Source organism: Pinus tabuliformis, chromosome 4_2, assembly GCF_031772625.1.
Source record: "Pinus tabuliformis cultivar Carrire ecotype Pingquan chromosome 4_2, CPIR1, whole genome shotgun sequence".
Lineage (NCBI taxonomy): Eukaryota > Viridiplantae > Streptophyta > Pinopsida > Pinales > Pinaceae > Pinus > Pinus tabuliformis.
The window spans coordinates 620,326,669-620,398,757 of record NC_142304.1 but is presented as its reverse complement, the minus strand read 5'-3'; the positions used below and the strand labels follow the sequence as shown (position 1 = coordinate 620,398,757).

Here is a 72,089-nt window from a genome sequence, read left to right as displayed (position 1 = left end):
TTAATTTAAAAATGATGATTTTGATGATGTCAAAAAGTAAAACGTTTAGATTCGTAGAATTCCAAAACTGTAACAACCAGAAGTGGTTTGTGGAAAGCAATATCTGGGCAAATCGCAAACTTTCAAGGTGTAATTAAGAGCACTAACGTTGATGTAGTCTCATTCATTTAATGAAAGCGTTTCTTCTACTTGGAAAAAACTAAGAGCACTAACGTTAATGCCGTAGCGTCCATAGAACGTAAGGGTCATCACAGTCATGGGATGTCGTCACGCTGAAGAAACCTGGAAGCTAATTGGGTGGGAGAGCTTCTGTGGAAAATAGGCTGGGAACGTGAGGGGCACAAAGTCATCAGAAGGCTCAACGCTGAAGAATCCCGCAAGCTTTAGTGAGTAGGAGAATGTGTGTGAAAAATAAGGTAGCCTCCTGACAGGAACACCTAATAATGCTATGTATGAAACAAACGGCGTGGAATCTTCTGAATCGATGAGCCGCAGAGTTCGAACCAGAGAATCCAGGCAGCTTTCACGAAATAATAAATAATAAATAAAGCTTCCACAACTCACAACCAAAACATTTTAATGAAAAAGGATCAAAAAGTAAAAGCACGCAAGATACAAACAAAATGCCGTTGACTAAACATGTAAAAAATCCTATCGATTGTTATAGATTCCTCGTTATCCGATGCAATCTCTTAGGACAAAGACGAGGCATTCCACATCCTTTACATCACTGGCCGCATGAAACGTTTCGACGCTTGGCCCCGACACCGACGGCTTCGGATCCGTTCCAGGTAGGCGATCTCAACGAAGGTACCCGACATGGCCGTGGCAAGTGGCCTCTTGTCCATGCTCGGGCGTCTTGTCCATGAAGCAACACTTAAAAATCATACGTGGACAAGAAGCGTTGTCCACTAGGTGCACAAGTTTGTGGTGTTGCTCACTTCGTCCATATGTCTGTCCATCCCGTCGACAACCCGTTCTAGAGAAAAAACAAGATACTAGGGTGGGAAGGGCTCCAATCCCTCACATGTAAGTTATCGTTGAACTGTGAAGTCGCAAATTAGCATAGACCTATGAAGGGGGAGGTTGGAATCGAAATTATAAAACCGTAGAAAAGAGGGTGGTTTTTTTTTTTAATCAAAAAGGAGAAAACAATGTTCTTCATTCAAATTAAAAGGAGTTTTCATATAGGAGGGGACTTACATATTTCTAATAAAAGACAAAAGAGTGTCAATAGATTGCATGGACGACAAGAAAGAGAAAGATAAAAACATCATAGAATACCTCTGCAACCAGTCAAAGAAACCAATTATTGTTATGTCTAATTAGGGGTAATTTGAGGTAGGTAGGAACATTATTGAGCCTAGAGGTTTATTCTACAACTCAGTGTGAAGGTAATGTGTAAGTATGTCCATGTTCAATTTTGGAGTTGGCACGTGTCCCTATAAAATTAAAATAAAATATTTTCTAAAGAGAAAAACAATAAATTATGACCAACATAGATCAATACACATTAAAATGATTTTTTGTTATTAATATATTTTTAAGTATAGGTCAATATTAATTCATATTAAAATATATTATTTATAACTTGCATTAGATATTTATTATATACAACATTAAAATATTTTCTATATATATATATGATGTTTTATCTTCGGCGATTTTAGGTTTTAGGTTTTGACATAAAGATTTTCTAAATGCACTCAAAATTCTCTTCACGTGAACATAATAATACAACATAAATACATGAGGCTATGTCTCGAGATAGCTCTGTATTGAAAATAAAATCTCGTGGTTGAGTGAATATCTCAACCATACACCAATTTAGGAAGCTAACTAGTTGGAGATAATCTCTCAACCAACTAAGCCTCAGCAAACTCTCAAATACTAGGACAAAATTACTATACATAGAATGAATCACAACAAAGGCAAGTAAGAATTATATTTTCCAAGCCCCCCATAATGATTAGTCTCGATCTCAATCAGCAAAGTCTAACTATGGTTCTGGTGTTTACAAACATGATCAAAAAATATGCCGATGTCCATGTAAAGGAACATCCATCTACTGAAATACATGAGTACCAACCACTACAACTGCTAGTCCACTAGGATGTCCTTCGTGTACATGGTTCATTCAACTATTATCTATATACGAGTACCAGTACCTGTAAATCCCTCTCCATCATCGTCATCATGGGTTTTCTTGGATTACCCATAAGCATGCTTAGGTTTTTGTCGATTAAGCCTAAACCATGCCTACAGGAATCCTTGCCCACTTCACTCTTACACATGGTTTCTGACTCACCACCAACCTACACTAAAAAGTGGTTTCAGGCTTACCACAAACTTGGACTTCCAAAGTAGTTTTAAGATTACCACGAATTTTATGGGGATACACATGCCTCATTAGGCTTACATTACACAGTCCAACCCATGGATTTACATGGTACATACTTTCCAAAAACCACTACAAAACATCATACTTTCTTACTAATACATGTGTGATTCACATTACAACATAATATTGAGTCTACTTTATTATTCAACACACAATCCTTTACCTTGTTTGTCCATCTATTGTTGCTTCAACCAACTAATATCCACTACCACCATCACACTTCATTAAGATTTAAAGACTACCAACTTCTTCTAAAATCATATACAAACTTAGTGTCTTCATCTTCAATCTTTCTAACTCCAATTTGCAGTTGTTAGAGTGATCAATTCTAACAAATTGCATTTACATGTTAAGTTGATCAGGCTCAACATGTTTCAGTTACAAAACCCAAAAGAATTCAAGAAGACAATTCATTTCATCAAATCATATACTAATTTGTGGCATAGTGGAAGCTTTGGTTTCATCTTCACCCATGTGCGATGACTGTTCCTTGTGTTTCTTTACCTCTCATAAAAAAAAAAGAAAACGCTAATGTTGCAACTCCAATGTGGCACATTGCTCCGCCTCAATGGAGTTCCATAACAAGTCCACAAGCTTCTCCTCAACACAACTCCTTAACTTTGATCCTCCCTCAATGAACTATTCAACGCTTCAGCCCTCCATCTCAATCATCATGAGTTACTCAACAAGATGAGAACCTCGACCATTTGATGGATGCTGCTCCTTTTCCTTATAGCCTTCACAAAAGGATCTAAAGCGACTAGCATCTATGCAACACCGCCTCATCAGTCTCATTGACTTCAATGCATCATTGAATAGATAAAAGGAGATATACATGCGAGACACCATGTGGGTGGTCGAAAATCCACCATAGTTGTTTGGTCAATTATCCACGCCAATGGGAGGGATTCCCTAGGTCTACAACCAACCATCCCGCACCTACATAGAATTAATTCCCCCAATGGATTCACTAGTGTGCTTCTCCAACCAATCACTCAGACAACCTAAACCAACTAAATATGCCACCTTATAATATTCACCTCTGACCAGTCTAACAAGGATACTTGTTACCGACACTAAAAGCTGTTTCCCAATAGATCTGAAACCAATCACTCTTCTTTGTCCAAACTAGTCACTCTTCCACTAGTTGGCTCTTCGCATCATTTAGGGAGAAAAATAAATTCCACACACAAACTTGAACAATAGCCAACAATTACAAATTGATCCACTACGCTTATTCAATCAAACAGAGGCTCACACAGAGATATTTTTCCTCACATGGGTTCTCTCCTCCTAGATAAGACACATGACCCTCTTCTTGACAACACTAGACCACACGTAGCTCCAAACATAAGAAGGGAGCTAGATTCTGTCTATTGCTAGATTGATGTGCACCTATGGAAATTAAACCAGCCAATTCAACACTTGACAAACAACAACATAGTCAACATACTTAGTTCCTCATTCAACTTGACACAATTTGGCATAACGCTAGATGATGGCAATGATATGCAATAGGAGATGATCTGTTGTTTCTTCACAGAAAAATGGAGCAAACACAATCCTCCACACCTTTGCTACCATGAAGAAGTTCCTGCCACATAGAAGAAACAAAAGATGGACAAACAAACACTGACCAAACTCTCTATTTTCCTCGGGCCGGAAGGGGCCAAAGCCCAAGCTCGTACGACCTCTGATACCAACAAATATTTTCTAAATGAACTCAAAATTATATTTACATGAAAATAATAATACAATATAAATACATCAGGATATGGATCAAGATAACCAGTCTATATTCGACATATAATCTCATCGTTGAGTGAATATGACAACCACACACCAATCTAGGAAGCTAACTAGTTGGAGAGAATCTCTTATTCAATTAGATCTAAACACACTCCCAAATAGTAGGAATAGATTCTGGTACATAGAATGAATCACAAAAATGACAAGTAGGAATTATATTTTCCAAGTTTGAAAACCCATGGTATGTGAAACTTCATATATATCCCTATATAAGAAAAAAATTGTTAAAATAAATATTTTAATGTTGTATATAATAAAATATCCAATATGGGTTATGAATAAAATATTTTAATATGAATTCATATTGAAGTATACTTAGCCCATGGGGCTTTGGGTTGACGGTGAATGGGAGCACTATTAAGGCGCTCCTTGTGATAGGTCACTCATTCAAATCCCCAGTGGGTGCATACCTACCAAAAAAAAAAAGATATTGAACTATACTTAAAAATATATTAATATAAAATAAATTGTTAATAAAATGGCTCATCGCACATGCAAAATATTTTATATATTGTTTTAAAAAATGATGTATATATAATATAAAGCTATTGAAAAAAGTAAGTTTTATGGGTTAAAACATTTGAAGTGCTCTTAGTATTTTACAGTTTAACCTTTTTTAGGTATATGTTCTTTTGTGAAATCCAAAAAATATGTTTTGGACTTACAATTTTAAGTTATACAATCTTTATAGCATTAAAAAATACAATTTAAAAAATAAAAAATTACACATTGATTTTTTTCCACCCTAAAAAATATTGCACCTCAAAAAATTTGATCCCTCTAGGCTCATGTTAGATCAGTGCTTAAGATGGATCTATGATAGTATAACCACCACTCAATGTGTGACCAGATCATAAATTTTGTTGCATTAAAAATCAAAGAATCCTGATTCACAAATAGAACCATCTTGCTAAAACTCAAAATACATCAGCCCATGGTGGGGTCCATGCTTGGACAAGGCATAGAGTGGGTTGAACCACGAGTAACTTAAGAATATGAATCATCATAGTCCTATAATCTTATATTTTATGTTCTCATTTTCTAATACAAATTTAATTATTTTCATTAAAATAAACAAATAAATTTGTAAATAATTACAAGTTTGAAAATAAATTTCACTTTAATTTCCACATGAGGTAATATAATTTCATGACAACTTCCAAAATATAAAGTAATTAAAAGTAAAAAATCTTTTGAGTAAAATGTTTAAATCTTATACTTCTCATAAATATTTTGTGACATTTAAAAATATTTATAATAATAACAAATTTCAATTTGAATCATTAATAAAATATTTTAATATGCATAATTAGGTAATATTGATGTATACTTAAAAATATATTAATAACAAAAAACAAAATTATGTGGATAATGTAGGCCATAAAGAAAATGTCTCAATCCATATGTTATATAAAAAATTTTATTGTCAATTTATATTATATACTATCTAAAATCAATTATGTATATCACATATAATGCAATTGAAAAAATAAGTTTTTATGGTTAAAATGTTTGAAGTAGGCTTACTATTTTATATTTTGTTAACTTTTCTTTTTCATGTATTTTTTTTGGTCAATTTTCTCTAAAATTTAACAAAGATTTTTTAAACTTATTGTAGATTTTTATGTAGATTCACAGCTCATGTAATGTACTAAAACACAAGACAATAATATACTTTACTCTTTAAATAGTGGAAACCAATAGATTGATGAAAACAATAACTGACAAGTGATCTGAAATGGGGCCCTAAAGGCTTCTTGTCAAGCTTACAAGAACCTCTCCCATTCCAAAGCTTATATATATTCCCTAGATCTATGCTTATGATTGATAATTTGTGGAGTTAAAAGTGCTTGAAAGAGGTGTATGCTTGTGTTTGCCTTTAAGTGTTAAGTGCTTTAAGTTTATTTGCTTGAACTGATATAAAACACATAACAACAAATACAATGGAGCAATATGCAATCACACATAATAGCAATACAATATGGATTTCAGCCAAACCTCTTGGGCTACATCTCCTTGAGCTCTAAGAAACTCAATTAGACTCTTTGGGATTATGGCTGAATTCTTTTACAAGTTCCACACTCAACTCCAATAGGTTACGACTGAAACATTGGGCATAGAATACAATTTTTATCCCCGGTTGTTTGGGTCTCTGGCTCTCTGCTCTTGGCTCTGGCTCTTGACTCTGGCTATAGCTCTGGCTTTGGCTCTGGCTCTTGGCTCTGGCTCTTGGCTCTAGCTCTGGCTCTAGCTTTGGCTCTGCCTCTGGCTTTGGCTTTAGGCTCTGGCTCTAGCTTTGGATCTCGCTCTGGATCTTGGCTGTGGCTCTGGCTCTGGCTCTCGGCTCTGGCTCTTGGCTTTGGCTTTCACAAGCTTCTGGTTTTTCTCAACCTCCAAGTGACTCTCCTTCAATTGAGCTCTTTGGTTTTGGTCGACCTCCAAGCGACTCGAAGCCTCCTCTATCAATTGTGCTCTCTGGCTTTTGTGAGGCATCCTTCCGGCTCTGTTCCTCTATGTGTAATCATTCCTTTGCCTCTGTGTTTCTTCGACTGGCCCTCTAGCTCTGTGGCTCTGCGGCTGGCCATTTGGCTTTGTGGCTCTGTGGCTCTTTGCGTATAATGCATTCTTGTTACAACGCATCAGTGTTACAAAATGCTCACTTACAGTGTGGCACAAATGATTCAAGAACAGGGACAATTTACAAAGGAATCAACGACCTTTCTTCGGACGAAATCCCAAAAATGACCATATTTCGAATACACAGAGTATTCAGATTTACACAGGAAAATGAACATAAAACACATCATGGGCCTTTTAGCCAGACTTCAAATAATATGTAATCACCCCTATAAGCTTTTTGGGTCCATCCTTTCATCACATATCACAATCACTTTGTGTAGGCCAAAAACGCAAATACACAGGAAAATACAAAGAAAATCCACAATTCGGGATTTCAAATATTATGAAATCGCATCCATAACCTTATCGGGTCCGGTCTTTATTGCATGTCGCAATTGCACGTTGCATTAGCATGGCTCCTTTGTGCCGATCGCCAATTGCCGATCGCCGATCTCCGATCGCATATTGCAATCGCATGTTGCAAGTCGCAACGACCCTTGTATCGGGGATTCGCCAATCGCTGATCACTCTATTGACACTATTGCTATTGGCACATCACATCAGCGTATGTCACATGTAACAACCCCCCTTGGTATTTCCGCGACTCGATCGCCAATTGCTGATATCGCAATCACTTTATCAGCTCACCCAGGTTCCGATATCGCATGGCAACCTATCTCCGATGCGATATGTCAGAGATCAAGTTTGTGGATCCTTAAGGCCTTTTCTTAAGTCCTCCCTTTGAACTCTTCCGATGCGATTTTCTTCAATGATCCTTTAAGTCCATTTTTATAAGAAATTGCTTCATTTTCAAAGGACAATGGGCAAATTTATTTTTACAATAACTTCTTCATTCGAAGTCTATTTTCGCCCATTCAAATTGCGTTAGATTCAGAATGAAGAGATCTATGCAATGAAACTATTTCCATGAGCATCCTTCGACTTTCATTTTCCTCTGTGAGGAAGATTTTTTGCCTTAGAAGTCTATTTTACATCCATTTTGGATCAACAAGAGGAAGATAATCAAAGACACATAATACAATTGTTTCTTTGGGGAAATCCATTGTTCAAAACCCTAACTATCTATTGCATTAATCAGAAATCTGAGTGTTAATACAAAGCCTTTTCTCACAAGAACAATTTCTGTACAAGTATGAACAACTCTCTTCCACAAGCCTACACTGACCAACACTTAGCTAATTTCTGCTATCTACTAAGCCCCTATTTACTTGCACAATTCCTTAGAGTAATAACCCATATTTAATTGGGAATTCCTTCTTCCATAACTGTGCAATCCAAATCTAGGTCCTCTTTTGATTGCATGCATGATCTGTACAACTTGGATCATTCTACAACTGATAGTACATTATCCCTACACTCTAGTCTCAGTCGGGTCTTTCTCTGAACTGAAATGCATGAGCTTCTCATGAGCGAATTTTCTGTTAGCTGGAGTAGCACCTGAGGATGCACTAGTGCACCAACTCACTACTAGACCTCTACTAGTTCCATAATAGTTAGAACTAGTTTAACTTATTATAACTTAATCAAACTATGTTATTTAATTACAACTCAAATAAACTCTTCTTGAGCCCCTAAAATTTAGGGAGAACATATATATGACTACAAAATGACTTCCAACACGAAATTTCTAAGATAATTAAGTCAATTAAACTTAATTAACTTTTTACAAGTTGCTATGAGAATAGAATTTGATTTTAATTCACAGTTTAATTCAAGGACAAAGTAAACTCGAATTTCTTGTTGCCATTTCTCAACACTCCCTCTCAACAAGAAAGGGATTATTAGCTACCCCGATCTTATTTCTGTGAAACTCAAATTTACATATTGACAATGCTTTATCAAAATGTTAGCATCTTACTGCTCCGTGGGAATGTACTCTGACAACATAATCTGCCTTAATACACAATCTCTGAGATGATGATATCATATATCAATATGGTTGGACCGATCATGAAAAACTAGATTTTCAGAGAGTTTTATACAACTCTGATTATTGTAGTAAATCACAGTTGGATCCATCTACTAACCAAACAAGCAAACCAGAATCTTCCTCATCCAGATGGCCTCGCATGCTTCCTAACTTGTAGCCATGTAGTTTTCCTCTATCGAACTGAGTGAAACAGATCTCTGTTTCTAGCTGTAGCAAGAAACTGTTGCAGACCCAATACTAAAGATCCCTCCTGATGTTCTCTTCCTGTCGAATGGACTCCCTACCCAATCTACATCAGTGAAACCTTGAAGCTTGACTCTCTTTGCTCGTCTATACCGAAATACATATTGAGTAGTGCCCTTGAGGTATCTCAACACATGCTTTGCCACCTTCCAATACAAATTGGTAAGCCTAACCATCGCTTGACTAATCCGATTAACATCATACCACATATTCAGTCTTGTGTTCACCAAATACATGATTGAACCCATAAGCTTCCTGTAAAAAGTAGCTTCAATTACTTCCCCTTAAGTAGTATCCTCTTTCCTCCAGTTACCTGCTAGAGGAGTCTCCGTGGGTTTCTTGCTCTCCATGCAAAACCTCCTGAGTATCTCATTGGCATAATTTCCCTAAGACATAAGAAATTCCCCATAACCCTACCATACTTCCATGCCCATAAAGTAATGCATGATGCCCATGTCCTTCATCTCAAACTCTCTTGCAAGATAATCCTTGCAAGACTAGATCAGCTAATCATCACATGTCAAAATCAAATTGTCGACATAAAACACAATGATCAACAATTTACGTTCCACCACTATGTGGTACAGGTTTGCATCCGCTTCACTCTTGGTGAAGCCCAACCCAGTGAAGTAACTATCGATCATAGTGTAGCAAGCACTGGGTGCTTGCTTCAACCCATACAATGCTTACTTAAGCCGACACACATGTGAATCACGATTGAAGGTCTCAAAACCTTCAAGCTTCTCTATGTACACCTCTTCCTCAATCGTGCCATTAAGGAAGGTTGTCTTTACATCCATCTGATGTATCTTCCAACCCATCTGCACTGATAGTTAAAATATAGATCTAATCGATGAGTACCATGCAATAGGAGAACAAGTCTCATCATAGTCAAATCCTCTACGTGGGGCCACAAACCTGGCCTTATGCTTCTCCACACTACCATATCTAGCTTGCTTTACCTTGTAAAGCAATCAGGAGCTCACCACTGACTTCTCCTCAGGTCTTAGGACCACATACCAAACACTATTACAAATTATGGACTCATACTCCACCATGGAATCAACCCAAATTGGTTGTTGCACTGACTCCTCAAAGGAAGATGGCTTTGTTTCAACACATCCACTCATAAGAGCCATGTATCCAGTGTACCTCTCAGTGACCTCCTGTACCTGCACTGAGATGTGGGTGCTCCCACATTCTCCCATGCATCAGGCAATAACCTGTCAGTCTCTCTCGTGTGCTTTCTCTCATCTCTAGAAGACTCTGCTTGAGTGGATATCTCTACTCTTGGATCGTCTACATATGGCAGCTCCACATCAATATGAGGCTCCTCAACCTTAGAGCTAAAATCTTCTCAAACACATGTAGCTCAAGAACCCTCTCAAGGGAAACTCACATGGCCTTCTCCTCATCAAATATGACATCCCTACAAACCACTATCATCCTGCTAGTTGGTAAGTACACTCGATAGTTGTGAGGTGTATCAGTGTACACCACAAATATCCCCAACTCTATTGTCGGCTCAAGATTCTTTCGTGAATCTATGGTCACATGGAAATATACCAATGACCCAAAATTCCTGATGTGACCAACATCTATTCTCTTACAGGAATAAGCCTCCTCTGGTGTCTTCATCCGAAGAATCTGATGCAGGCTATGGTTCTGAAAATAAACTTTCATGTTACATGCCTCACCCCACAAGTGTATTGGTAGGCCCTGTTCATGTAACATCGTCCGTTCTACCCCTACAATTCTTATGTTCTTCTTCTCAGCCACCTCATTCTACTGTGGGTTATGGGGTGTCGTCAACTCCCATTTAATCCCTTCTACAGCACAAAAGTTCTTAAACTCATTTGAGACATAATCATCGCATTTATCACTCCTTAGAGCTTTAAACTTCTTACCAGACACTTTCTCAAAAAATGCATTAAATTCAAAAAACTTTGTGAAAGTTTGATCCTTCTTTTACATGAAAAATATCAAGAATTTACGAAAAAGTCATCAACAAATATAACATAATACCTATGTTTGGCTATGGATGTTGTCGAGAATGGTCCATACACATCTGAATGGACTCACTCTAGAATCACCTCTACTTGACAGTCTCTGTCGTGAAAGGAAGACTTGGTATATTTTCCCAAAGTACACCCCTTACATGTATCAACTTGCTCTAGTGCACCTTTGGGAAGGCTGGTAGAGGTATGCAACATGATTTTCAAAGTCCCATGATGCAAGTGACCCAATTTCCTTTGCCATAACTTACCAATGTCTTGACTCTACACCTTCTATGCTTTCGTGCTCAAAGCAACAAAATCATCTACCTCCAACTTATAGAGATTCTTAACTTGAATCCATATCTTCTTTACTTAACCCATGGCTATGTGTCGAAGCAACACCTTTCCTTTCGAGAAAATCACATCATAGCCTCTATCCTCAAGCATGGTGACTGATACTAAGTTTTTCTTCAACTCAGGCACATACATAACATATCTCAAGGTGAGCCGAGCACCCTTCTCCCTCTGAAAAGTAACTGTGCCCAATCCATCAGCACTATACCCCTGTCATCACCCATCTCGATATGCATATGGAGATCTTTCTCCTCTAGGTTTCTAAACAAATCCTTTTCACGAGTCATGTGGAGTGAAGCTCCACTATCAAGGTACCATACACTACCCACCATTGATGACACCATACATGCAATGCAAGTAAATTCCAATTAAAATTGAGAAGCCAAAGCCTTCACCTACCGCTCTTCTTAAGGACTTCTTCTTGGACTTCTTGAGTAGAAAATTTGTAGCAAAATGGCCTAGATTGTGATAATGAAAGAACTTGACTTTTGTCATGTCTTTCTTCTTACCTCCATGGCATGAATCTGATTTGGAATGGAACACCTTCCCTTTCCCTTTCCTTTCCCTACTCGCTGAGGCACAATTTTCCTCACCATTAGTCTTTGATGAGGAACCATCTCTGGTGTTCCTTATGATCTCCTCCTGCATAAAATCTGACCACATTCATTCCCAATATGGCAGATTCTCCCTCCCATTGACAGAGTTCTAATAGCTATTCCAATTCTTAGGAAGGCCTAGGAGAGATAGGCTCACCATATCATCCTTGACAACGGTTCTTCCAACACTTCCAATCTCATCACGACAATGATTGAACTTGGTCAAGTATTCTAGAATGGTCTCACCTTTCTCCATATTGATTTTTCAAAGTTTGTATTTCAGTACCAACTTCCAATGGTCACTGTTGTTTTGAAATAGGTCTGTTAATACCTTCCACATAGCATATGAAGTTTCCTTACCATGGAGACTTGAGACAATGTGGTCTCAAACACCCTTAAGGATTATCTACCTCACCTTCACCACACATTCTTCCATTCGGCCATATTCTGTGCATCTAATGTTGTGGCCTTAGGAATGTCTTGATTAATGAATTCCTTGAGTTCGTTATCCTCTAGCACGACGTCCATCCTATCATTCTAGGCTACATAATTCGAGCATCCTTCGAAGGCATACTCGAGCCTCAAACCATAGAAACCCATTTGCTGATCTTGAAGTATGTATTGCAAATTCAAATTTCACCTATAACCCAAAACTCAAAACTTCAAAACTTTCTCTAGTATTGTCACATACCCTCTTCACACCACACCACTAACTACCCGCTAGATTCACGATTGGACCTTTAGGTTCCATTAATAGAATTATTTACTACATTAAGAATTAACCCTTCAAAATTTCCTATGGATACATTACAACTCGGAGGAAAGAATCAGACATGGGCATTCAACATGGTAAGGTTATGCATTCATATTTCAGTCCTTTGATTTCACCATATAAGCATTAATTGAAAAGTTAGCATAAATACACTGTAGCTAGCATGCTCATAGTCTGACTGGTATAGTCGAAAGTATTGTTGACATATATCTTAAGCAATATGAATTATTAGCTAAACGAGACTTAGTGGATGCAATTCACCTCATGATGCATAATGCATAGAATAATCCACCTCAACCATAGGCTATACAATTTCACACCCTAAAACATAATTATCCATCATATCATAGTTTCTCATGCATAATTATTCACCATCTTAAAAACCAAGATAGCACATAAGTTTAAAGATGTGATAATATAAAAATTATTTCATAAAACCCACATATTATGTTCCTTCACTAAATTTAACTTGGATTACATTTATAGGCTGTAATTGTCACATGCATCCTTATATAAACATCTCAACAACGAAATCAACACAAGGAATTCTACTCATGAATAGTGGTCATATGCAGTTTATTCAATCATCTCATAAGAAAGGACAACCCAAGGAAATTATCTCAGATTTCGAATGAATTGACAACATAGAGAGTAAGGATCCAACATACAGAACATCCCATGCAAACTAAACTATTTGAAATAAATGTCACTTGGAAAAACTGAGTGCCACTACCCAACCTAGAATTGGCTTTCTCCAGTTCACCCCCGAGCTAAGAGTTCTTGCAATGGATCAACTGTTGCTTGTTGATCTCTTCAATGGGTATTTAATACCCTATTTCATGATATGGTTTCCATTAGCAACATCCTTCTTTTATGGATCTTTTTATCCATTTGCCTATGCTTTTCCTAGAAAAGCGTGCCTTTCTCTCCCGCGAGGCTTTTCCTCATAAAAGCTTACCTTTCTATCTCGCAATCCTTTTATGTTTTTCTTAAACTTAGCATCTTTGTCCAGCTAAGTAACTTAATGGATATTTATCTCCAATCAATCGGGCTTATCTAGAGTTGGACCTAGAATCCTTATCATGAAAGAATTATCCCTTCCCATTCACCAATGCGATTTGGCAAGAATCTCATCTCTTGGTGTCTTGTTTTTCCAAGTAACTAAATTATTTTTTTTATTTAATAATAAAGTATTTACTTTCCTTGATACACATCAGACCTGTCTTTCCTTATCTTAGGTTAGCAGAGTTTTACATACAATGGAGGGGTGTTACATACTCCTCCCCTTAAATTTACACCATCCTCAGTGTATTATTGCACTTTACAATATTATTTCCTCATTCACGGGGAGCTGCTTTTTGAATTTACCGGCTCTCATGGCCTTGCCATCTGATTCAGCTCTTCTGATATACATCGGTTGCAAAGGAGTTCTACTAGCAATTCTCCTTCCATTGTTACCTGTAACATTTTTTCAATCATTTTTTTGAGAGATTTCAGATGCAGAAACTCCACTTTGTTTACCACAGTTAACATCATAACTTGACATACAATACTATTATTTGAGTAACTACGGGTTATGTTGCATGCCATTTAAATATTATTCTTCATGTTCATTTTATTTGAATAAATGCATGTTCTTCCACTGTGTTCTCCCAATTCCTTTATGTTCTCGTCGAACACTTGCTTCCTGCAATTTCCCTACATTAGTCACAACAAATCAAACTAGAAAATTTGAAAAATCAACATGTATAAAATATCATATCAAGCTAGCACAACATAACCATCAAAATCATGCCCCATATGTAACCATCATAAATCCAAATCATATTTCATATGTATACTAATACTGAAGCAAAATACAAATACTTATCCTTAGTTTCCAATACCAATTCTTAGTTTCCACCTTTGTCTTGCCTCTGTACACACTCTAGATTGGTTGTCTCACAGTGAAACAACCCAATTCCTTCTCTTCTACCATGTGCACCTGCACATAGTGTGCATTACACACACACAACTACACATGTCATATATTATTGTGCAATACATGCATCCATACTAGTACCATATGTACCGCTTGTAAACATCACCACCTATACACATGTACCCAATATCAATGTCCATAAAATCACCTGCATGACATAAACTTCATACACATGTTTTCAACCATGTTAGTATTATGTCAAAAATTCATTCAATTATTCAAATTACTTTTAGGCAAGTCTGATCAAACCATGCTTGGTTTGTTGACTGGAGAATAAGGAATTCCATGGACCTGTTCAATTTCTGCAACCAAATCATAAGTAAATAATTCTTATGTCAAAGTATTCAAGTGCTTTTATTTAGCTAATCCTTTTTATGTATCTTGTGGTTGCAGTAAAATGTCAGCAAAATAGTACCATAGAGGTAATCATGCATACTACAACTTTATCGTACCATAACTTTGAGTTTTGGAATTAAATATGTCACTTAGACAATGTTTTAACAACAAGAGAATATGACCTCCACTTAATTGTAAAGAAAACTATTGACCATGATAGTAAGTCTAGTATGGACTTCAATGTTATATTTGAAGTCTAATAACAATGTTAACTTTGTCTTTAACCAAGAAAATAAGCGTTTGGTACTCACAATACTCTGCACTTAACTAATCATGTCATATGATTTATTGTTTCTCTTTTTACACTTCTTCCAACACATTGTTGGCCATGAATAATTCAATGTGTACCTAAAACCAAATGAAGAATGATGGTTACAATATTCTCAATTTCACACCCTCCAAGTTTTTAGGCACTATGTGTACCCAGGTGTGAACCTAGGTCATTTATATGTTTACACCTCACCTTAAACATTAAATCACCCCTGGACTACAAGAGAATATAACTCATTTATCAATTACCATAAATTCCCACGTCGTTTCTGTAATACTTGTCATGTAATGCAATCTGATAAGCAGACCTCTTCCAGATTGTTTGAATAGATTGCTAGATACTCGATATCTTTGTGCACACCAATCCTGATTACCAGTGCCACTTAGCCATCATCTTCTTAAATTAGCAACAAGTTATTGCATGATTCGTTATCCTCCTTCTTACTCATCTAGAACATTTTACTTGATGCATGCATTATTTTACTACCAGCCTAAGATCTTTTGATTATCATAAGTTGTATTACTGCAAAACCTTTTGGTTTAATAAAGATTGGTTTATTAATTCGGACCAGTCATGTTCCGAATCTAGTGTACAATTCCTATTAATCATTAGGCTCCTCTGAATTGTTCTAATGCATTAAGCACCACCATATCCAATCTGCAAGTATACTTTATTCCTATAAAGTAGAAACACATTGATCATTTTTACCTTATCAATTTCCACAAGAAGTACATTTGTAAGATCTTCCATCATTCTACTGGAAGCATATTTTTTAAAGGTTCTTATTTGAGAGATATTACTGGAACCCCATCTAAAAATGGATGGATATGTACATTAAGGTTGTGGAGTTTGAGGTTTCACACTTTAAGTTGCAAATTTTTACACATTAGAATTTCAGTGAGCCTTAAAGAATGTGCTCTTAAGCTTAATATTGTCTTTCTGCTATTAACCAAGAAGCACCAAGAGTTTCTTTTACACTCCCATTATGTATTTACACTAGATTTAATTTTGGTGTCAGTCCCATTGACCTTCTTATTAGAGTCATAATTTATTGATGTCTTTTCCAACATGCATACAATGAGGTGTACTGCATTTGTGCATTTCCTTCACAACTTTGACCCTAGTTCCATCTAGATTGGAATATAATTTGTGCCTCTTATCTACTTTAGTTATAATTATTGAGATATTGATTTACTCAATGGAACCTATATATTCTGAACTATTCGTGTCCAATTAATTACGCATATGGCTTTTCAATATCTAAATAATACTTTGGTAAGGTTTAGTTCCCTACAATACTATATATTTGGAGCATTTTCTTACTAAGGGTGAATTAAATGACTCATCCAAAACCATATCAAAAATAAATTCCATCATTACATGTAGATGCACCAATCATCACAATAATAAAATTACATAGTCTCGGTAGGTCACAAGGACCTATTTTCCATGAGTAAAATCTTTAGAATTTATTTTAAAATGGAATCCACTTAATTAACCATCAATTTCTGGAGATTTATATAGTGTCCATTTATATACTTTTATTTTAAATATTTCTTGGTGTTGACCATGATCTATGGAAATTGTACTTGTGATTTTATCTTTTCTGTTTTCCATTTACCTCATAAGAGTTCAACATTTCTTCCCTTAAGATCTCTTATAAGTATCATCTACATTCTAGTTAAGGTATGTCCTTGCATAGCAATCGTGCAACTCATAATTTTAATTTTAATATGAGTAAAGTAATAGTATTCAACTTTTTTTATTCCCCATTACTCTTTTCAACACTTACATGTATATTTATAACCCATGATGACCACATCACTAGAATTCCTCATCCAAACTTTTAATACAATAATCATACCCTACAATTTGTTCATTCATCAAGCTCGACTATCAACAATGTGCATCGTGTAAATTATTTTAAATCGCTTTTATATCATGGTATAACGTCCTTGTGCCCTCCTAAGAGAATTTGACGATAACTTAAGTGTTGGGGAGCATATAATGAAATAAAAATTTACCTTCCACATGTAGTTACAAGAGGTTACTAACAAGAAAGAAAATGAAACTGAATACAACAACATAAGTAAAAACTCAAGATTTACGTGGTAAAACCCTAACAAGGTGTAAAGGAAACGTCCACGGGGCAAGGGATTGGAATTTCTATTCAATCAATAAATGATTTTCCATTACAATAGTTCAGGAATTCATTAGTTTTATATGAGCCCCCTCAGTTACATAACTATTGTTTCAGTATAAAACTAACTTGTCAATAACTATAAAATTTTACCCAAATTTACATTAATTAGTTGTCAATTTCCAACAAACTCCACCTTGACAACAATTATCCTAATCCCTTTCCCATGCCCATTCATCATCTCTTCTGCAAGCCAAGAGAAGCTAAACACCATCGCAACTTCTCTACTATAACTGGCTTTGTGAATATGTCTACACAAATCTCCCGTGTATGGACCTTTTGAAGAGCCACTTTTTTTCCATTGATCACATGTCTTAGAAAATGATACCTTACATCAGTGTGCTTGGTTCTACTATGATAAGAAGGATTTTTTGACAAGTGAATAGCACTCTGACTGTCACAAAGTACATTCACTTTCTCGTGCATCCTCCCAATCTCATCAAGTAGACCCTTTAACCAGATTTCTTCTTTGCTAGCATCTGAAGCAGCTATATATTCTGCTTCGGTAGTGGACAATGCAACTGTTTCTTGAAGCTTTGACATCCAACTAGTTGCTCCACCTGTAAGATTAAAGACATAACCTATTGTAAATCTTATTTTGTCCAAATCACCTGCATAATCAGCATCTACATATCCGCAGACTGATCCTTCACTACCATTAAAGATGATGCAATGGTCACTTGTGCCTATTAGATATCGAAGTACGCATTTCACTACTCGCCAATGTTCTTCACCAGGATTTTCCATGAAACTACTGACAATACCAACTGCATGTGAAATGTCAGGTCTTGTATATACCATCGCATACATTAAGTTGCCTACAACACTTGCATATGGTACATGAGACATATACTGCTTTTCTTCATCAGTTCTAGGACTCAAAACCAAAGAAAACTTATTGTTCATACAGAAATTTTCAAGAACTTTCTCCACATACTTCTGTTGTGATAACCAAAGCTTACCATTTTTCCTGTCTCTGTGTATCTCCGTGACCAAGATATGTTTTGCTACTCCAAGATCCTTCATATCAAACGTCCTAGAGAGCTGAGCCTTTAACCTGTTTATCTCTTCCATGATTTTGCTTGCAATAAGAATATCGTCAACATACAAAGCTAAGATAATGAATATGCCATTGAAACTCTTGAAGTATACACAATGATCATACTCACTTCTAATAAAATTCTGGCTCACCATGAAGGAGTCAAACTTCTTGTACCATTGTCTGGGAGACTGCCTCAGACCATATAATGATTTCCTAAGCTTGCAAATTAATCTTCAGCTGTGACCTTGTACAAAACTATCTGGTTGTTCCATATATAACTCTTCATTCAAATCACCATGTAAAAAAGTTGTTTTAACATCTAACTGTTCTAACTCAAGGTTAAGTAATGCAGTTAGTGCCAACATAATACAAATAGAAATAATTTTTACAACTGGTGAAAAAAAATCATGAAAGTCGATACCTTCAACCTGAGAATACCCTTTTGCTATTAGTCTCACCTTATACCTTTCGATACTTCCATCAACTTTCTGTTTCAGTTTGAAGACCCATTTGCATCCAACAACACCTCTCCCTTCCAGAAGTTCTACAAGATCCCAGGTATTGTTCTTGGCTAAGGAATCCATTTCTTCTTCCATAGTCATTTTCCATTTTTCGCTATCTGTATCATCTAATACTTCCTGATAACAAGAAGGTTCCCCATCTTCAGTAATCAAAGAAAAATAATGAAGCAGAATCCTCATACCTTTTGGGAGTTTTTCTTTCCCTTGTAGGCCTTCTTAGAGTGACAAGTTGCTGAACTGGTTCAGAAACTTCAACAGCTTCCTTTGTATCTTCAACACCTTTTTCTCTAGAAGTCTCTTCTTCCTTTTGACTCTCACCAAAAGGTCTAGACTCCAACTGAATTTGTTGATTTGGCGATACCTGTTCTTGTTAAATTCTTTCAATATTTGATTTTAAAAGAGAAGATTCATCAAATCTTACATCTCTACTAATGACTATCTTCCGCGATGTAGGATCCCACAACCTGTATCCTTTCACCGCATAGTCATACCCAACAAAGACATAACATTTTGATTTTGGATCTAATTTTGAATGCTGATTTTTAGGAATAAGAGCATAAGCATCACAACCAAATATCCTTAAATGCGAATAATCAAAAGACTGACCTGACCAAACTTCATCAGGAATTTTACATTTAATTGTGATCTATTAACTAAATAACAAGCAGTGGGTACTACTTCTGCCCACAACTCCTTTTGCAGGTTAGCATTGCTGATCATGCTTCTGGTTCTTTCAATAAGAGTTTGATTCATATGTTCAGCAACACCATTTTTCTAAGGAGTATAAACAAAAGTTTTGTGTCTAACAATTCCTTCTTCCTTACAGTGTTGTTCAAATTCTATTGAAGCAAAATTCACCACCATTGTCAGTTCTTAAACATTTAATTGATTTGCCTGTTCTTTTCTCTACCATTGCTTTAAATTGTTTAAAGATACTGAATACATCAAATTTCTTTTTCAGCATAAAGACCCAAACTTTATGGGAGAAATCATCAATAAACGTTAAAAAATATAGAGAACCTCCATATGATACAATAGGAGATGGTCCCCACAGATTAGAATGAATATAGCCTAAAATATCTTTACTATTATGATTTCTAGTTTTAAATCTCTGTTTACACTATTTTCCATACACACAATGTTTATAGAAATCCAACTTCAAAGATTTCAGATTAGGAAGTGATTTATGTTTCATCAGTACTTGAAGACCTTTCTTGCTCATGTGACCCAGTCGTTGATGCCATAGGCGAGTACCTTCTTCTTCTTTTTCTGACACAATTGCTGCTTCACTGACCTGAGTACTTCCTTTGAGTCTGTAAAGATTTCCGACCTTTTCTACTTTCATAACAACTAGGGTGCTTTTAGAGACTTTCAGCATTCCATTATGACCTTTAAACTTATAACCATCCGAATCCAAAACTCCCAAAGAAATCAAATTTTTCTTCAATTCAGGTACATGTCTAACACTATTTAATGTTCTAGCTGTGTTATCATACATTTTAATCTTGACATTTCCCATCCCAATAGTTTGACATGATACATTATTACCCATAAACATAGAACTACCATTTACATCTTCATATGAAGTAAACCAATTTCTGTGTGGACACATGTGATGAGAAGCACCAGATTCTAACAACCAACTTTCAAAACCCCAAGGGACATTACATATAGGTAAGTTTTCATATATTTGCTTTGTTCTTTAGGTTATTAGACTCTTTTCGTTTCCAACAGTCTTTCTTAAGGTGTCCAATTTTGTTGCAGTGCCAACATTTTGCCTTACGCTTCTTTCCCTTTGATTTAGATCTGGAAGAACCCCTTTTTTTATCCTCTTTCCTTTGACCATCCTATACCTACCATGGCTTCTAGTGCAGCTATTTCAGTACTGGATTTCCTTCGTACTTCTTCAGACCAGAGAGCTCCCACAACTGATTCAAGTTTCAAAGAATTAGCGGTGCTCAAACTGATTAAAGTTACGAAGTGGTCCCATGAATCCCGCAGAGAACACAACAAGGTTATAGCTTTGTCTTCTTCCTGAATTTTAACTTCCATATTTGATAATTTGCATATAAGTGTATTAAAAACATTTAAATGCTCTGTAACTTTTGAAACATCCTTCATTCGAAGACTGTACAATTGTCTTTTCAAATAAATTCTATTGGTTAACGACTTTGTCATATATAGTTTTTCTAGTTTTTCCCATAAGCCTGAAGCTGTACTCTCTTCAACAATGTCGAAGAGAACTTCATCCACCAGGCATAACCTGATGTTACTGAGAGCTCTGGCATCCAAGTCCTTCCAATCTGAATCTTTCATGCTAGCAGGTTTCTTATTTGCCCCGTCCAAGGCTTTGTGCAACCCTTGTTGCACCAGCAAATCCCTAACTTTTAGTTTCCAAAGAGCAAAGTTGTCCTTGCCATTGAATTTCTCCACCTCGAAATTTGCATTCGTCATCTTGGCTATTTCTTTCCTCCTAGGGTTTCGGTCTTTCAACTAGGGTTTCTTTTAAAAAAATTATTTTGATTGTCTTCTTCCAACAAAGGATTTTCCAAGTTTTTAATTTTTCCTACAATTTTCTGGAAAAATTTCACAAATTCGCCAACAAATAAAAAATTCAGAGTTTTACTTTCCCATTTTTTTTTTTTAATTGAATTAGAAAACCTACCAATACCCTTTTGTTTAATTTCAGTTTCCTGGGAAAAAAAGATCTTTGTTCTTCAATTGAAAGAAACCTTTTAACAAACCCTGAATTTATTCACAAATTTTGTTGAAAAAATACTTGGCCTCCACAGTGAGAAACAATAATGATTTTCCTTCAGAAATCCTCTTCATGCAGTATTTGCACACCAGATTACCAACGATGGACAACATTCCACCAGCACTGAATGCTTTCCGGCACCAATGATGAATTCTCTATGGCTCTAGACAGGCTAGCAAACTTCAACGTAATTCCAGCGGCTTCAATGCAATTCTGGGCAGCACTGAACATAACGTTCTACCAATGATTTCATATCTACATTGGCTCCAAAGTTTGATAACACAGAAATGTGATTTCACCTCTGCATTCACCTCCAAAGATGATCACGCATAGGCTATTTACTCACGAAGGGAGTCTTCACACACTGGCCACTGTTTTTGCTACGCAGGGACTGGCCACCATTTTTTCTACGCAGAGCAGAGACTGGGCATACACAGAGTAGAGACTGGCCACCGTTTTGCTATAGGCACATGGTGTTCAGTCGATCACCTCTTGCAGCGAAGTCACAAAACCGTGATTTCACCTTAGAGTCTTCACACGCTAGCGACTATTTTTGTTACGCAAAGACTCAGGTTCTGGTTTGGCAGCGTAGACTCCTCCTTGCTCCTCGATGGTTCTAGATTTTACACACAGAGAGAAGAGACACAGGTTTTGGTTTGGCAGTGTAGACTCCTTTTTCTTTACACACGGAGAGCGGAGTCTGTTCCATGCTCCTCCTCCTTGCATACAGGATCTGATACCATTTGTAGTTACAAGAGGTTACTAAACAAGAAAGAAAATGAAACTGAATACAACCACACAAGTAAAAACTCAAGATTTACGTGGTAAAACCCTGATAGGGTGTCAAGGAAACATCCACGGGGCAAGGGATTGGAATTTATATTCAATCAATAAATGATTCTCCATTACAATAGTTTGGGCATTCATCAATTTTATATGAGCCTCTTCAGTTACATAACTGTTGTTTCGGTATAAAACTAACTTGTTAATAACTAATAAAATATTAACCAAATTCACATTAATTAGATGTCAATTTCCAACACCGCATAATTCCCAACACTTAATAAATAGGAAAAATAAAACAGTGACCAATTTGTCTATTTCTACTTATGAAAATTAATCAACACGTTAATTGTTGTTATTTCGTTGTATTACTCTCAATTCCACCACATCGCTACAAGGTTCTATGTTATATAACCACATTGCATAATTATTTATTCCCATCTAACCTTTCTGGTTTTCTCCTCTCCACAACGCTACTATAGCTATCCACCATGGTGTATGAAATACCATACTTAGACTTAAGTTAAAGTGCAAGGATTAAATCTAACCTTTCAAACTCGATTGTCTTCGAACCATTGGGAGAGTATACCGATTACTATAATTACAATAATTCTGCATAATGGGTTTATTGAAGAGCGATGAGAATCTCTAGTCTAGAAGAATATGATCTATGCAATCACTAATATCTAGATCGATGTCATTGTCCTATATATAATGATCCCACCACAAAATATAGCCACACCGGATAGTATATAGAGACAAAAAATGTCATATATGTTCAATACGAACTACAGATATTGTAAGGTGCCTCCGATAGCAAGCAATGTGAATCATAGAGTGTTAAGAAGAACGATCCACAATTTTTAGTTTAATACATGTATGTCATTAGCATAGTGAATCTATGCCACTGGAAGTGTGCAATATCATTACAAAGATAGGGAAACAAAAATAATCGTCTATTGAGTCACACTCTGTGATGCAATATTTGATGCATACCTTCTTTAAATTAGATTATTTCAAATTTCATTGTTTCATATTTACACTTGTAAGGCTTATTTTGACTTGACTTTTGTTATATCAATCCTAAGATTTTGAATAACAATAAATTTGTTTATATATACAAGACTTACAATGTTGTCCCCCCTTTGGTTGACCAAATCCCACTCTGAGAAATCTTCTAGATCTATACTAATAGCCTTGATTGATTTATTGAAAACCCGCAAAGTTTATTTTAAGATCCTAAAACTCTTCTTTTCTCCTTATGACATATAACTGCATAAGCGTGTATCCTCTAATTCTGGCTTCTTGGACGTTAGACAAAATTTGAGGTAAACAAAATGGTTGGAATATTTTACAACCTTAATGAATGAAATGCTTAAATTTTTCCTGACAACATCCATTTAGTGGTTTAGGAACAAAATTCTTGTTGAAATTAAAAAAAATATCACTTTTTTTTAAAACTAATATGCTAACTACAAAGTTGAAAAAAAAACAATGCAATGGCTTGCTATAGCATGTTTGGTGTTAGAATAGTCTCATTCCCTTAGCACCCAAATTGTATGATAATAGATTCCACTAGCTTCTTATGTTTGCACCTGGATGATGATTTAAATGCTTACAGGCTGGTGCTAAACTCATTATTGCATGCTAATAAAACAGATCCTTTTCCCCATTTTCCTTTCCATGGCATTTAAAATAATAATAAAATAGTATATGTAACTAATTTGTTTGGAATTTTGAGTAGCTCTTTATTCCTTGAACACTTTCCATGAATTACCATATCCAACAATTCCGACTATCTTGAGGCTCCCATCATTTATTCAAGAGTATAGATATTAATAAGTTCGGCCTGCTACATTCATTTTGGTCAAATTTTGCTTCGAATTTTAGAAAATGTTTGATGAATCAGGGTAAACTTACTTCCAAAGACTTGAATATGTAACCAGATTCCGATCATGAATGAACTGGGGAGTGATAGCGGAGAAATAAAATACACAGGGAGAAATATGAATCAATTGATACGCCCGTAAACCCTAGCTATGTTCAATGTCATGTTCCTATTGATTTATGGCTAGTCTCGCCTATTACCGTGATCAAATAGTTTTTAGGCCTTGCCTTGTTTATCCCAACAACTATAGATCAATAGGCACTAAAACATTGAGTAGGTGGAGTCGGTAGTCCTAGTGCCCGCCGCTACACATAAAACTCTATTTAACATTGGTGAATACTTATCGGAACTATAATGTCATGTAAGTACAACTCCACCATATATAATTTAACGTTAATCCATACGGATTTAAAAAAAAAAACCTACATAGTTGATTGATGCTCATTCCATGAAAATCAGCAGACATAACAACTTCCCCGAAAATGAAAATGATGAGAACGTTTATGTGGCCAGTGCTTAAGCTTTATCGTAGAATAATGGCTTCAACAAATTTTCTTAAAACACACGACAGTGCCACGACTACATGTCCTCGCATCTCGGATTTTACAGGAAAGTGTTTAGACTCTCGTATGTATGTTTATAAGATACTAAAAGCCTGTATTGAGAAGAAACATTAACAGAGAGAAAATTGCACACCTACGTAGTTGTTTGATGCTCTTTCCATGAAAATTAGCAGGCAAAACATCTTCCCCAAAAATGAAAATGATGCGAATGTTTATGTGGGAGTGCTTAAGCTTTCTCGCAAAATAATGCTTCAACAAATTTTCTTAAAGCACATGAAAGTGCCACGACTACGTGTCATGGCATTTCATATTTTACAGGAAAGTGTTTAGACTCTCATACATCTGTTTATAAGATACCAAAAGCTTGTATTGAGAAGAAACCTTGACAGAGAGGAAATTTAATTGATGCCCAGATAAATGAGAGGGGATTAATTGTGGATGTCCATAGTTCCTAGCAAAAGTAGGCGAAAAGAACTCTTCCCCTGAGGGAAATAAACATTCTTATCCTCTGTTGGCTCTTCCAATTGATTGAGAAGTTGAGTGAGAACCTTTCAATCGATCGAGCAGACACATTAACAATATTTCATGCTTTTATGGGTGACCCACACCTCAAGATCCATGAATAAGGCACACAGACAAGCTATATTATGGATCAAAAGGGAAACAACAATCTTTAATTAATTTTCTTCGTACCTCTAATTGGAAGGTGTTGTTTCTTTAATCTACTAATAAAAAATGCTTCTAAAGAGTTCCTTAAAGCTCAAAGGTGCAGATTTTTCTCATTTTTGTAAAGATCGTGAGCATGGATTTGGCTTGAGAAAGGTGCTACTCTCTCTCCAGTGCATGGAGAGCCATATCTTCTTGGCCTTACCCCATCAATGGTCATTCCAACATACTTTACACTTCATCCCATCAATGGTTAACCCCAGCTATTAATTCGATGCCAACCTCGCCAGCAACCAGCGAAGGGAGGAGCCCTCAAGGGAACTACCTCTGTATTTAATGATTAATACAATACCTGTAGGGGGCTGCACAGATAGGTTTTCGTTTCCATTCTTAACGTAGAACATGTTTTCCAATGGAACTACTGAGATTAACTCGAATCTCCTTGGTCAATCGTTTTTTGCTTTTGGATTCTCCTACATTACATGAGCTAGCAAGAGATGAAAAAAAGTAATCTCCCATGAGATTCTAAATCCATGCACCCAGGTTGATTTCAAAACACAACTACAAGCATACACTTCCAATCAAATGACGAAATGAGGATGTGCTATTCAAACTAGACTCATCTTAATGAATTCTTATTAACACATTGGTTGAAACGAATTTTGGATTTCACAACTTCCGACTGAGGTACATAGGCTGCGATTAAATATGACTCAATATGATATGAATTAGCCATGATGTTGTTTATTTGGAATAATTTTAATGACTAGATTAGTGCATGGATGACTAGATTAGTGATGGTTGGGTTTGTTGTGTCTTCCTAGTCAACAAACATATCTATTTTTCCATTTCAAACTTTATGTTTCACACTGTCAAAATAAATCATTTTAATTTCAATTGTTATGGATTCTGAAACATTTGTCTTATAGAAATTTATAATGGAACCCTTCATTAAAATTATTTATTGTGTAAACCTAGTTTAGGACCTACAATTCATTTATATCTTACATCAGTGAATTGGCCCATAGGCCGCAATATTGGAACGTAGAGATCTGATGCTATTTGGCACATACCACCTTGGCACCACACCACTAACTACTTGCTGGAACCACGATTGGACCTTTAGGTTCCCTTTATAGACTTATTTAATACATTTAGAATTAACCTTTCAGAATTTCCTATAGATACATTATAACTCGGAGGAAAGAATCAGTCATGGGCATTCAAAAATGGTAAGGTTATGCATTCGTGTTTCATTCTTTTGATGACACCATACAAGAATTAATGGAAATGTTAGCATAAATACAATGTAGCTAGCATGGTCATTTTCACGCCCCTACACCTGCGGTGATCTTCCAACCGCTTGTAGCGAGGTGCGGCACCACCGAACGCTTTCTTCTTAACAATACTAACGTTTATGGACTACGCCTACTCCAACATAAACTTACTTTAACTTATGTTCCCATGCAACCAAGTAAAGAGTTATCCTTTATACTTTAGTGAAGACCATTCTCAATTATTAACCATGAACAATAAACCGAGAACATCAACAATAAGCAAGTACAAAGGGAGGTGCAACTCCCAGAAAAGTCTGCCCAACAATATATTATAACAGCTTCATCAATATTACAGTACAAGTATGCTTGACAACCTTCAAGCCAATACTTAGAATAATTTTACAACAAGGCATAGAACAGCCTTTTACATCATTTTATGCACCTTGCATAAGAAGGAGTGCTCACCCGAGCCACTCAACCTTCCTACCAAATCCTGCATAAAACTACACACCCGAACCTCCTCAAACCGTGGCACACTTGCCAACCTTCCACTAAGCCAAACTGCGCAATCCCTCAAGCCTAATTTGCATGAGATATGTGCATTCTCTTACCCAAGACTACGCACTTCCTTGTCTTTTATGCGAAGTCTTTGAGCGAATGTTCGTTGGTTTATGAGCTCCCACGCTTGTCTTATATATATGCTTCCTTATGTGATGTTACACGGGGTGTTAGCCCATGGCCGACCCCCATCATTCATTGTCGTATGCTCCCACATAACATGTCGGCTTGGTGTATGTTCAACGCATATATAAACCTTCGCACGCTCTTATATCATATGCGCTCAAGTGACACTTAACCAATTTTCGCATGCTCCATATCGTCGCATATTATGTCGCAACATGACCGCAGCTTTCGTCGCACAAATGTCGCACGTTTGCCCGCACACCGTCGCACACCCGTTCAGCTCGCGCCCGTCGTGCGCCCGCGCGCCCTCGTGCACGCCTTCGCCCGGCGCCCGTCGCTCGATCACCCGGAGGCCTTACATTCTCCTCCACCTGAAATCGTTGTCGTCCTCGACAACATACCATCATCCATGATGTTGACTCCTCCACATATCACTGCATCATATGTAGAACCACTGTCTCCACCATGTCTTGGCCTAGTGGCCACTGCCACCAAGCTCACCATACCAGAGTATGTATCTCCACAATCCATGCTCAGGTCCATGGAAACTCCATCCATCTGATCTGCAACATGTTGTCCATGTGTGTGTCTCCTCCAAAGTGAAGAGATCATCTCATCAAACCAACTCTCGATGTGCCCCATTCAGGTCCATGAAGCCTCTTCATCATCTGCAATGTGCCATCCTCAAGTCTCCAATCTTATCAACTCTTGATGTGCCCCATTCAGGTCCATGAAGTCCTCTTCATCATCTGCAATGTGTCATCCTCAAGTCCCAATGTCACACTAGCAAGTCCTCCTGCATAACATTCCTGCCCTAGCACTCCTCTTTGGATGTCCCTTGACATCTCTACAAGTGCTTCCACACAATGTCCTTGCATAGGTCTACCATGCTCCATATCTTCAAGCCTCCAACCTGATGTCCATGACTAAGTTGCCCATATAGTCCAACCAAGTAGACACATCACAACATCTAGCCATCCCATCGAAGTCTTCAACTTTCGGTTTAGTGAACTCGGCCACCCAACCATCTCATCATCATGTCATGAGTCCCTTCATCATAGCTCCTCCACCAAAGTGTCCATCAAGACTTGCTCTTGGTCTCGGCCATGACAAGTCCACCCAAAACATCACAAGTGTGTGCCCTCCTCAACCTGTCCATGAGTCATGCCGGGCACTTAGCCATTCTCCATGTGGCTAAAGCATGACCCAATCCTCCACAACGATCATCATGTTCCTCCCTTGTCAAGGGCCTTTGTACCCTCTACCATAAGGTCACAAACAACCCCAACAAGTCCTGCAACAATCGACAATCCTTGCTTCTCCATACAAGGTTCCATTCTAGCCATCCATGGTAAGATCCTCCATAGCATAGGCAAACTGGCTTTGCCCCTTCCTGCACATGGTCCATCTCCCAAATGCCCAAATGAAACACAAGTATCATCACTTACTTCATCATCATGAGGCTCCTCCATGTGAGCGACCTCATCCATTCATGTTGACAAACTGCATGATCCTGGTTCAACTTGATCAGCCTCAAGTTCATCCTCCATCGTAGTCATGTCTGCAACATCTTCATCTACCACGGCTTCCTCTTCCTTGTTAGCACAATCTGCAACTTCATCTTGCTCTATTGTCCAACCAAGTTGAAGAAGTTCTTCCTCAGCTTCAACCTTCCTCTTCAAGGCTAGGAGATGCCTCACTTCCTTTTGGTTCAATTCCTTTCTTATCTTGAGCTCCTTGAGTTCTGCTTCAATCAAGTCTACTTCCTTTGCAAGTCGAAGAGCTTCCCCTCTATCAGGAATCCCTTCCTTAACCAAGGCACGAAGAGCATCCTTTGTTTCAAACAACCTTTTGCCCCATTCTACAAATCCTTGTTTTACTCTTTCTGACTCTTCAAGTAGACTCCCTTCGAATTCTTCGAAGGATGTATAACCCAATTTCTGCAAGATAGACATCTTCACCTGCAACCTGAACCGGCCCTTGTCTCACTTCGTGTGAAACGGTCTCCTTCACCTGCAAGTACCCTTGTCACTGTCACGAGCAACCTTTGCTCACCAGCTCCAACCGAGCTCTGATACCAACTGTCACGCCCCTACACCTGCGGTGATCTTCCAACCGCTTGTAGCGAGGTGCGGCACCACCGAACGCTTTCTTTTTAACAATACTAACGTTTATGGACTACGCCTACTCCAACATAAACTTACTTTAACTTATGTTCCCTTGCAACCATGTAAAGAGTTATCCTTTATACTTTAGTGAAGACCATTCTCAATTATTAACCATGAACAATAAACCGAGAACATCAACAATAAGCAAGTACAAAGGGAGGGGCAACTCCCAGAAAAGTCTGCCCAACAATATATTATAACAGCTTCATTAATATTACAGTACAAGTATGCTTGACAACCTTCAAGCCAATACTTAGAATAATTTTACAACAAGGCATAGAACAGCCTTTTACATCATTTTATGCACCTTTGCATAAGAAGGAGTGCTCACCCGAGCCACTCAACCTTCCTACCAAATCCTGCATAAAACTGCACACCCGAACCTCCTCAAACCGTGGCACACTTGCCAACCTTCCACTAAGTCAAACTGCGCAATCCCTCAAGCCTAATGCGCATGAGATATGCGCATTTTCTTACCCAAGACTGCGCACTTCCTTGTCTTTTATGCGAAGGCTTTGAGCGAATGTTCGTTGGTTTATGAGCTCCCACGCTTGTCTTATATATATGCTTCCTTATGTGATGTTACATGGGGTGTTAGCCCATGGCCGACCCCACCATTCATTGTCGTATGCTCCCACATAACATGTCGGCTTGGTGTATGTTCAACGCATATATAAACCTTCGCACGCTCTCATATCATATGCGCTCAAGTGACACTTAGCCAATTTTCGCATGCTCCATATCGTCGCATATTATGTCGCAACATGACCGCAGCTTTCGTCGCACAAATGTCGCACGTTTGCCCGCACACCGTCGCACGCCCGTTCAGCTCGCGCCCGTCGTGCGCCCGCGTGCCCGCCCGCGCGCCTTTCTGCACGCCTTCGCCCGACGCCCGTTGCTCGATCACCCGGAGGCCTTACACTCATAGTCCTATTGGTATAGTCAAAAGTATTGTTGACATATATCTTAAGCATGATGAATTATTAGCTAAACGAGCCTTAGTGGATGCAATTCACCCCATGATGCATAATGCATAGCATAATCCACCTGAACCATTGGCTATACAATTTCACACATTAAAACATAATTATTCATCATATAATAGTGTCTCATGCATAATTATTCACCATCTTAAAAACTGAGATAGCACATAAGTTTAAATATGTGAAAATACAACAATTATTGCATAAAACCCACATATTATGTCCCTTCACTAAATTTATCTTGGATTACATTTATAGGCTGAAATTGTCACATGCATCCTTATATAAACATCTCAACAACGAAGTCAACTCTAGAAATTCTACTCATGCATAGTGGGAACATGCAATTTATTCAATCATCTCCTAAGAAAAGACAACCCAAGAAAATTAGCTTAGATGTTAATTGAATTGACAACATAGATGGTAACAAACCAACATACATAACATCCCATGCAAACCAGACTATATGAAATAAATGTCACTTGGAAAACCTGAGCATCACCACCCAACCTAGAACTGGCTTTCTCCAGTTCACCCTTTAGTCGAGAATCCTTGACATGGATCAACTGATCCTTGTTGATCTCTTCAATGGGTATTTAGTAGCCTCTTTCATGATATGGTTTCCATTAGCAACATCCCACTTTTATGCATCTTTTTTATCAAGGCTTTTCTCAGAAAAGCTCTCCTTTCTCTCTCGCGAGGCTTTCCTCATAAAAGCTTTCCTTTCTCCCCCGCATGGCTTTTATGTTTTTCTTAAAATTAGCATCTTTCTCCATCTAAGTAACTTAATGGATATTTATCTCAAATCAATCGAGATTATCTATAATTGCATCTAGAAGCCTTATCATGAAAGGATTATCTCTTCCCATTCACCAATGGGATTTGGAAAGAATCTCATCTCTTGGTGTCTCGCTTTTCAAAGTGATTAAATCATTTTATTTATTTAATAATAAAGCATTTATTTTCCTTGTTACACATCAGACCTAACTTTCCTTGGCTTAAGTTAGTAGAGTTTTACATACAATGGATGGGTGTTACAAGTATGTTATTTTCAGCTCCAATAATATGTAGATTTTCTTGTATATTCACAACTCATGTAATGTACTGAAAAAAAAGACAAGAATCTACTCCTCTTTAAAAAGATCAAACCAATAAATTGATGAAAACAATAATTAAGAAGAGGAAGATAATCAAAGACACATAACACAATGGTTTCTCTCGGGAAATCCACTGCTCAAAACCCTGACTATCTATTACATTAATAAAAATATGAGTGATAATACAAATATTGTTCCCACAAGAACAATTCATGCACAAGTATGATCAACTATCTACCTCACAACCCTGCACTGACCAACACTTAGCCAATTTCTGCTTCCTGTTGAGCCCCTATTTCCTTGCGCAATTCTTGAGATAAATAACCCATATTTAATCGGGAATTCCTTCTTCCATTACTGCAAAATCCAAATTTAGGTCCTATTGTGATAACATGCATGATTTGTACAACTCAGATCATTCTACAACTGATAGTACATTGTCCCTACACTCTAGTCTCAAATGGGTCTTTCTCTGAAATGACATGCATGAGTTTCTCATGAGGGAATTTTCAGTTAGCTAGAGTAGCACCTAAAGATGCACCAGTGCACCAACTAACTACTAGACCTCTACTAGTTCCACAATAGTTATAACTAGTTTAATTAACTATAACTCAGTTAAACTGAGCTATCTAATTACAACTCAAATAAACTCCTCTTGGACCCCTAAAATTTAGGGAGAACATATACATGACTTTAGATAGACTTCCAACTCGACATTCCTAAGCTAATTAAGTTAATTAAACTTAAGTAACTATTTACAAGTTGGTATCAGAATAGAATTCAATTTTCATTCATAGTTTAATTCAAGGACAAATTAAACTCAAATTTGTTGTTGTCATTTCTCAACACTTAGAAACTTATTACTTTATATAACATTAAAAATACAAATTAAACAATGAAAATAAAATTATATATATATATATATATATATATATATATATATATATATATATATATATATATATATGGAGAGGGAGAGAGAGAGAGAGAACTATTACTACAAATTCATTGAGATCTATCAAGCGATGAAAGAGATGTAGTTTTTTTTTCCAAATTTTTCACTCTAAAATGTTGGAAATAATACTTGGGGCGGGGGGTGAATCAGTATTAGCAATTCAACAATTTTTCATTTCCATAATCAGATTCATATCCGCTACTTCAGTTAATGAAAATCGCGTGTATACATAACTGTATTTAATGCAACTAGCATATATCTTGCAAACTTATGATTTAGTTAATTCATCATATGTTGATCCTTAATCAGTGCATCAGAATCATATAAAAAGTAACCAGGTGTAGTAAAAACAGACAATCAGACACATGAACATAAGATATAAGGTGGAAACCTAATGTGGATGAAAACCACCTGCTACAATTTTTGTACTGGTGCAGTCTTACACTAGTACGCAGGCTTCTACCTGCAGAAGGATACAACCTTCTCTCATTCTCCAGTTTCTCCTAGAAGGGAGCTACAACCCCCTAGCTCTTGTACTGGCTGATATGTTTACTAATACGTAGGTGCCGGCCTACAGAATGCTACAACTTTCTCTTTTCTTCCAGGGACCACGTTTCATAAATTTTCAGACTAGAACCACTAATAACATCATTCAATCATCAAATATATCTGCATCAACCAATCTCCTTTGCACCAACCACAACTGAATCAATCAAACACCTGACAACCCTTCAATGCTGTAACCAGAATACAGTAACTAGAACCCAAGCTAGAACCCAGAACACTGCAACAACAAACAGAAGCAACTAAAACATATTTTATGAGATATATGCTACTTCCATGTGTCGAACTTGCGTGCATATGCTCTTTTCTCAAGGCGAACCTGCTTACAAATCTGCAAATCAAATTTAAGATGTATACATTGTTTTGATATGCAAAAACATCATGTATACGTGCCTTTTCTAAAGTGAACCTGCGTACAGATTCAAGCCTTAAGATCTTGACCCATCATTAGATCTTATCCTTCATCAAGCACTAAGGTTCATCCTTCGTTCAGATCTAGCTATGCACCATAAACCAATAACCTTTATACTAGATCTTGCTCTTCATCAAATATTCAATACTTGAGTGCCTTTGCCTAATGATCTTCTCCTCCTGTTATAGTCTTAGGCCTTACTCAATACCATGGAACAAAACCACTTAGGACCAATATCTTGGACCAAATACCTCACACCATATATCTTGGACCAATACCATGGATCAAAAACCATGGACCAAAATACCATGGACCAAATACCTTGGACCAAAACTTAGTTTTCCAAGATATACGTGCCTTTCATTTTGTCAAAGTGCATGTGTATGTATACGCTCCTTTTGGTCTGTTAACCCGCATGTATATGTTACTAATTTTTCAAGGTGAACCTATGTATACCACTCTTTCCTCATTTTGTGAAGTCCGATTTGTAACTTTGTGTTGTTAACCTACTGAACTGTGATCTGTCATCTGAGTGAGTTTCCATCAAGGAAAACACCTATGTCATAGTGCCAAATATGTGTCATAATGCCAACAATCTCCCCCTTTGGACTTGATGGCAACCCCAAGTCACTCTCCCCCTTTGTCATCAAGGGCAAAGGGTTATGCTCCCCTTGAGTACATGTTGAATTCTCTGATATGCTGAAGTGTGTTGATTGAGCTCCATGATCGAGTCCATGCTCCACTTAAATATAAGCAAGGTTGGAAAAAATATGTTCTACAAGAAGAACATGACTCTATACATACATCACAAATGACCTTCCTATCATCAATGACTCATACATACATCCATCTCCCAACAAGTGGGGATATACCAATTTTTTATACATGTCAAAACAAGAACATTACATCATCCATCCCATGCATAGTGGGGTAACAAAATGGGCCATTTCATGACCTTTACAAAAATATATACATAACATATATAACAGAGACCAAATATCTGCAATAAGACCATGATAGTCATCAACAACTATCATTAACAACATCTATCAATCAACATCCAGACCAACAACCATGTTCTCCCCCTGAATCTGTTCCATCTGAATAAAAAAAATTGTGTGAATCTATACCAAGATCTTCTAAGATAATGCCAACAATGCATTATTAGAAGTATATGCTCCCCCTGAACCTGTGCCAGATGATCACTGTCAGATATGATCATTTCATATAGTAGAAGAGTTATCAAGGCATCATCATCAATCAGATATACATCAATTTTTCAACAACTTATGAGAGCCAACATATTTCCACATGTCATCCACAGTCTATAACCATCATCAAGCAGAGTAGATAATCCATATCAGACCCCTTTCATCCTGAGTCTAGTCCACTGCTTTTCTTCAAACCAACATATACGCAACTGTACCCAAAAAAACCAACGTATGTATGCGACTATGCTTCATGAAACTCGTGTATAACCACCTTTGTTAGAAACAGATAAATTTTCACAACAGAATGATGCATCAACTACTCCCAGCTTCTATCTGAGATATTCAAATGTCTCTCTAGGCAGTGGTTTGGTGAATATATCAACAACCTGTTCTTTGGAGGGAACATACTCCAATTTGACCTTTTGTTCAAGCACTTGTTCATGCAAAAAATGATATTTGATGAGTATCTGATTGGTCTTGGAATGCATGAATGGATTCTTTGAAATATTGATGGCACTTGTGTTATCACATAGAATGGAGATGGGTGGAGTGCATGTGTCTGAATGTCTTGCAATGTTTGCATCATCCAAAGGAGTTGTGTGCAGCAAGATGCAACAGCCACATATTCTGCTTCAGCTGTAGATAATGCAATTGAACTTTGTTTCTTGCTGAACCAAGACACTAATCTGTAACCCATATAGAATGCACCACCACTAGTGATTTTTCTGTCATCAACGCTTCCTGCCCAATCTGCATCTGTATATGCATGAAGTGTAAGATCTGTATCTCTAGGATACCATACACCAAAGTTTTGTGTCCCTTGAAGATATTTGAAAATCCTTTTTACTGCCTGAAGGTGTGATTCTTTTGGATTTGCTTGGAATCTTCCAACTATTCCTACTGCATGCATGATGTCTGGTTGGGTACCTATTAGATAAAGTAGACTGCCAATCATGGATCTGTAGGTTGGTTGATGTACTGCTGCTGATTCATCATTTGAGATGAGACTACATCCTGTTACTTGTTGGGTTGTGTTATATTCTTTCCATGACTAGCCCACATAGTTAACCGGGGGTTAGAGGGGGGGAGGTCACAGGGGGTTGAGGGGCACCTGTAACCCCACTTTATGGGGTCCGGGGCAGCACCCCGGAAAATTTTGGTTTTCGAACCTATGTTAGGTTGCGCAGACACACCTATGGTTTTGTGCATTATTTTCGCACATGTTTCTTGGACGTGATGGTTTTCGGTCCATGGTATTGGACGCAATGGTTTCTGGTCCATGGTATTGCATGCTTCGGCATGTATAAATATGTATTGTAACATTGAAAGGAACATAATGAAAAATCAAGCTGGTAGTCCCGTTTTGGGATCCAGGGGAAATCTCTGTGTATATGTGTCTTATGTGTTATTCTCTCGCATGGTTTATTTTCTGTGTTTTAGAATTTGTATGCAGGTAATTTCTGTATGGGGTTAAAACATGCATTTGGTATTAGAGCTATTTTTGCTTCAAGGGGACACCTTTGTTGCTGAGGGGTTTCGCTTGGGCCTATGGTAGACCCTGTTCAGTGGGAGATCTACGAGATCGATTCTAGTGGTGAAAGAAGATGGCGAGCAGTGGAAAGATAGAGATCGAGAAATTTAATGGTCAGAGTTTTGAGCTGTGGAAACTCAATATGGCCGATCTGTTGGTGGATAAAGATCAGTGGATCATGGTAGAATGAGGTACTAAACCAACAGGAGTGTCCAATGAAGAATGGAAGAAGCTGGATCGGAAGGCGAAGAGCACAATACGATTGTGTGTCTCAGATTCAGTATTGTTGAATGTATCAGGGGAAGCTACGGTGAAGGCTTTGTGGGACAAGTTAGGGACCTTGTACCAATCTAAGTCTCTGGTGAATAAACTATTCCTATGGAAAAAGTTGTATAACCTGAGGATGAAAGATGGAGACTCGGTGACAGAGCATCTGAATGCATTTAATATTGTGGTAAGTCAGTTAGCATCTGTTGATATTAAAATTTCAGATGGAGATAAGTGCATCAATTTGTTGTATTCTCTACCAAATTCGTGGGATAGTCTGGTTATTGCAATAGGTAGCAATGCAACTACCTTGTATTTTGATGAAATAGTCTCAGCCTTGTTGATGGAGGAGATGAGACAGAAAAATATGGAGAGCCAGAATGGTGATGCCTTGTCTGTACGAGGACGGTCCCAGAACAGAAATGAAAATAAGTCATCGAGTGGGACATCTAAATCTAGAGGGAGATCTAAATCTTGAGGAAAACCTGTAAAGGTGGTGTGCTGGAAATGCGGAAACGAAGGCCACTTCAAAAGGGTCTGTAAATCTAAAGCTCCTGACAAAGGAAAGGGATCTGATGAGGCTCCTTCTGCAGAGGTGAAAACCACCTCAGATGAAGGTGGGGATGTGTACTTGGCTTCTTCAAGTACACATGTAGATCATGAGGCATGGTTGATTGACTCAGGTCCATCTTTCACTTCACTCCCCATAGAGAGTGGTTCTGCAAGTATGAGAAATATGATGGTGGTGATGTCTTCTTGGGGGATGATAGGAAGGCTAAAGTCATTAGTCACAGAAAGGTAAACTTGAAGTTGCAAGGTAGAAGAGTTAGAACACTTCTGGGTGTTCCACATATTCCTGCATTGGCCAGAAATCTAATTTATGTAAGCAAGATGGATGATGCAGGTGTAAAAATAGTGTTCGAGAAGAATACCTGCAAGATGGTTCGGTGAGCACTAGTATTGATGCAGGGAGTTCATATTGGAACTATGTACAAGCTGCAAGGTAGCACAATTGTTGATGGGTGCAACAGTTTTGTGGTTCTTGAAAGTGGAGCAGAAAATCTAGTGGTCTCTAGAGAGAAGACCATGATGTGGCATCAAAGGCTTGGACATATTGCAGAGAAGGGCTTTCAAATACTTCATGGTAAAGGTATGGTAGAAGGTATGACTAATATCTCTCTGGATTTTGATTTCTGCGAAAATTGTGTATATGGGAAGCAGAATCGGGTGAGTTTCGCCTCTGGTGGTAAGTGGGCGAAACAGATATTAGAGCTTATGCATAGTGATGTGTTTTGACCTGTGAAGGTTCCATCACTGGGTAAGTCTGTGTACTATGTATCATTTATAGATGACTTCTCAAGGAATACATGGATATATTTCCTTAAGAAGAAATTTGAAGTCTTTGACCGGTTTAAAGAATTTAAGGCTCCCATGGAAAATCAAATAGAGAAGAAGATAAAGGTGTCAAGGATAGATAATGGTGGAGAGCTTTGCAGCAAGGAATTTGAAGAATTCTATAAGAAGTGTGGTATAACATGGCAAAAGAATACTCCATATACACCTCAGCAAAATGGAGTTGTAGAAAGAATGAACAAGACGTTGATGGAAAGGGCAAGAAGTATGCTTAGTGGTGCTGGGTTAGGACAGGAATTCTGGGCAGAGGCGATGGATATTGCATGTTACCTGGTCAACAGGTCACCTTCATCAGCATTGGAAGATAAGACTCCACATGAGGTATGGACTGGTAAGAAACCCTCTCTTTCACATCTAAGGGTATTTGGATGTGATGCATATGTACATGTTCTAAAGGAGAAACGAACCAAGTTGGATAGTAAATCTGAAAAGTGCACCTTTATTGGGTATAAGAATGGTTTAAAGGGTTATAAACTTTGGAACCTATTAACAAGGAAGGTTGTGTACATTCGAGATGTGGTTTTTAGAGAGGTGAAAGATGTTATTAAACATCAAGTCCAACCAAAGGAAACTGAGAACATAGAGTTTGAGCTAAAGGAGGAAGAATCAGACTCTACAACAGAGGAGGAATCAGAAGATGAAGAGCCACAAAATCTGGCTATGAGAAGATCAGTTTGAGAAAGAAGGCACCCCAAGAGGTATAGTCCATCTAATTTCTGTTCAAATTTTTCTTTGTTTGTTACTGATGATGATCCCAGAACTATGAAGGAAGCAGTGGATTCAGAGGATGGAAAACTCTGGAAAGAGGCCATGGTTGATGAAATTGCATCTTTGCAAAAAAAATGAGGCTTGGGATTTGGTGGAGTTGTCGCTTGTGAGGAAACCCATTGGCAGCAAATGGGTGTTCAAAAAGAAGACAAATGCAGAAGGAAAATTGGAGAAATATAAAGCTCGGTTGGTAGCAAAAGGTTTTTCCCAAGTGCTGGGAATTGATTTTAGTGATATTTTTTCTCCTGTTGCCAAAGTAAGTTATATTAGATTAATTTTATCTGTTGTTGCTGCTTTTGATTTTGAGGTAGAACAGATGGATGTGAAGACAACATTTATTCACGGGGATTTGGAAGAGGAGATCTACATGAAGCAACCTGAAGGCTTTGTGGTGAAGGGTAAGAAAGAACTAGTATGCAAGTTAAAGAAGTCTTTGTATGGGTTAAAACAATCACCAAGGATGTGGTATCATAAATTTGATACATTTATATGAGTACTTCGCTTCACCAGAAGCAAAGCAGATCACTGTGTGTATTTTAAATTAATTGGTGACTGTGTTATTTATCTGGTCTTGTATGTGGATGATATCTTGCTGGTTGGAAATGACAAAGAAATTATCAAGGATTTGAAGACCCAATTGTCCTCCAAATTTAACATGAAATATCTTGGTGTTGCAAACTATATTTTGGGCATGGAAATTAAAAGAGATTGGGAAAAGAGGAAGCTCTGGTTAAACCAAAGGAATTATGTCGAGACAATACTGTAGAGATTTAATATGCACGATAGTAAGCCGGTGAAGGTTCCTATTCCTGTAGGTGTGAGGTTATTTGCTGAACAATGTCCTAACATACAAGAAGAGGAATATGACATGTCCCGTGTTCCATATGCAAGTGCAATCGGTAGCCTGATGTATGCAATGGTCTGTACTAGACCAGAAATTGCACATGCAGTGGAAGTATTGAGCAGGTTTATGTCAAAATCAAGGAAGGAGCATTGGACAGCAGTGAAGCGGGTTTTTAGGTCTTTGCGTGGCACTAGTGATTATGGTTTGTGCTACCAAGGAAGACTAGGATTAGACAGAGTGTTGGATATTTGTGGCTTTGTTGATACAGACTGGGCTAGAGGTCTGGATCAGAGAAGATCTACAAGTGGGTATGTGTTTAACCTATTTGGAGGTGTAGTCAGTTGGATGAGTAAGAAACAATATGTAGTGGCACTATCAACTACGGAGGCAGAATAGATGGTAGCCACTCATGCAAGCAAGGAAGCAGTTTGGTTGTAGAGATTGTGTTCAAGTATGAGGTTAGTACATGAAGCTATAAGGATAGACTGTGACAGAGAAAGTGCAATTTTCTTGGCAAAGAACCCTGCATATCATTCAAAGACAAAGGACATTGATGTTCAATATCACTTTGTGAAGGATATGATAGAAGAAAAAAATGTGTTGCTGGTAAAGGTGGACACTTTGAAGAATATTACAGATGCATTGACAAAATCTGTGAGCTCCGAGAAGTTCTCTTTGTGTAGAGAAACAATGGGCATTGCAGGGCTGGATAAATGACAAAGCACTCTTGTAGCCCCCTGTGGAAAGAAAAAAACAAGTGGGAGAATGTTGGGTTGTGTTATATTCTTTCCACGACTAGCCCACGTAGTTAACGGGGGTTAGAGGGGGGGAGGTCAGGTGGGGTTTGAGGGGCACCCGTAACCCCACTTTATGGGGCCCAGGGTAGCGCCCTAAATTTTTTTGGTTTTGGAACCTATGTTAGGTTGGGCGGACCCACCTATGGTTTTGTGCATGATTTTTGCACATGTTTTTTGGATGCGATGGTTTTCGGTCCATGGTATTGTATGCTTCGACATGTATCAATATGTATTATAACATTGAAAGGAACATAATGAAAAATCAAGCTGGTAGTCCCGGTTTTAGGATCCAGGGGAAATCTCTGTGTATATGTGTTTTATGTGTTATTCTCTCGCATTATTTATTTTCTGTGTTTCAGAATTTGTATGCTGGTAATTTCTATACGGGTTTAAAACCTTCATTACAATTGGGGTACATACTGGTTTAGAATCTTCCATGCCATATTTTTTCAAGATCTGTTTGAGATATTTGGTTTGTGACAGATAAATACCATATTTATTTTGTTGAACTCGTAGACCAAGAAAATATGTAAGCTCACCAAGCAAGGACATTTCAAATTCTTGCTGCATTACCGAAGCAAAATTCCGGCTCATGGCTTCTTCATTGATACCAAAAATGATATCATCAACATACACAACAAGTATTAGCAATTTATTATTGTCAATCCTTGTATATAGATTATTATCAGCTGATCCTTTTGGAAAAACTTGTTGATGGAGATATTTGTCAAGACGGTAATACTAGGCCCTTGGAGCTTGTTTTAGACCATAGAGAGCCCTTTTGAGTTTGCATACAAGTTTTGCATCATTTCCAAGAATCAATCCATCTGGTTGCTCAATATAGACTTCTTCTTCTAAATCGCAATTAAGAAAGGAAGATTTTACATCCATTTGGTATACTTTGAATTTCTGAAAACTAGAAAGAGCAAGGAACATTCTTATGGCTTCAAGTCTAGCAACAAGTGCAAAAGTTTCTTCAAAATATATACCTTCTTGTTGAGCATATCCTTTACAAGCAAGTCTAGCCTTGTTTCTAAATACTTCTCCATTTTCATTCAGCTTGTTTTTGAATATCCATTTAGTTCCTATGATATTCTTATCATGAGGTCTAGGAACTAATTCCCAAGTATTATTCTTTTCAATTTGCTGAAGTTCTTCATTCATGGCCTTGACCTAACATTCATATTTGCATTCTTCATTTACATTTTGAGGTTCGGTGGAGAATAGCAATGCTAGATAGCTTGAAGCTTCTGTAATACTTCTTCTTGTCTACACACCTGCCTCTTTTTGTCCCAAAATTTGAGTCTCTAGATGATTTTTCTGAACATGCCTGAATGGAGTCTTTTCTTCTACCGTTATCTCTTCTTCCGGTGCTTCATTAGTTTCTTCTTCAGAATTAGTCTGGTTTGATGTGGGAGGATAATCCTCATCTTCTTCACAATCTTCGGTTTTTATTTTCTTTGGATTTTTGCATTCTTCATCAACCACAACATCAATACTTTCAATAATTTTCCTAAGTATTGTATTATAACATTTATATCCTTTACATCAGGAAGAGTAACTAAGGAGAATACCTTCATCTGGTTTGGGTTTAAATTTACCAAGTTTTTCATCAGTCCTTTTGATGTAACATTTGCTTCCAAAAACATTGAAGTATTTTACAGTAGGAGTCCTACCATACCAAAGTTCATGTGGAGTTTGAGTGTTGTTTACTCGAACATTTTCTTGGTTGAGAATAGTGATTGCAGAGAATGCAGCTTCACCCCAGAAGGTTGCAGGTGTTCTAGTCTCATCTAGCATAGCACGAGCCATTTATTGAATAGTTATGTTCATCCTTTCTACCACTCCATTTTGTTGAGGATTCCTTGTAGTGGAGAATTTCCTTTTTATTCGATGTTCTTCACAAAATTCAAAGAATTCATCCGAGGTAAATTCCCCTCCTCAATCAGATCTGACGCATTTGATTTTGTGATCTGATTCATTTTCAACCAAATCTTTGAACCCTTTGAATTTTTCAAATGCTTCATCTTTATGCTTTAGAAGTCCTATCCAACACATTCTGGAAAAATCATCAATGAACAATATAAAGTGTTCTTCTCCACGAGGTGACTTTTTCCTTGATGGTCCACATAAATCAGTATGAACAAGTTCAAGGGGCTTATTAGCTGATCCTTGTTTTTTAGGGAAGTGCAATCTGGTTTACTTACCAAATTGACATGATTCACATATTATATTTTTTGGGATGCTGATATCAGCAAGATCATGAACAACCTGGAATCTGCATGCTTTTCTTATTTGAGAGAAGCTTAGATGCCCCAATCTTCTGTGCCATAGCCAGTGTTCATCGTTTTGCATAGATAGCACTGTTGTTGTCCTTCCTTGAGTATGTATAAGTTGTTTTGAGTTCTTATACCTTTGATCACGGTTTCTCCTGTATCAAGCTCACGGACAACACATCTATTTGATCGAAATACTACTTCATTTCCTTGATCACACATTTGACTAACACTTAACAAGTTATGCTTTAGACCATCAACATAAATAACATTCCCAGATTTAACTTTTTCTTTTAAAAGAATAGAGCCTTTAACTTTTATGACAGCAGGAGTGTCATTTCCAAATGAGACCTTCTTTTTGCTTTTCTAAGACATTATATGATTGAAGTTTTTCTTTATCACCTGTCATGTGTTTTGAGCATCCACTGTCAATGCACCACTGATTTTCTTGTCCTTATGCATACAAGGCTATACCACATCTTTTTGTTTGTGGTTCTTTCTTTCTCCATATTTTGGCACTTAGTGTATTTTTCTCCTTCTAAGATGTTTGTCGAAATTTACTCCTGCATTCAGATTCTTCATGACCGAATCTGTTGCAGATAGAGTATTCTATTTCACTTTCAAGAAGAGAAAGTTGTTGTAGGTCCGTTTCATGATCCCTGTAACATTCCTTTGATTTTGTGCTTCTCTAATCATGATGGTGTTGTAGGCAACACATTGAGCAGCTTTGTGTCCAAAGTTATGGCATGAAGAACATTGGCCATTAAAGAAGTTCCTGCGATTATCAAATCTACTGACCTAGTGATTATAGTTTCTATTGATATTCATTCTTGAAGTAGATTGAGTATGATTTACCTGAGGTTGGTTGTAGCTTCTGTTCATCCTTGAAGTAAATTGAGCCTGATTTACTTGGTGATCTGCTTTATGCCTTTGCTGACGATTGTCAAACTGTTCACTGCTCTTTGCTACATCAAGATAGCTTTTAGTGGAGGTTGATGGCTTCTGTGCTTGAGATGCTTCTTCAGTATATCCAAGACCTGTCTTTATTAGAGGAGAACACTGCACTTTGATAATTTCATTTAAGGTTTCTGATCCTTTAGTAAATCTAAGATTGAGAGCTTTTGTTTTCTCAATATCCTTTCTTAGACCCACAATTTCACATTCTAGTTTTTCATTGTGTTTTTCTCTTTCAGCAAGTTGGAATGTCAAAGTATCTATAATCATATTCTTTTCTTCTAAACAGATTTTGAGTTTAGAGATTTCTTCATAAAGGTCATCTTCATCTAAAGCATCCAAGAAATCATCATCTTCAAAAGCCATCAAAAGTCTATAGTCATTACTATTTTCATCTTCATCACTAATTGATAAACCATGGCTATCTTCATGCTTATAGTAGCTCTTCTTACTTACACTTTGTTTTCTATTCCATTTTTTTGATTCCTTACCTTTACACGATTCTTCCACAATAAAAACATTTGAAAGGTAGTTTACCTCTAAATCTTTTGAAACCCTGTTGAAGGTTCTTGACAAAGTTTGCTTCTTCCTCTCCTTCTAAAATATGTCCCAATTCATTGAGTTCTCTTCCTGAAGCTTTAAATGTGGCTTCTCTCATATCTGATGGAGGTCCTCCTTTTCTCATTTCGAAAGTAGTTAAAATTTCATGTAGCTGTGTCATAGTAATAGTCTGAAGATCCTGCTTTTCTTCTATGGAAGATACTTTTGATTCAAACTTAGTAGAAAAGGATCTTAAAACCTTTTCAACTAAAGTGACTTCTTTTATCTCTTCACCCAAATTCTTCATGCAATTAACAATCTCATCTATACGTAAGAAATAACTGGCTATACTTTCATCATTGTGCAATTTGAGAGTTTCATATTGAATTCTGAGAGTTTGCAGTTTTGCACGTTTTACCTGAGAGTCTCCTTCATAGCTTAGAATTATTTTGTCCCATATTTCTTTTGTGGATTTGAGCTTCATAACTTTGACAAATTCTGATTGTGACATACTTCCCAATAATGTATTGACAGTCTTGGCATTGGTTTCATATTTCTTTTTACCTGCCGCATCTGTAGGAATTGTTGATGGAAATGTATATCCTCCTTCCACGATTTCCCAGACATCTGTTTCAAGAGAATGAAGATAGGCTGTGGTTCTTACCTTTCAATAAACAAATTTGCTTCCATCAAATATTGGTGGTCTGATGGATCCCTCTCTTTCTTGGTTACTCATGATGATGGATCTTCCTTCAAGCGATCAAGCTTCTTCTAAAGGACCTGCTCTGATACTAATTGTTGGAAATAATACTGAGAGGGGGGATGAATCAGTATTAGAAATTCAACAATTTTTCATTTCCATAATCAAATTCATATATGCTACTTTAGTTAATGAAACTCATGTGTATACACAACTGTGCTTAAGGCAACTAGCTTATATCTTGCAAACTTATGATTCAGTTAATTCATCATATGGCGATCTTTAATCAGTGCATCAGAACCATATAAATTGTATCCAGGTGCAGTAAGAATAGACAATCAGACACATGAACACAAGATATAAGGTGGAAACCCAATGTGGTTGAAAACCACCTGCTGCAATTGTCTCTATCTTCTTTTAATAAGAAACTTATTTTTACAATTTTTGTATTGGTGTAGTATTATACCAGTACGCAGGCTTCTACCTGCAAAAGGATACAACCTTCTCTCATTCTCCAGCTTCTCCTGGAAGGGAGCTACAACCCCGTAGCTCTTGTACTAGCTGATATGTTTACTAGTATGTAGGTGCTGGCCTACAGAAGGTTAAAACCTTCTCTTTTCTTCGAGGGACCACATTTCATAAATTTTCAGACTGGATCCATTAATAAAATCATTCAATCATCAAATATATCTGCATCAACCAATCTCCTTTGCACCAACCACAACTGAATCAATCAAACACTTGACAACCCTTCAATGTTGTAACCAAAATACAGTAAATAGAATACAGTAACCAGAACCCAAGCCAAAACCCAGAACACTGCAACAGAAAACAAAAGAAGCTAAAACATATTTTATGAGATATATGTTACTTCCATGTGTCGAACCTACATGCATACGCTCTTTTGTCAAGGCAAACCTATGTACAAATCTGCAAATCAAATTTAAGATGTATACACTGTTTTGATATGTAGAACCAACATGTATACGCGCTTTCCTAAAGTGAACCTGCGTACATATTTCAAGCCTTAAGATCTTGACCCATCATTAGATCTTATCCTTCATCAAGTGCTAAGGTTCATCCTTGGTTCAAATCCAGCTATGCACCATAACCGAATAACCTGTATACTAGATCTTGCTCTTCATCAGATATTCAATACTTGAGTGCCTTTGCCTAATGCTCTTCTCCTCCTTTTATAGTCTTAGGCCTTACTCAATACCATGGACCAAAACCACTTAGGACCAATATCTTCGACCAAATACCTCAGACCATATATCTTGGACCAATACCATGGACCAAAATACCATGGACCAAATACCTTGGACCAACACTTTGTTTTCCAAGATATATGCGCCTTTCATTTTGTGAAAGTGTGTGTGTACGTATACACTCCTTTTGGTATGTTAACCCACGTGTATACGCTACTTTGTCAAGGTGAACCTGCGTATACCTCTCTTTCCTCATTCTATGAAGTTTGATCTATAACTCTATGTTGTTAATCTGCTGCATTGTGATCTGTCATCTGAGTGAGTTGCCATCAAGGACAACACTTGTGTCATAGTGCCAAATCTGTGTGATAATGCCAACATAAAAGAGGTTTTCATACAAATAGATTTGATCCCTCTCAGTGCATGATAAATCCGTGCTTAATATGGATCTTTATATTGGAAGCCAAACCTCAAGAAACAATGTAATTTATAAACTATTCATCCATAAGAGATAGTTGAATTTAAAAAAAAAGTATAAAATAATAGAAAAAATCTTCTCCATTAAAATTATTCAAAAACAAATTGGTGAACCACCTCTAGATGAAATTGACCAATCCAGAGGTCCTCTGCTCTGCTCGCTTCTGTCTCGTGCTTCCAAAGGGCTTTTGAAGAATAGAAGCCAAGCTCTACACTACGTCTCGCGCCCACTCCACCAAATGGATGCCTTCAGGAATGGTCGAGTCGATGGGCTGCTTTCCGGTTACCACCTCCAACAGAACCACGCCGAATCTGTACACATCGATTTTCTGCGTTATTTTCATGGTGTATCTGTATTCTGGTCACGGTGCAATGAGATTTTTGAGGGTGTGGAAATGGCAGACGGTGTTTTCCTAGACTCCAACAGCTATGCTTTTCTGCTAAAGAGATGCACCGCCACCAAAGCCCTGGCTCGGGGTAAACAGATCCATGCCCACATTATCAAGACCGGACTTCAGGGGCACGCTAGCGAGGCCCTCAATCATTTTTTCCAAATGCAGCGGGGGACCCCGATGCTGAACGAGTCCACGTTAGGAAATGTTCTGATAGCCTCTGCCCGCATAGTAGCGGTTAAAGAAGGAAAGCTGATCCACGCCCATGTCTTTAAAGTTGGATTGGAGCGTGAGGTTTTGGCCAGGAGTGCACCAGTTGACACATATGCAAAATGCCAGAATATGGTGGATGCACAGCAAGTGTTTGACAAAATGTGGAAGCGAGACGAGGTTTCATGGGGTGCAATGATCTGTGGGTATGCACAGAATGGGTGCTTCGAAGACGCTGTCAAGATATTTTACGACATGAAGGGCGTAGGGTTGAGCCCAGACGCACGAGATTTGGTGTAGTGGATAAGAGACGAGGGAGGATTCATCGACGAGGGTTTGAAGCTGGAAAGTGAAGGCTCTTCGGGGTCAGGCCTGATGTCTTCAAAGGCGATATCCGCAGGTACAAAGACAAAATCGCTGTTGTGCCATATTCCCTTGGCTCTGCTGCCTCTCGTCGCAGGTCCAAATCAAACCGATGTTATTCTTCTCCGTCTAGCAGAGGTTGTGCCCAAAATTGTGACAACCCCTTTTTCTATGGAGAATATATGCAGTGGAAAGTAGCAGTCTGATCACTCTGCCTCGTTCCAGATCCAAATCATGCTCCTTTCTGGCAAAACTCTGCTACAATGGGTAAGCTCTTCGGATCTAGTGCAGGACCTCAAGCGAATCGTGGAATTTAGGCTGGGGATTCCCTTTGCTTCTCAACGTCTCCTTCATGAAGGTAAATAACTTGAGGATCTTTATCCCCTTTCTTTTTACAGCATTAAGAGAAATTCCTCCATCGTTTTTACCCTTCGTTTGAGAGGGGGAGGTGTTGGACAGTCATCTTTAGCTGTGGTTTTTTCATACAAAGATGTTGTCCATGCTCAGAGGCCCAAGAAAATAGCTCCACTAGCTCAGGCTCCCAAACCTTTTTTGATGGAAAAACTGGAGGAAACCCCTCCATTGAAATAATGCATCCTACACTAGATGAGCAAATCCAAAATTATGCAGAGCATGCCATTATATGCAGGTTCAATGGGCTATGGCCACGCACAACGAATCTCTACCAATCGATTCACTCTAACTAGACCAACAACTGCAAGGTTTTTCTCTGCTCAAACGGTTTTTTCATTGTAGTATTTGCTTTCAGTGAAGACTACCAAAAAGCATTAACTGAAGGCCCATGGTTTTGGGGCTCAGCAGGTTTATTCCTCACCCCTTGGTTCCCAGATTTTGATCCTTCTATAGCAATCATCACCAAGCTCCCCATCTGGGTCAGACTTCCTAATCTCCCGGCGCATCTATGGCACTTTGCTGTATTCCAAGGAATCGGCGATACTCTAGGCCGCTTTCTAACCACAGACACCTCCAGAGGGGAAAAAGGTATATACACCTTCGCCAGAATTTGTGCAGAAATAGATATGAGCAAAGGCCTACCTGATCAGATTATTCTCAAAATTGGAGACTTCCATTGGACTCAGACCCTAGATTACGAGAACACAACCTTTCGCTGCCGAAATTGCCATCACACAGGGAACCTTCAAAGCTCTTGTCCCTCGATGCCTGCCCAAAAGAAGAAAGCCAATCCTAAGCTGAAATCCAAAAGCTGGAAACCTCATGATCCTCCTCCCATGGATGATGTTGATTCCAGCTCAAATGAAGAGGAAGGCGATGCGGAAGGAAGGGAAGTAATGTCGGCACAGGATCTGCCCTCGACTGGTCCTGAGGAATCTACTGTACCACCCAACTCATAGAAAAGAATTCATGAGTCCTCTCCGTCAGCCCAGCTCAGTTTGCAAATCATGCCAGCTCAGCAGAATCATCTTGATTGGGTCAAAGTTGGTAGAAAGAAAGGAAAAAAATACCGAATAGTTGATTCTACCCACGTTGAGTAGAATCCTCTATTCTATTCTTGTTACTCTGTTCTTCTTGTTACTTCTTGCTTAGCACTATTCTCTTGTTTTCTCCAAGGGGCCGAGGTGGATAGTCAATCCTTTCCGGCTGCCCGTTTTCTTGCTTCTCTTGGTTGTATCTTCATATTGTACCATACTTCATCTTAATAGAATTAGTTTTTACTGAGAAAAAAAAAAATTATTCAGAAAGAATGATCAATATGCGGAAAATAAGAGTTTAACTATGATCGTAGATGAGTTTATAATTTATGTATAGATAATTAGAGAATAAAATTGTATTTATATATCAATATGTATAATAGAAAAAGTAAATATAAACTATAATTTTTTCAAACAAAAATAGGAGTGATTAATCACACAACAAAAAACACACACTATGATATTATTGAGCACATAATATATTCCATATATAGTTGTATATCACCAACTTCTAGATGATAAGATCCAAAGAAGGTAGATTTATGACTCATAGAAAACTCACACACATAGGGAAATAACAACTTCTAGATTGACTCCTTGGGACTCACAATTACAACTAATGATAACAGATGGAAGCATTACTTCCAATACCCTCCCTTAATGCTTTCATGGAAACATTGAAAACCTATATTACAACAACAAGAATAATCTTTTCTTGATCACTCTTTCACCACCACATCTTCGAGTTTTCACTCGACCTCCATTTAAAACATAACCGTTTCAGCCCATCGCTGATGTAATTTGCAGAATTGACACTTCTCAAGTTCCTGGAGTGCAACGAGTCAGTTTCGATACTGAACCATCCTATGGAACTGCCACCATTTGTTGAATCCATGATCCTCCGTAGCCTTCATCCGTTATCTAGGATAACATTTTGGGTATAGAATGTCTTCAGAGGACAATTCTACAACTTGACCTTATAAAATAACTTGTGCTGACGCTCCCAAAGCATGACGGGTTGCACCGGCTTGACCTTATTAAGAACTACCTGTAACTAATACTCCCGGAGCATGATGGGTCACATTAGTCGATTCAATAGTTGGTTTGTTCTTCGTTGTTATGCATTGCATGATTCTTGCACAATATAATAGCATACTACTACTTCAATTCACACCACAAACTTAAACATGTAAACAAACACACATAATAGAAAAGCATAAATCTATTTTAATTTTAGAATAGATTGAGAGGTTGTTCTAGTGACCCCTCATCACTATCTGATTTTGACAATTCTTCCAAGTTGGTTATGTTTGTAGTTTCCTTACCCTTCAAAAGATCCCTTACATAAGTTCTACAATTCTAGGCTATATGTCCATATTTGTTATAGGAGAAGCATTTTGTTGAGCCCTTGGTTTTTTCATCTTGCCTTTAGAAAATAGTGCAAATTCATGCAGAACACCAACATCAAAAGCCTCTGAATTTTCACTTTTTTCCTCACCTAAAAGTGATGATACCATTCCTTCTAATGATTGAGAGGACATTTGACTTAATGTGAATACAATGTTACTATACTTGGGAGATAGATTATTTAATAGAATTACTTTAGCATCATGTGTATCTACCTTGGCACCAATTTTGTCTAATTTCCTAAAGAGAGACATTAACTCTTTTACATGGCTAAAGAAAAGTGTCTCATCATGCATTTTAAGACTAAAAGCCACAATTTTAAAGAAAAAATTTCATTCATAACCTTTTTTCGAAATAGTTTACTTTCATTAGATGATTTTGCCAAATCAATCAATAGTATTTAAAACACATAATCGAATTATAACCTTAGCCATGTGTTCTCTCATTTCCCATTCAACTAAGAGCTTATGATCAATAAGATCTTTTTCGGTTCCTTTAACTATAATCCCCAAACCCTTATTCATAAGATGCATTTGAACTTTAACATTCCATGTATGAAAGTTGACGCCATTAAATTTATCCAAGGTAGAGAATCCATGTTACCTCTTTCAGATTTGAGATCGGTTCTTTTCCAACGGTATTGTCGGCACCTTGACTTTTATGTGCTGAGGACCAGATGTCAGGAGGCCAAACCAAAATCGAGTGAAATCGAAAATGGAAGAGGGCTCTATCCTGTGCCTCAAAATCAGGGACTTTTTCCATCGCTTTCTGTCCTTCTTTCAGGGAGGCTTTCTTGGGCGGAGAATGTCTCACTGAATCACCATCCATCGCACTGCTTTCGAGCAGAGCTGGGACAACTCAAATCATAATCCTTCTCTGTGTGATATCTTCTTGTTCTCGACTCAGACTTGTTGTGGAAAATATTGAGGATAAATTCGCTACATAGATCTGTTGCTCCAGAGTCTTGAATGAGATCCCGATTCCACGCTACACAGATCATAGATAAGAATGAAAAGTTCAACAACGTTCTTTTAAGAGGGATGATGAGTGCCACAACAACGAACTCTGCAACCTGTCACCAAAGCTGGATTCTTCAGCCCTAAAGATGATATGCCATTGAAGAAATACATCAATGGCCTTCTCTCACACGGATGGTTGCGCTTTGAAACATAGATCTACTTAGAAAACAACTTCATGTACACGGATCTCTCACTAGACGACTTAGGCAGCGTTGAAAATAATGGAATTCGAGAATACAAAAAAATATTTAACGTACTAATTCACTCACGCTCAAATTACACAATGAGCATTATGGAAATAGCATTGGATTTTTTTTGGTGCGTCAAAAATGTGAGATACACCATCACACAGTAGTCGGCATTCATTCAAGATTTGGCAATAACAAAGAGACATCAATTAGAAAACAAATTTGCACAATTAATTGAGCCTCAATACCATATTAGAAAAATAGAAGAAAACAGAGAGTGATTAAACACACAACATAAAACACACATTGCCATATTATTGAGCACATAACATATTATATATAGTTTTAGATCACCAACTTCTAGATAATAAGATCTGAAAAGATAGATTTATGAGTCATAGACAACTCACACATAGGAAAATAACAACTTTTAAATTGACTCACAATTACAATTTATTGTAACACATGAAAACATTACTTCCAATATAATCGTAAACAAACTTTATAAATAAATAATTAAAAATTAAAATAAAATATATATTAATAAATATAATACCAAAAATAAATAGAACCTATAAATTTTAGAGAAAAAATTAATTAGCGGAACAGATGAGATCTGCCAATGAAAATATAAGTATATTACCCTTGTCGATAATTATTAAGCTCCATAATGTTAACAAAAAGAACGGCGTTTGATATACTGCAAATATAACAACTTTTACGGAGCTAAATAGATGTTGCAAACCAATAGAGTTTTCTTAAGGTTATTGTAGAATAGAGTCTACTGTTAAGCTATTTATAAAATCTTGTGGGTAAAAATATAATTATGTGAAGGTTTTGGTGTGAGTGTTATTTTTAATTGATTTTAAATACTTGTAGTTTACAATTTCTCAAACCAAAAGTTAATAATTTCAAAATTCCAAAAACATTTCACTAAAAACCATCAAATTCCAAAAACAATTCACTAAAAACCGGAAGATATTAAATTTCTCTGATTTCAATCTCATTTTAAAAAATCAAATCTACAACCATGAATAATTTCCTTCACTTATATTCATCTTTGAAACTTTGTATAATGTAGCTACATCTCGGCTGTGTGAGATACAATAAAAAATAGTCTCATTAAACCTAACATGTCAACGGCAGTTTCCAGTGTCCATGTCTCAAAAAAAGCCCCCTCAAATAACATCCTTGGCTTACAAAATCTCTGTTCATATATTCTTGCAGCTGGCTAGCATTCCATGCATTTTCGTACACTGCAATTTGCTGAAAGCTTTCGAAATCGTCCTCGAAGTGCCAGTTTTCAACAACGGATTTAATATCCGATTTCTCTCACAAACCTTCCAAAGCGTCCTTTGGAGATGGACAGAGTTCTTCTCTCATGTCCACAACGGGGCTCGGGGGAATGCGAGATCATCATCGGAGGCTTCCAGCAGATAAAACAGATCAATCCCCTAGTCCGCATCTAGGGTTTGGCCTTCGCAGCTGCTAAAAACACCTGGTCCCGCCGACTTATCCCCACAGTTGAAGCGATAAGAAGTGGAACAGGTCGTTGCAATCTCCTTTTCCAGGATTGTCATGACACCATTTACGAGCTCCTCGCCGGACGCGCATTCTTCTTCTTGCTCGTCATCTGCTAAGGTTGGATCTAATTTCGGTAGATGAAGACACTGGTCTGTTTCTTCGCCGTCGAAATGTTTCGGGTCACGGATGTAGATAGAGTCCGTCGGAACCTCGGACTCCCGGTCGCGTTTTGCAAGTGTATTAGACATTATTGAGACGTGGCCGTAGGATTGTGACACGGAACACAACGGTGATGGAGAGCCTAGAAGACTCATTAGAAATAGAAATATAGAATATTGGTGGGATTTTTTAAAATTGATTGGAAACACCAAAATTCTAGTTTGTGATGGGACTTGTCTTTTTATTGATTGTATCTTCCTATATCCGTGACGCTTCTATTTTAGAGATAGAGATTTGAACACGGTGGGATTCTTTGCAAATCGATTTCAAACATCAAAACTCCACAGACTGAAGTTGGTGATTGGACTTGCTTTTTTTATTGCTTGTATCTTCCTATACACTATGAGTATGGGTGACACCTCCAGAGATTTGAGCACGGGTGGGACTCTTTGCAAATCAATTCCAAACACCAAAACTCCTCTATTTTAGAGATAGAGATTTGAACACGGTGAGATTCTTTGCAAATCGATTTCAAACATCAAAACTCTACAGGCCGAAGTTGGTGATTGGACTTGCTTTTTTTATCGCTTGTATCTTCCTATACACTATGAGTATGGGTGACACCTCCAGAGATTTGAGCACGGGTGGGACTCTTTGCAAATCGATTCCAAACACCAAAACTCCAGAAACTCGGAGGAAAATTACATACAACACAAATCACTTCGGTATTTTTATTGATCACAAAGGTTAGATATAAATTAGTGACTTACACAAATTTAGATTTTAAAAAATGGATGTATCACTGAGATATGACACAACAACAATTCATACAACTACATCTTCAAACACTTACTAACAATTTGTTATACACACAATATGAAAGCATTACATCCAACCAAAAAACAGTCAAGTTGTAGAGAAGAACTGTTCTTCCTTCCAACCAAAAGAAACAGTAGGTTGCAGGGAAGAACTGCTCTTCGTTCTAATATTGCCGAGATAACTAACAAGCCTGATACAATGGCAGCAGAGAGCGGAAACGCTTATATGTAGAAGCTATGTGGGATTTGGAGCACGTTGGAACAGCCTGGCATAAAATGATAGGTGAAGGACGGTACAGAAAATCCCAGGCGGCTGACATGGCTCTTGTCTGCCATCTTCCTCTGTTGAAATAATTCTAAAAAATCTCATCTGCCATCTTCCTCTGTTGAATAATTCTAAAAAATCTGGCACGCGGGGATGGGGATAAGTTTGAACAACTGTATGGAATGGCCGTGGTCTGCCATGTTCGTCTATGTAAACAGTACTTTATTGCATAACCTCAAAGCACGTTAAACGTTATATGATCGTTGCACAACGGGCTGTGGTCTGCCATGTTAGTCTATGTAACTAGTACATTATTGCATAACCTCAAAGTACGTAAACATTATATGATTATTGCACAAGGGTATTCAGGGTTTGAATATTCAAACCCTCGATACTCGTTGAGTCAAAATATTATAATTTCAGCAATTTATACTTATCATTTTTTTTTGTGTTTCACGTTTCAATCTGAATAAAACATTATTCAAAAACTTAAAAAATCCAGATTCACAAGATATCTACGCTACACTTCCTTATCACGAAAGTGGTCACAGATTTATCCCATAGTTACTCGAAACCTGATTTGACTCGCGATGTGAACAATGGTTAGGTTGCGGTTTAAGAGTATTCCCGACCACTGAGTAAACGGTCAGAAGCTCACACTTTCCACCTTTTCTTTTAATATTCTTGATTCCTAACAGGTTTTGAACGGCGATAATCTATATTATATTAAGAATTTTATATAAAGTAAAACATCGTATGAATAACATTATAACATAACTGGTCATGTTTTGAATTCCAAGCCATTGAAGACACCAAACATGTTGTTCAGATACGGGATACAGTCTAGGTGAAGACCAAATTTAATAACTACTTTCTTAACTATTGACAACTATCATGGGTGTGTCTCACATGTAATTTTACGAGGGATTGACCATGTTCTCTTGAAAAATGATGTCCTTATATTGTCTTTGACAAAATAATTAACAGTTGAATGTAGAAGGGAAAAGATGGGCTATTTTCCTTTTACAAAGATAAAGATGAGAATTTAGATAACGATGAGGATTTTGCTGGTTTATAGTGACTTCAAAGGGAATACTTTCATGGGTTTGAGGAAAGGATGACTTGAATTTTTATACTAATTTTCGTAAAATAAAAGTACTTAATTTGATTGAAAACATAAACTGGATATAATTTCAATAAAATATAAGATATAAAATAGTAAAATGATTGTGTTATTTTAATCATTTTTCTTTAATTTAATTTTAATTCAATTTCCAATTTAACGTAAACTTATAATTTTTCCCATTACAATTTATTTTAAAGTTTTGGATTTATTTAGGTACTATCATTACAATTTAAACACTACAAACAACTACTGCTGATAGTTAAACAATTCTTCTTCCTCTGCATTTTAAGAAATACCGAGCCAGCTAAATAAACTGTCATTTAAATGAATTATATCAAACGATAGTAGAGATTACTCAGAAACCTCCTGAAACTTGATGCGATGCAAAGAAAATTCAACGCAATAATTATGGAGTGGAGTGGAAAACGTGTTTCTTGCGGAATAATCTTATATGTGGGGTAATCTTATATGGAGTAGAAAAATAGAAGGGAGAGCATTCAGTGATTTTGCACAACATTAATCTCACACGTTAATATTATTCATTAACTCCAATAATTATGGAGTGGAGTGGTAAAACGTGTATGACCAGCTTGACAATTTTTTGCCGGATAATTTTATATATGCGCTAATTTTATATGGAGTGGAAAAATAGAAAAGAGAGCATTCAGTGATTTTCCACAACATAAATCTCATACGAGTTTAGGGACTCACAATGACAATTAGACATGACATAGAAGTATTACTTCCAACACCTTTCTTTCGTGCTTATATGAACAACATTGTAAACACATATTACAACAACAAAGATAATATCTATCTGGATGGTCTTCATGAGCACTCACATCCACTTTGGAATCTTTTTCACCACCACATCTTCGAGCTATCACTTGACTTCCATTTAAAAATGTAACTGCCTCTGACCATTGTTGATGACATTTGCAAGTTCAACAATATTGACACCTTGTCTAGTCGGGGCTTCCACCATAAGCGTTGTCAAGTAAAGAACCATCCTATGGACCAACCACCATCTATGATATTTCGCTGAACCATCCTATGGACCAACCACTATCTTTAGGCTATTCACTAGTTTCTAGTATGGAGATTTAGACATTGAATGTGTTCAAAAATTGATCAAACAACTTGACCTTACAAGAATCGATGTTTCAGATACCAAGACTTCCTGTTTAAGAACAAACAACTTTTTTTTTATAACCAGAATAGAAAACTATCAAATGACAATTATACATATAAATTCCATGTTTTAGCTTTCTCCTTGAATTCCCAGATGCCCACAAGCGTGAAATCAGGAAATGAGAATCGTACCCTGCTCATTTGCTGCTAACTTCCAAGCCTTTCCTTACCCACCGAGACGCTCCTTGAATGCCCAAATGGCACACGACAGATCTTGTCATTGACATCTACTTAAGCAAAGATCTGGATTTTCTCTAGCATAGATCCCTGTAGATGTATCTTTCATGCAGTGCTGCTTTCCTTTACACAGGCCCTCTATCCCATATTTTCCAAGCTCTGCCATGCTGATTTTAGTGAGCATGCAACAAGATGATGCAAAGATCTCATCCCTGCAGACGAAAAAAAGGAGTTCCGCCTCCCCACAGCTACCAACAGCGCACACAATGCAAGCAACAACAATGAGTTTCACGTCAAAGATAACATGGCTTTCGATGTTACTCGTTTCATACCAAATCCCGCAGACAGAAGTGTTCACGAAATGGAGTTTGACATTCATGCTCCTTTTCAGACCGTAAATAGTTAACGCACCGCAGTACCATTGCTTCTGTCAATCTATTTACAACAGAAACTAATCTAATTTTTTTTCACTTCTTCTTCTGTTATATATTGTGTAGATCCACTGCAAGATCTGTCCGCATTAACTACATGCATTGCTTGTTGCATACAAATCTACAAACAAAACACAAGTTCACACCTTTACTAGCGGCTCCAGCACATCCAAATAATAGGAGAAGTCGCCATTCTTATTTTGCATGATCTGACAATTCGAAAAGGAATTCTAACAAGCTCTGTGCCATTTCCTTTTTTCTCTTACACACGCTAAACTTAAATATTTTCTTTGGACTCTAAATCTACGCATAAGAACTTTCACTTGTACAATACAAAAAAAAACTAAAATACTGCTAAACTAATCTAATTATAGATCAATCGAACTCAATGTTTTCTTATCTTCTTGGCTCTCCCGTGAGGGAGTGAAAGCCAGTATTCTTTCTGATATCATGTTAGAAAAACAGAAGTGAGAGCAGAGAGTGATTTTGCACAACACAAATTTCATATTGTAATTTTATTTATTACAATAGTTATATATATAAAAGAAATTACACACTTATTTTGATCTAGATAATGACTCCAACTCATGGCATATAGATCAAAAACTTCTAGAATGAAGCCTAAGAACACACAATAACAACTATACCTAACATAAAAACATTACTTCCAAAAGTTTAAACTTCAACCGCTTTGTAACCACTTTGTAATCTTATATATGTAAGTGATTTCTGTGTGGATAAATAAATGTGTGCTGTCTCCAGATTAAAGATTGAATTTTGCTTGGCTTTCGGTGCTTGATACTAGATTGTAATGAATAACATTTGATTTGGGCACTCAAATTATTTATTTTTGGTCAGCCTTTGTTTTTTAAGCCCCATTTATATGTATTCCGTTTTTTTTTCAAAAAATCATAATATGGGTTATTTGAATATTGTTGCAAATTTTCAAGGACAAAGTTTTATGGACAATCCCTTCTCACAAAGGTGAAACTTAGATTTCCGGTGTAATTCCAATTGGATTTAGAACCAAAATTTCTTGATAAATTAGGTGATTTCAGATATAAAATAGAAGCTGGGTCACATGGTGCTAGTAAACTTAGTCTTTGATGTACAACATTCGAATCACTCTAATTTTAGGGACAAAAATTCCTTAAAACATGAGACACTTTGAGTGACTAATATCTGACGCTGACAATGGGACACTCAAATCACTCCATTTCTAGTGAGTCTTAAGTTTTTAGCAGCCCTCATTGATCATTTTTTCCCGAAACTAACAATAAGTCATTTTGGAATTGGTCAAAACTTCGAAGAGCCTAGTTTCATCGACAAAGATCCCCTTGTAGAGGTGAAATTCAAACTTTCAACATAATTTGAACCATATTTTGGGCCAAAAATTTCCAAGAAAAGTGTGGTGCTTTTAGTGCTTGATATCAATGCCAATGAATGACATTTTAGTCACTCAAATTGTTCCATTTTTGGTAAGCTTTTGTTTTTTAACAACCCCCTATTTTACGTATTTTGATTATTTAAAAAAAATGATAATTTTGGTTATTTTAATATTGATAGATTTCTCCAAGGACCGAATTTTATGGACAAGTCCCCCCTCACAAAGGTAAAGCTCAAACTTCGAGTGTAGTTCCAATTGTGTTTAAATCCAAAAGGGCTCGAATAATGAGGCAATTTGAGGTATAGAAATGAAGCTTGGTCACATGGTGTTAGTAAACTAAGTCTTTGATATGGAATATTCAAATCATTCTAATTTTGTTTAGTTATTATTTTCTGGCAAGCTTCATTTCTATTTGTAAGAATTTATTTATTTATTATTATTATTATTATTTTTTGTTGGGAGATTTTTTGTTTAGAAAATTAATAATGTATGTTATTTTGAAATTGATCAAAACTCGAAGGACAAAGCTTTATGGAGAAAAGCACCTCATAAAGGTGACACTCAAACTTTGAATCAAATTTGGAGCCAAAATTTCCTAAAAACATGAGGCACTTTGAGTGACTAATATCACATGCTAATGAACAATGTTTGATAAGGGACACTAAAATCACTCTGTTTATCATGAACTTTATTTTTTAGTGACCCGTTTCAATCCATTCTAATTTATTTTCTTCAAAAATTTGACAATAAAGATCATTTTAGAATTGGTCAAAACCTCCAAGGGCCTAGTTTCATAAAGAAAGCTCCCGTTGTAGAGGTGAAACTCAAACTTCTGCCATAATTCCAACCAAAGTTAGAGCCAAAAAATTCTTTGGAAAAATAGGATGCTTTCAGTGCCTGATATCGCATGCTAATAAATTACATTTGATTTGGGGCAGTCAATTGTTTCATTTTTTGTAATCTTTTGTTTTTTGTGAGCCTCATATTTATTTATTTTGATCATTTTTTCAAAAAAATCATAATCTGGTTTATTTTAATATTGATATAAATCTCCAAGGACCAAGTTTTATGGACAAATCCCCCCTAGAAAGATGAAACTTAGACTTCTAGAATAATTTCAATTTGGATATAGAACCAAAATATCTTGAAAAATGAGGTGATTTGAGATCCTTATATCCCATACTAACAAACAACATTTAATATGTTGCAGTGAGATTTTCCAATTTATGATGAGCCTTGTTTTTTCAATATGCCCCATTTCCATTAATTATCATCATTTTTCAGAAAAACAATAATATGGGTCATTTTAAAATTAGTCAAACCTCCAAGGTCCAATTTTCATGGAAAAATATTTTCTTGGATGGGTGAAACTCAAACTTTTGTCATTATTCCAATATGTATTAGAGCTAAAATTTCCTAGGAAAATGGGGTTTTTTAAGCCCTCAATATCCCATATTAACAAACAATGTTAATATAAGGCACAAAAATTGTCCCATTTTCAGTTAATGTCATTTTTCTGATGAGTCCCATTCTCTCACACACACACAAAGACAATCTTGGTCATCTTAAAATTTTTCAAAACCTCCAAAGGTTAAGTTTTATGGCAAAGCTCCCCTTAGACAAACTTTCCTAAAACTATAGAGTGCTTTATGTGCGCAATATCCCACACTAAGGAATGTTGGTTGATATGCGACACTCAAATTACCCTATTTATGATGATTTTTTTTTTGGTCATCACTATTTTCATTCATTCAATCTTCAAACTATTAAAAATTTCTAGTTTTAAAAACAATTGTCCTTGCAAAAGTAAAACATAAGACTTTGAACACAATTTCAATTTAATTTAGAATGAAAACAAGTGCAACATGCAACATTGTGGCTTAGTACCTGCCTCTTACACAAAAAGTACTTAATAGAAAAGGTCTAACCAAGCTTTCTATGTCAAGTTTGTCCATCATACAAACTACATGTCCACGAATGACGTTTCTCGTGGAAACCCCCTTTGTCTTTCTTTTCCAACTTCCATTCTAAGATTCTTTGGATGCATCCAACTAGTGTGAGCTCTAATGTCTATTGTGTGCCTAATCTATGAGTAAGGGGTGATGGACTTTGTTTATAATGCACCTTGCTAATGAGCCAAGACACTAAAAAGTTGACTTTTCTAACCATCAAGCTTATGGAATGCCCATTTTTGGAAATCAATGAGCACCAATGTGATCATGTAGCATAGGTGAGCAAAGCTATTTAAAACTCAAGAGTTACATACACCCTCTTAAAAACTTATGATTAAAAATGATGAAGATTTACTATAAATAAAAACCTATCAATTAACAAAACATGAAATAAAGAAAATGATAAAATTACATGATAAAGACAAAAAAAAAAAACTTTACTCATATCAAATATGATATTTGAGTTGTTTCTTTAGTAAAATAATAACATTATTAAAATTATTAATGATATACCTTCAATAATGAGAATATTATTAAAATATTCTTATAAACTTAACAAAATGTATAATTTAGTTGTTTCATAATTTTTCTTAAAAAAAATATTACTAAATTACTTTATAAATTTAAAAAAATGTATATTTACTTCCTGCATATAAAAAAATGTATATTTACTTATTACATACAAATTTTTTCAATGTATGAAAAAGAAATAAAAAACTTTTCTTGACTTTCTATTATATCAAAAATAAACTCAATCATATATTATTTCTAACTTTGATGGATACAAATTTCCGCAATAATCCCTTATTAGTCTTAGATTGGTGCAATCATTCCCTGACTGTTCGAAAAAGTGAAAAAAAAAAATTGATGAACAGCTTTTTACTTCTGCATAAAATTTCGGGACTTCATCCTTACTAATCTTTAATTCCTGGAATTTTTTTAATATTATTAATGAATAAAAGTAATAAAAAATAAAAATTGATAAATGGAACCAGAGAGTGAAAGAAAAACACTTTGTTTGGTTTCTATCATAACGATAATCCATATGTCTCCCAACGTCCATAGTGAAACCTTATTAGCCTGTTATTATGGGATATTCTTACATTTAAATCTTATTCGAGTTGACCCATTTTAAAGTCACTTACATCAGGCAGTTTGCATTTAAATCTTATCCGATTTGACCCATTTTAAAGTCACTTACATCACGCAGATTTCATAAACGTGAATAAGATAAACAAAAACTCCACTTAACTGTCTTTTCTCTAAAAAAATAATAAAAACGTATTCTAAAAATACCTATAAATTAGTCTAAAAAATAATGGAAATTTTCGATAAAATGATGAAAAAATTTGAAATTTGTTTTTGAAAATGTTAGTTATAAATGTTAAATTTTAGGATTTTGGGTGCTTTAAGAATTCTGGATTGTGTTGAATCTTTTTTCACTATAAAAAAATAATTCAAACATTCCAACATTCTAATGTTTTGAAATTTATTTTACCGGATTTAGACAAGCAAATCTTTCATCTAAACAAATTTGTAACCTCAATAAACAACGCCAATAATAATAATAATAAAGAAATAATAAACTAAGCAACAAATTTATGATGCAGGAGCATCCTGACACGTCAATGAAAAAAAATTAAAGGAAGAAGACAAGTGGACGATCACATGGACAGCCAGGCCAATCTTGAACAAGATTCGGTTAATAAACTAATTTTAGTTAAAAATTAGTTAAAACTGAATGTATGTGTAATAAAAACTGAAAGATTCATGAGAGAACGGGGAAGAATGAGAGGAAAGAAAACTGTGCGTAAGAGAGAGGACAATATGTAGTTGCTGGAGAAATTCGGGATTAAGGCTGAGATGCCTTAAATTGTAATTGTCTCTGTAATAATAGAAATGCGTTTGAAGTGAATTTAAGTTTTTCTGGGTATTTTTATTTTATTTGTCAGGCCCTTGTGGCAATTTTGTGATTTAAGACAATTGACTCCCCGCCTTAACTGTTTTCTTTTAATGCCTGGGAGCCGAAAACGATGAAGGATCCATGGCATAATTGTGTTACCAATGTAACCAAGAGGTTTCCCTGGAACCCCATGAAGAAGTGTTTGTCGAGATGAACAGGTCGAAGAGTTGACAGGTTGTTATTTAATGAAGTGGCTCGATGTGTATGAATGCTCTTAGTCACAGTCAGTTTTCTTTTTTTTTCCCGCCGGCTAAACTATAGTTGAAAAGGCTGCCACCGGAATTCGATGGGGTTATGTTGCAGGAGCCCGACTCCTTTGTTGTCTCTGCTCGAGCTGTCTCAGAAGGAGAGGTGAATACGAAAGCTGTGAGAGAAGACGTTGTTAAAGGAAGCGGGTGCTGAAGATGATGACGTTGAATGTTTGTCTGTTTTTCTTTCTGTTAAAACCTGGATGCCCTTCAGTTGATTTGTCAGCGCATTCTGGAGAACGACGAGAAACTGCCGAAGAAGAAGAGATTGAGAATCGCATTCTCTGTGCAAACATCAGAGTGTTTGTGGGGAATCTGCACTGGAGTGTCGACAGTGCCCAGTAGCGAAGTTTTTGAAGGACGCGAACGATGTCACAATGGTGGAGGTAAAAAGGTGAGACTGTACATTCTTGTTCTTGTCATTCGTTCCACTCAGGAACTTGCAAGTCAAGCAATGGCCTGGCATGAGATGTTTTTTGTTCTTGTGGTTGGATTAATAGGAAGTGTTGCGCAGTCATGTTGAGAAGACTGTCAGAAGTCTCAGAATGGCTTCGTGGGCCCATAACCCACAGGCCCAAGATCGAACCTGTAGAAAAATTCTGAAAATGAAGATCACCTAGACTTCGTTTTCATCAAGTGGTATCAGAGCGGGGAAAGATTTCCTGCGGAGAGGAGTTTTTGCATGTGAAGAAACGAGGTACGAAGAAAAAAAGAGGTACAGTTTGTTTGTGAAGATGAGAAGATTGCAGCAAACCTGGAGCAGGAGTGCTCAATTGGTTCGAGAGGAGAGAACCACGGAGATGCCGAGAGGACTAAGCTCAGCAGAGAAGCTTGGTAAGGCATCTGGTAGCAAGGAGGACTTGCTATGGCAGAGGTTTGGTTGTAGCTCACAGAAGGCAGTTCCACTGACGAAGTGAAACAGTGAAACTCATATGACCAGGAGGTCATAATTTTTGTACCTCGGGAGCATATGACCAGGAGGTCATAATTTTTCTACCTCGGGAGCATATGACCAGGAGGTCATAATTTTTCTACCTCGGGAGTATGATGCAGGAGCATCCTGACACGTCAATGAAAAAAAATTAAAGGAAGAAGACAAGTGGACGATCACATGGACAGCCAGGCCAATCTTGAACAAGATTCGATTAATAAACTAATTTTAGTTAAAAATCAGTTAAAACTGAATGTATGTGTAATAAAAACTGAAAGATTCATGAGAGAACGAGGAAGAATGAGAGGAAAGAAAACTGTGCGTAAGAGAGAGGGCAATATGTAGTTGCTGGAGAAATTCGGGATTAAGGCTGAGATGCCTTAAATTGTAATTGTCTCTGTAATAATAGAAATGCGTTTGAAGTGAATTTAAGTTTTTCTGTGTATTTTTATTTTATTTGTCAGGCCCTTGTGGCAATTTTGTGATTTAAGACAATTGATTCCCCGCCTTAACTGTTCGCTTTTAATGCCTGGGAGCCGAAAACGATGAAGGATCCATGGCGTAATTGTGTTACCAGTGTAACCAAGAGGTTTCCCTGGAACCCCATGAAGAAGTGTTTGTCGAGATGAACAGGTCGAAGAGTTGACAGGTTGTTATTTAATGAAGTGGCTCGATGTGTATGAATGCTCTTAGTCACAGTCAGTTTTCTTTTTTTCCCGCCGGCTAAACTGCAGTTGAAAAGGCTGCCACCGGAATTCGATGGGGTTATGTTGCAGGAGCCCGATTCCTTTGTTGTCTCTGCTCGAGCTGTCTCAGAAGGAGAGGCGAATACGAAAGCTGTGAGAGAAGACGTTGTTAAAGGAAGCGGCTGCTGAAGATGATGACGTTGAACGTTTGTCTGTTTTTCTTTTTGTTAAAACCTGGATGCCCTTCAGTTGATTTGTCAGCGCATTCTGGAGAACGACGAGAAACTGCCGAAGAAGAAGAGATTGAGAATCGCATTCTCTATGCAAACATCAGAGTGTTTGTGGGGAATCTGCACTGGAGTGTCGACAGTGCCCAGTAGCGAAGTTTTTGAAGGACGCGAACGATGTCACAATGGTGGAGGTAAAAAGGTGAGACTGTACATTCTTGTTCTTGTCATTCGTTCCACTCAGGAACTTGCAAGTCAAGCAGCGGCCTGGCATGAGATGTTTTTTGTTCTTGTGGTTGGATTAATAGGAAGTGCTGCGCAGTCATGTTGAGAAGACTGTCAGAAGTCTCAGAATGGCTTCGTGGGCCCATAACCCATAGGCCCAAGATCGAACCTGTAGAAAAATTCTGAAAATGAAGATCACCTAGACTTCGTTTTCATCAATTTATATTTATTTTGACTAATTTATATTTATTTTAACTATTTTATCATAGTTCAAGAATGAGACGTTCAATCATTACATTTATGTGGATGAAAAGTTGAAGTGTTTGATTTGTAACTTTATTTTGACGGGTTATTTGACATATTGCGGGCTTTTAGCATAAGAAATGTGAGTGTAGCTCTCATCCTCGAAACCATGGTTATAATAATGATAAAGATGAGATTGGGTCTTCTCGTTAAACATTAGCGATGTCTCAGAAAAAAAACTTCTTGTAGTGTGATCGATGTTGGAACTAGGTATGCCTACACCCTGGTTTTATTGGATATGGCGGTAAGATTTTGTATGTTTGTAATATTGCACTGCTAATGTCTTAAATATGAAATCCGACGATCCAGTGGTTTTTGTGTAATTTGATGGTTTAATATTTTGTTTTTTTATTTATTTATTTTTTATTTTATTTTATTTTATTTGAAGATAATTTATAAGTAATAAATGGTCTAAAAAGTTTATAATATTACTTATTTTATTAATATTAACGAAATAGAAAATAGAAATTTAAATTTTAGAATTTTTAAAATATATTTTTAATTTAAAAAAAAAATCAGTTTATTATTTAATTTTTTAAAGCATTAATAAATTTTATAGATTATTTAAAAAATCTGAGATATCGAAGGTTTCTGACCATTCCCTGATTATTAGGTAGGTATAATAACACTGTCATTCTATAATAACTTTATAGAATGAGAACTTTTAAGTAATTATATTGGTGTGAAAACCAAATAATCTAAAATATTTTATAATTTAGATTGTTTTATAATACTGTTGGGTCCCTATAATACTAGTGATTACCCCATTACTGTAGTTATACCTCTTATTTATATTTTTGTGCCCCTATTACCCCCATATTGTTATTTATGTGCCCCATAGAATCCCTCTATTGTTAATTTTGTGGTTTTATCTTATTATTGTTAGGTCGCCTGGATTATATTGTGACTCCATAGACTCCTATATATAGAAAGGAGGTTTTGTCATTTGAATCATCCAAGAATTGTTTATTTATGTAATGTAAAGGAGGTTGCCCCCTCGAAGAGGCTGAATTCTAAGGTGTTGATATATCTTTTCTATCTTTTCTTGAGCTGGTTTCATAACATTTGATATGAGGGCTTTGGATTCTAGGGTTTCGCTGCTCCAAACAGGTCATCGTGGCATTTTCGCTATAACTTTTTTTCTGTGACGTTTCAGAAGTCGCAAAAAAAAACCCATTTGAGAAGAAATCGCGATGAACCTTGGGTCTGAATTTCAGAGCTTTTCGCACAATATTGGCGGAGATATGATCTGAGGAAGTTGGTCTTTCTGTAGACTCCTGAATTACATTCAAAACAGGTGATCTGCGGAAAATCATCATAACTTTCTCTCTGGGGATCGGATTGAAATTTCATAAGAACCTACAGAAAGAGGACAGACTGTAGTTTCTTGTATGTGAGCTTCAGATCCAGAGGTGGAAATAGTGACTCGTGGCATGTCGTACAAGTTCGCTCTACTGAACTAGTCTAAAAGCAAGTCACTGTGGGAGATTTCACATAACTCTTCCTTGGAGAATCCAATTTGGGTCAGACTTGTGGCATTGGAAAGAGGACACATAGGGATACTACAGATCACAAATTCAGAACTAGATGATTGGAAAGTACAGAGATACATCAGAGGCAATATCGAGCTCCTACAAAGTGAAAAAAGGTGTGTAGATTTTCTTAAATTTTTGCTTAAGCTTGGTTTGAAAATTTATTTTGAAGGAATTCAAAGGGCATAGTAGAGCATTATTATCGGTAACTGATGCCCCGAGGAAAGAAAATGCAAACACCTAGTAAGGAACCTGAAAGCTCTAGCATGACTCATGAAGAAGAGGAAGAAATGCAACATGATATATCAAAATTACAAGAACAAGTGCAACAACTGTCCCTTGCACAAAAAGGAACAGAATCTAAGATGGATGGTTTAAAGAAAGATGTAGAAGCTAAGATGGATGGTTTAAAGAAAGGTGTAGAAGCTAAGATGGATTGTTTAAAGAAAGGCGTAGAAGCTAAGATGATTGACGTGGAAGCTAAGATGGATGATTTGAAGATAGATTTGAAGACAGACATGGACGAATTGAAGATAAATATGAATAAGTTGCTACAAGAAATGATCCCTAAGGGTGAAAGGGTACTAAAGGAAACTCATGATGAGAACAAAAGAAATGTTAATCATGATTCCATAGACGCTAATGTTGGATCGAAGAATCACCATATTCCAAAAATCGATATGAGGAAGTTTGATGGCAAGGATCCCGCCACATGGATATTACAGATGGAGCAATTCTTCGATCTCAATAATGTGCAAAATGCACAAAAGGTACGTATGGCAACTGTATATTTGGAACCAAATCAGTTTGTATGGTATCAATGGCTTTTTTCTCGTAAACAATTTATCACTTGGGCAATTTTTACGGAAGAATTGATAGCACATTATGAGGATACAAAAAGCAACACTTTTTTTAGCCAATTGATAAGTCTCAAACAAAAGGGTTCAATAATGGAGCACATTGAGGAGTTCCAAAAATTGAACATAAGGGTAAAAGATATTCCAGAGGAGCATAGGATTGATGTGTTCATAGGGTCTTTAAAGGATAATATCCAACATGATGTTCGCCTTTGGGAACCTGATTCATTAGAGAAGGCATTCAGGTTAGCAAGAAAAATGGAAAGCAAAATTATGGCAACTAGGAAGCATACCACTCACAACTATAAAGACGGAAGTGTTGTTGCCCCTAGTCTTCCACAACCTACAAGGTTGACACCACAACAATTGGAAGAAAAAAGAGCAAAAGGGCTTTGTTACAATTGTGATAGCAAATACACAAAAGGTCATAAGTGTGCTGAGAAGAAATTATTCTACATAGATTGTGAAGAGGAAGAAGAAAAGGAGCAAGAATGGTCAAAAGAAGAGAATATACTCCAGGAACAAAGCCTAGATGAAGAACAAATAAATCCGACCATATCTTGTAATGCATTGGTGGGAATTACCACTCCTCAAACCATCAAGATAGAAGGACAAATCAAGAAGAAAAAGGTAATAGTGTTGATTGATTCAGGAAGCACCCACAATTTTATTCATTGTAGGGTAGCAAAAGAATTGAATTGCTTCCTATATCCAGCACCAGAGTGTCAAGTGATGATTGCAAATGGAGGAACAATAAATTGCTCTGGAAAGTGCCATAATATCAAGCTATCCATGGGAGAATATGTATTGACTAGCCCAATGCTTTCCATTCCAATGGGAGGTGCTGATGTTGTACTAGGAGTCCAATGGCTACAATCCTTGGGTACAATAGCTTTTAATTTTCAAGAACTTTTCATCAAATTTTCTACGGAAGGAAAGGAAGTTGAATTAAGGGGTATTGCAGGGAAACCAGGAAAGATAATCAGCTCTAATGGCATGACAAAGCTTCTAAAAAAGGAGCAAAGAGGTGTAATTGCACAATTATGTTCGCTAGATGTTTCCACATTGGAATCATCTATTTCTCCAGATCTCCAAAAAGTCCTGGACAATCATTCCAAGGTATTTGAGACTCCCAAAGGTCTCCCACCTATGCGTGATCATGATCATGCTATTCATCTGATTCCAGGAAGTGTTCCTCCAAACATCAGGCCGTACAGATATCCCTATGTCCAAAAAAGTGAAATTGAACGTATGGTTGCAGAAATGCTAGAGGCTGGTATAATTCAACCGAGTCAAAGTTCTTTCTCAGCTCCAGTAGTATTGGTGCACAAGAAGGATGGATCATGGCGCATGTGTCCGGATTATAGGGAGCTCAACAAGCTCACTATTAAAGATAAGTTCCCCATTCCTGTCATTGATGAATTACTGGATGAATTGCATGGATCAATTTACTTCACCAAGTTGGATCTTCGTTCGGGATATCATCAAATCAGAATGAAGATTGAAGACATTCCGAAAACGGCATTTAGAACTCATGAGGGTCATTATGAATTTTTGGTCATGCCTTTTGGCCTTACCAATGCACCTTCAACATTTCAAGGTTTGATGAATTCAATTTTCAAACCATTCCTTAGAAAATTTGTGTTAGTATTTTTTGATGATATACTAATCTACAGCAAGTCTTGGAAGGATCATGTTGAACATGTTGACAGGGTGCTACAACTATTGGAGGAGAAACAATTATATGCAAAAAGATCCAAATGTTTCTTTGGAGTCCAGGAGGTGGAATATTTGGGTCATATTGTATCTCATGAAGGAGTTAAGGTAGACCCTAGCAAAATTAAAGCCATTAAGGAATGGAAAATCCCCACATCCATAAAGCATCTGCGAGGATTTCTTGGGTTGACAGGGTATTATCGCAAGTTTGTTAAGAATTATGGGAGAATAGCAGCACCTCTAACAACATTATTGAAGAAAGATTCATTTTCATGGACTCCGGAAGCAACAAAGGCCTTTGAACATCTTAAAGAGGCAATGTGCCAAGCACCGGTCTTAGCTACACCGGACTTCACAAAAACCTTTATTGTGGAATGTGATGCTTCAGGAAATGGAATTGGTGCTGTTCTAATGCAAGATGAAAGACCCATTGCTTTTGAAAGTCGTCCAATCAAGGGAAAGTTTTTAAGCAAAGCTATTTATGAGAAGGAAATGTTGGCAATACTCCATGCACTTAAGAAATGGCGACCCTACCTAATGGGAAGACACTTCAAGGTAAAAACGGATCATGATAGCCTTAAATACTTTTTAGAACAAAGATTATCCTCTGAAGAGCAACAAAAGTGGGTCACAAAGATGTTGGGTTATGACTTTGAAATCATCTACAAAAAAGGGAAGCAAAATGTGGTGGCAGATGCACTCTCAAGAAAGGATGAGGATGTGGAAGCATTGTTGTGTGCCATTTCTATTATCCAACCAGATTGGATAAACGAAGCAAGGGAGGAATGGAAGAATGACGAAGAAGTGTGGGCACTTATTCGAAAGCTACAACAAGATTCCAGTACTTCTGATACATTTAGCTGGCAAAATGATTCGTTATGGTACAAAGATCGCTTATACCTCTGTAAGAATTCCCAGCTAAAACAAAAGATTCTTATGGAATTGCACACTTCTCCCTTAGGAGGGCACTCAGGATTTTTAAAAACTTACCACAGGGTTAAGAAGGAATTTTTTTGGGATGGCCTTAAATCAGATATTCAAAAGTTTGTGGCGGAATGTTTGGTTTGCCAACAAAATAAAGTTGAAACAATTAAGACACCGGGTCTATTACAACCTTTATCCATTCCAAGCCAACGTTGGGAGGAGGTTTCAATGGATTTTATCACAGGTTTACCCAAGTCTGAGGGAAAGAGTGTCATCATGGTGGTAGTTGACAGACTTACCAAGTATGCACACTTTTGTGCATTATCACATCCATTTAAAGCCAGTACAGTTTCTACTGCATTTATGGAAACAGTTCAAAAGCTACATGGAAACCCAAAGATTATTGTAAGTGACAGAGATCCCATTTTCACTGGAAATTTTTGGACAGAATTATTTTCTTGTCTTGGTACTCAGTTAGCTCATAGCTCATCTTATCATCCTCAATCTGATGGGCAAACTGAGATAGTAAACAAATGTTTGGAAGGATATCTTCGTTGCTTTGTATCTGATAAACAGACACAATGGGTCAAATGGTTGCCTCTGGCTGAATGGTGGTATAACACTTCCTTCCATACAGCAACAAAAATGACCCCATTTATGGCACTTTATGGGTATCAACCACCATCCATCACATCATATTTAAGAGAAAATTCTAAGGTTCAGGCAGTGGAACATCACATCGAACATCAACAACAAGTCCTCCAACTCTTAAAGGATAACCTCGTGTTGGCACAAAATAGAATGAAACAACAGGCAGATCAACATCGCAGTGAAAGAAGTTTTGATGTAGGTGATTGGGTATTCCTACGGCTACAACCATATAAGCAAATGTCCCTAAAGCAAGCTAAGAAGGATAATAAATTATCACCAAAGTATTATGGTCCGTACAAGGTGTTGCAAAAGATTGGTACTATGGCATACAAATTGGAGCTTCCTGCAGCTTCTCGATTGCACCCAGTTTTCCATGTTTCATGTTTAAAGAAGGTTATAGGCGACAAGCTCCCAATTCAAACAATATTGCCAGAACTTGACGAGGAAGGAAAAATTATATTGGAACCGGAAGCAGTCACAGAAACAAGAACTCGACAGCTACGAAATCGATCAATTTCAGAGTATCTTATCAAGTGGAAGAACTTATCCGCTGAAGATTCCACATGGGAGGATGAGAATTTTATGCAGAAGTATCCAGAACTACTCAAGCGTTGAGGACAACACTTTTTTGAAGGAGAGGGGCATGTTGGGTCCCTATAATACTAGTGATTACCCCATTACTATTGTAGTTATACCCCTTATTTATATTGTTGTGCCCCTATTACCCCCATATTGTTATTTATGTGCCCCATAGAATCCCTCTATTTTTATTTTTGTGGCTTTATATTATTATTGTTAGGTCGGCTGGATTATATTGTGACTCCATAGA

General features: G+C 37.0%; 1 protein-coding gene and 1 pseudogene across 1 annotated transcript; one reads left to right on the top strand and one right to left on the bottom strand.

Annotated features, from left to right (window-relative positions):
• Positions 1-47,176: 47,176 nt before the first annotated feature.
• LOC149170847 (pentatricopeptide repeat-containing protein CRR2, chloroplastic-like) lies at positions 47,177-47,839 on the top strand. Its single transcript, XM_089425743.1, has one exon. It carries the CDS (start codon positions 47,177-47,179, stop codon positions 47,837-47,839), a length of 663 nt encoding a protein of 220 aa, XP_089281869.1.
• A 5,209-nt stretch (positions 47,840-53,048) lies between these two features.
• Positions 53,049-53,739, bottom strand: LOC149170846 (uncharacterized; annotated as a pseudogene).
• Positions 53,740-72,089: the final 18,350 nt, after the last annotated feature.

Bases quoted from the DNA above. Each gene is read 5' to 3' on its own strand.
- LOC149170847 (XM_089425743.1), top strand. From the start codon at position 47,177: ATGGATGCCTTCAGGAATGGTCGAGTCGATGGGCTGCTTTCCGGTTAC.